The sequence below is a fragment of the Dendrobates tinctorius genome, unplaced genomic scaffold (assembly GCF_039654945.1).
Source record: "Dendrobates tinctorius isolate UK_male_01 unplaced genomic scaffold, ASM3965494v1 ptg000005l, whole genome shotgun sequence".
Classification (NCBI taxonomy): domain Eukaryota; kingdom Metazoa; phylum Chordata; class Amphibia; order Anura; family Dendrobatidae; genus Dendrobates; species Dendrobates tinctorius.
Genome location: NW_027361673.1, coordinates 11,513,768 through 11,585,856, shown reverse-complemented (window position 1 = coordinate 11,585,856; position 72,089 = coordinate 11,513,768). Strand labels below are relative to the sequence as shown.

The 72,089-nt window shown below is 43.4% G+C and overlaps 1 protein-coding gene across 1 annotated transcript; it reads right to left on the bottom strand.

Moving 5' to 3' along the window:
* Positions 1–23,117: 23,117 nt before the first annotated feature.
* NR1D2 (nuclear receptor subfamily 1 group D member 2) lies at positions 23,118–65,459 on the bottom strand. The gene is made up of 8 exons (XM_073568322.1): positions 65,130–65,459; positions 48,976–49,281; positions 45,924–46,012; positions 43,824–43,968; positions 39,805–40,454; positions 39,447–39,632; positions 36,402–36,612; positions 23,118–32,765 (listed from the first exon to the last, which is right to left on the bottom strand). The coding sequence occupies exons 1-8, from the start codon at positions 65,143–65,145 to the stop codon at positions 32,569–32,571; spliced, it is 1,800 nt and encodes a 599-aa protein (XP_073424423.1). The 5' UTR covers positions 65,146–65,459; the 3' UTR covers positions 23,118–32,568.
* Between the last annotated feature and the right edge of the window lie 6,630 nt (positions 65,460–72,089).

Genomic DNA, 72,089 nt, shown 5'->3' with positions numbered 1-72,089 from the left:
TATAGCCTCCCCTTGCACTGCACAGTAACTGGTGTGTTGTACAGGCAAAATCGCTAGCAGCAGAAGTAGTTTTTGGTATCTTCTTCCCTGCCTAACGCTCTCCCTACAGAATCAGCAGCAGCAGCTCTCCCTATTCTGAGATCAGCATAAGTAACATGGCGGTCGGCGTGCACACCCTTTTATACCCCCTGTGACACCACACAAAGCAAGCCAATCACTTGCATGCCCTTCACAAACATGGTGGTAACCGCTGCCTATGTCATCACGTTGCCCACAGTATCCGTTCTTCCTGATTGGATGAAAAAGGGCGCAAAAGCATCTTTTAAAACGCGACTTTGGCGCGATGGTCGCCGACCTCATGGCTGACAGCACGCTAAGGTCGGGTTTCATTTCATGAAACCCGACTTTGGGAAAGTCGGTGACTTTTGAATTTTTTCGACCCGTTTCAATCAACTCTACCTTTAAGGCAATTAAATATATAATTTAACCTTGGGCTGCTCTTTTATCTCGATCCAGGAACCCACACGTCCATGTTCTCAGCTGAACTTTCCATGCTACCCGGACTGGTTTCTGGCCCAATATAATCCCATTAACAATTCAAGCTCATATCTAAAAAGGAACTGGTGGCAGTCCTACTGGGCTGTTTCATAGGTGCCAGTGAAAGGAATCGGAATCTCAAAGCCTGTCAGGGTTGTAAGCGAGTGTGGTTCCACATCATTGACTTCGTGGGCTACATCCTCTCACTCCCCGTGCCTCCCTGGGCCTGTGTGGACAGGGTGTGTCTGTGTAAAACTGTGCAAAGTTGACCTTACCTGTCCCCAGGGGGTGCAGAACATCACGTTAGTGCAAGTGAAGAGTGCATACCACGTGATCCTTAGAATGTAATAGTGATGTCAGGCGGCATGGCAAGGTGCGGATTCTTCACATGTGGTGGCAGCAGTGGGATTCTGCGTGATCTCTCCAGTGCCATCCTTCACAACTTCCAATTGTGAAAAAGCTTGATTTTCCATTAAACAACTCTTTTTTTATGAGGCAGTCCCTTTAATAGTTAATTTACATCATTTTTTTCTTTGACTATTTCAAAAAAATATGAGATTTACAGAAATTTACAGTTTTCAAATGTAATTTTCCTGCAATTAACACAGATAGTCATACCACACAAAATAGTTATTAGATATCATTTACCAAATGTAATTTTTCATTGGTATAATTTTTTTTTAAATGTTATATTATTTTTTCAGAAGGTTGAAAAGCTTATGTTTAGCAGTAATTGTGAACATTTTCAAAACAATATGTATTTTTCAAGGACTACTTCAATTATGAAGTGGCTTTGCGGGTCCTAAATATTAGAAGCCACACAATTTTAAAGACTACACTGCTAAAAGTATATATATCACTATTTAGGTTGTGTTTGAGCATTCTCAATTCAGTATGACATGCTAACTTTGGTGGCAATCATTAGTGGCCTGCAATCGCTTCAGATCACATGTCCGGGTGCAATGGGGTTCAGAGGAAGCCCCCTCCATGTATAAATCAGCCAGATGCTGCCGTCATTCTTGATGGCAGCATCTAAGTGTGGTCAATGCCCTTTGATCAACAATTCTGTAATACATAAAGTGGCATACAAAAGTATTTACCCTCTTGCCCCTTGGCATTTTTCATATTTTGCTACCGCGCAATCTGGAATTTAACTTTTTTTTTCAGGGTTTGCATAAGTTTATGTAAAGAACATGTCTACAATTGTGAACATTTGGTTTCCTTTTTATTGTGAAGCAAACAAAAAACAGGACAAAATAACTGAAAATTTTAGTGTACATAAGTAGTCACCCCCCTAAAGTCAGTACTTTGTAGAGCCTCCTTTTACTGCAATTAAGGCTGCAAGTCACTTTAGATAAGTCTCTATGAGCTTTCCACATTTTGCCACTGGGAATTTTGCTTATTCCTCAAGGCGAAACTTTTCCAGCTATTTCAAGTCAGATGGTTTCCTCTGGTGAACTGCAATCTTCAAGTCTGACCACAGATTCTAAAGTGAATTAAAGTCTTGGCTTTGACTAGGGAACTTCAAAGCATTTACACGTTTCCCCTTAAACCACTTGGGCATTGCTTTAGCAGTATGCTTAGGGTTATTGTCTTGATGGAAGGTGAACCGCCATTCCAATCTCAAATCACTGACAGACTGTGTATCTTGCGCAATCTATCTTCCCCTCTACTTGGATTATTGTCCTTGTTGCCAAAAAACATCCCCACAGCATGATGCTACTACCACCACCATGTTTCACTGTGGAGATGGTGTTCTTGGGGGGATGAGCTGCGTAGAGTAAGTGCCAAACATAGCATTTACCTTCCTCCATATATTTGGGGAGTCTAACACATGTCTTTTGGCAAACTCAAAACTAGCAACTGTTTTTAGGCAAACGCAAGCCTTACATTTTTTGTGTGTAAGTGAAGGATTTCTTCTGCCCACACTTCCATAAAGGCAACCTCTATGGAGTGTATGGCTTATTGTGGTCATATGGACAGATACTCCAGTCTCTGCTTGGGAACTCTGCAGCCTTCAGGGTTACATTTGGTCTCTGTGCTGCCTCTCTGATTAATGCCCACCATGCCCGGGCTGAGCGTTTTGGTAGGCATCCCTCACTTGGCAGGTTTGCTGTGGTACCGTGTTCTTTCCATTTGATAATAGATTTGATGGTGCTCCAGGAGATCATCAGTGAGTGGGATTTTTTTTTATAGCCCAACTTTGACTTGTACTTCCCAACACCTTTTCCCTGACTTGTTTGGAGAACTCCTTGGTCTTCGTGGTATTGTTTGGTTAGTGGTGCCTCTTGCTTATTGGTGTTGCAGTCTCTGAGGCCTTTCAGAAAAGGTGTGTATATAATGACAGACCATGTGACACTGTGATTGCACACAGGTGGACTTCCTTTCACTAAGCATATGACTTATGAAGGTAACTGCTTCCACCATAAATTTTTAGGGGCTTCATAGCAAAAGGAGTAACTATATCCACATGCAAATTTTTAGCTATTTGATCCCATAAATTTAATTTATGCCCACGTTTTTCGCACTTCAATTCAACAACTTAGACTATTTAGTGCTATTGCATAACACACAAATTGGATTACAAAAATATTTAAACACAGATTGTAATGTAAAAAAATAGCTAATAAGCCAAGTGGGTGAATAATTTTGCAAGCCACTGTACTGCACTTGTTGCCAAGGGGTTAATACAAATTGACTCAAAATTCTCCCTTTGCATATCTGTCTTTAACATACAGATTTTAGCAGTGTTTTGAGTTGTTTTTATAAAGCCCTGAATACTATCAGGATTGTGGCCACTGTTTGTACAAACGTCCCTGACCTTTCCTCACCACTGCCCAGGAGAGTCTTGACCTGGTACAGGACTGCCATACTTTGATTAAGTACACTGAGTCTATGCACTAAGCCTAGAGGAAATTTTAGGAGCTTTTATCGGTTACTGTAGCGTGCTCATATGCCCCCATTCACTAGATAGAGGTCAAAAGTGTATTAATTCTGCCTCCATGTGGCCAGTATGCAAGTGCATACCATTTGTTTTACTGTATGGAATGTGGGAAAGTGCAAAGGATTTTGCTTTCACATGCAGAGGACTATAGTGAAAGACCATATACCATGGGTCAGTATGATGGATGGATCGCTCAACATTCATCCTGACTGTTGCCACTGTAGGTGCATACTTTCTGAGCTTATTCGCTGATAGTGGCTACAAATGCAATACATATCTAAACCAGACCTTGGCAACACGAGTGTCATGTGATTTCCACGCGATTTTTCCACGGAATATCCGTATGCCATGTGTATGCAATGCGATTTTAACATGAGCTTTTACAAACAGGAGTTCTCTCTATGTAAAAACTCATGTTAAAATAGCATTGTAAAACACAACTGTACATGTCGTTTTAAAACCAAATAATCATCAAAACACATAGATAGATAGATAGATAGATAGATAGATAGATAGATAGATAGATAGATAGATAAAAAGCTGGCAGATGCCAGGTATAGAATAGAATAGGTTAGAACAGAATAGGTATACAGTATATATATAGATAGATAGATAGATAGATAATATATAAAGCTCAATGTGTGTATGTCCGGGATTGGCATCTGCACCGTCGCAGCTACAGCCACAAAATTTTCCACAGTCACTCGTCAGGACCCCAAGAGCGTTATAGGCTATGTTGTGGGGTGAAATTTTAACCCCGCGTGTTCCAGTTTTGCCCCTAGGTACATAATGGGAAAAAAGTGTATGTATGTATGTATGTGTGTATGTCCGGGATTGGCATCTGCACCGTCGCAGCTACTGCCACAAAATTTTGCACAGTCACACGTCTGGACCCCGAGAGCGTCATAGGCTATGTTGTGAGGTGAAATTTTAACCCCTTGCGTTCCAATTCACCAAACAATTTGGCCTATTATTCTTATCATTTCTATGGTGTTATCATCCTTCTTTAAAGCTGGAAACAGCACAATTTATTACCGTGTCAACACAGACCACCCTCTGACACAGACTGCAGGGGGAGCCCAGTATCACACAGGATAGGATTAGATACACAGCTCAGCAGTCAGTATCACACAGGAGAGGATTAGATACACAGCTCAGCAGTCAGTATCACACAGGAGAGGATTAGACACATGGCTCAGCAGACAGTATCACACAGGATAGGATTAGATACACAGCTCAGCAGTCTGTATCACACAGGATAAGATTAGATACACAGCTCAGCACACAGTATCACACAGATTAGTATTAGATACACGGCTCAGCAGACAGTATCACACAGAATAGGATTAGATACACGGCTCTGCAGTCAGTATCACACAGGATAGGATTAGATACACGGTTCAGCAGTCAGTATCACACAGGATAGGATTAGACACATGGCTGAGCAGTCAGTAACACACATGACAGGATTAGGTACATGGCTCAGCAGTCAATATTACACAGGATAGGATTAGATACACGGCTCAGCAGACGGTATCACACAGGATAGGATTAGATACACTGCTCAGCAGTCAGTATCACACAGGATAGGATTAGATACACAGCTCAGCAGAAAGTATCACACAGGAGAGGACAAGATACACAGCTCAGCAGGCATTATCACACAGGATAGGGTTAGATCCACAGCTCAGAAACAGGATGTGCCAAAGGAGAGGACATTTTCATTCCAAGAATTCCACTCATTCCATCTGATTTGTTTTTTGATTTTAAACGCCTCCAGTTTCCAGTTCAACTGCTATTTGCAATGTCCATTAACAATGCTCAGGGACAGTCTTTGAAAGTAGTAGGGATCGATTTGCAATCTCCATGCTTTTCTCATGGTCAACTTCACGTGGTCTGTTCAAGAGTTGGAACTGCCAAAAATGTGTTCGTCTTTGCACCGAAAGGAAAAACCAAAAATCTTGAATGAGTTGAAAATAAAATACTATCAATACTTGGGTAATCGTTTAGATAATTTGTGTTGCAAATCTGTAGTGTTGAATATATGATGTGAAATTTTTTATGTGCAATATAATCATTATAATTTGTTATAACTAACCACAGTTGGTTACTATGCCCAGGCAACGCCAGGCTCGTCAGCTAGTATATATATATACAGTATAGGAGACATGGTTTACATACAGTAAACCACTGCAGAACAGTTAGATTTATATATGTCAGTGACTAATAGTGTTAGTAGTATAGTACTATATGTGTGTAAAATTTGGGAGCTGTAGATATTTAATAAAAGAATGTATTCACGGGAAAAAATTGCGTGGGCTCCAGCGCAATTTTCTGCGCCAGAGAGTCAGGTATTAATAGCCGAGAAAGGGACCATGGTTATTGCCCCCCCCCCCCGGCTAAAAACATCTGCCCCCAGCCACCCCAGAAAAGGCTGTAAGATGCGCCAACTCCGGCACTTAGCCTCTCTCTTCCCTTTGCCCTGTAGTGGTGGCATAAGATGACATTAAGCCTGGCTTTTTAATGGAGAGGTGTCAATAAGACACCTATCCATTACTAATCCTGAAGTTTGTAAAGGGTTAAATACACACACACAGGCAGAAAAAAGTATTTTAATGAAATAAAAGAACACACAGTTTTACCATCTTTATTCTTTTGATAAATCCAAACAAAGCACTCGATCTTCTGTAAAAAAATAAATAAATAAATAAACAAAACAATATACCATACCTGTCCGGCATGCAGTCAGTCCCACGGTGTAAATATATATCTGGGGGATTAAATAGTTTACAACCAGGAGCGGTGCTAATGCTACCACCCCGGCTATAAACCACGGAGGAATGAATGAGAAGCTGCCTGCGCAGCTTCCCAGCCTCTCCCACGGTGAACTCTGCAGTGTGGGAAAATGAGCTGACACTTTCCCATGCTCAAGAGTTCATCTCGGATCAGGCTGGGAGGCTGCGCTGACATCACTGATGCTGCCACAGGCAGCGTCTCATTCATTCCTCCGTGGTTTACAGCTGGGGCGGTAGCATTAGCACCACTCCCAGATATAAACTATTTAACCCCCAGATATGGATTTAAGCCATGTGACTGACTGTACGCCAGACAGGTATAGTATATTGTTGTTTTTTTTTACAGGAGATCCGAGGGCTTCATTTGGATTAGCAGAAGAATAAAGATGGCAAAACTGTGTGTTCTTTTATTTCTTTAAAATACTTTATTCTGTGTGTGTGCTTATTTAACCCTTTACAAACTTCTTCAGGATTAGTAATGGATAGGTATTTTATTGACACCTTTCCATTACTAAGCCAGGCTTAATGTCACCTTACAGTACAAAGGTGACATTAACCCCTTATTATCCCATATGCTACAGGGCAATGGGAAGAGAGAGGCTAAGTGCTGCGTTTTTGCACTTTATAGGTAAAGTGTACTCGTTTCATCCACTTTACCCTATATACCTGTATAGTGGTTATGGCTATCATGTTATCAGGAGTTACATACTGTTTGCTTTGGTTGTGCTGCTATGCACTAGTCACTTTGTTTTGAATTTCATACCTTGGACATCTACTGATCTCTTTTAAGTATCTATATTTTGCACTATGCACTTTCTTTGTATACTTATGAACTATTATTGTCTTTTTTCACTCCATGTAAAGGTTTTGATGATGAATATATATATATATATATATATATATATATATATATATATATATATATATATAAATATATATTTTGCTATTTTGTTGCACTTTGCAAGCATATGAGTGCTGACATGTCCTGGCAAGATTTCCTGCTCCCGTGCTCCTTTTCTCTTTTGTTCCTATAGCTTTATTACATATAACATCTTTTTTATCATTTATGTGTTTAATCTTTAATAAAGATTTCTTTTGAATCTTTATATTTTTTGAAATTTCATCATCTTAAACCTCTAAATATATTCTTTGAGGTTGTGTGTATCACATATATATATATTTATATATACACACACACTTATTCTATGTGTATACATGTATTCTATCTTTTCTATTATAACATGTCAGTGTAATTTTACTATATAGCCGCATATGAATTGCCGGCTTTTCAAAGCACACCGGTGCGTAAAAATCGGACCGCACTTGCATGGTGCGAGTGCTGTGCGATTTTTTTTCTCGCACCCATTGACTTGTATTGGTGAGTCTCGTCCAAGATACGCAGCAATTTTTTTCTCAGTCCGATTTCAGCTGAGAAAAATAAAAATCGCAGGCGAGATGTCACCCATTGAATAACATTGGTCCGAGTGCAATCTGTTTTTTCAACGGATTGCACTCGTCCGTATTTCTCGCAAGTATGAGCCCTAAAGCTCATTCCTTCAGCACAGAGCCTAAGTAATCCACGCTACAGAGCAAATCTGGCAAACAGGGTTAGGCGAGTAGTTTATTTTTTTCTTTTGAGTCAGTAATTGGAGGAAATTGTGGGAACATCATGCTGCATGTGGGGAAAGGTGGGGGCATTATACTGTGCGGTGGAGACATTAGTTTTCCCCTTCTGCATGGAGCCACAGGCCACACCGAAGAAGTGCATTGCAGTAACTGGGCTAAGTGAGTCATTTTATTTTTTTAATTGTCAGTTAGTACATGGGGGGACTGTGAGGTCCATCATACTATGTGTTGGGTTGTGAGGCATCATATTGTGTGTGGGTACTTTGGGGTCCATCATATTGGATGTGGAGGGCTGGGGGCATCATAATGTGTGTGGGTAGCTGTGGAGTCCATCAAATTGTGTGTGAGGCCTGTGGTGACAGCATACTGTATGGGAGTGACTTGTAGCATCATATTGTGTGTGGAGGCATCATGCCATATAGGCGGTGGTAGAGGCATTATACTGTGGGTGTGGGAGGCATTATTCTGTATGGAGCTTTATTCTTTCTGCAGCCGTTTACATCCAGCCGTAGAGGTGGTGCAGCGAGCAATTACAATCACCACTCACTATACAGCGAGCGCGGCTGGTATCCTTCCCCCGCACTTTGATTGACAGTCTGCTCTGCATTGTCTATGTGTAGAGCAGGTTGTCACTCAATGTGACGCGGAGCAGAGGCGTAGCTAGGGTTTTGGTTCGGGGGGGCAAAACTTCTGAGTGGGCCCCTAACTAGGTAACTTTGATTACAACTCGGTGACGCACCCTAATAGTGGATGTAGGAGATGACTGCGCTGTTACTGAAATAATCCCTATATAAAGACCAATATTGATATTACCACCATATGGTCAGTGGTAAATACCAGTTCCTACAAAATATATAAGTGATTACTGCACAGTTATAGTTGGTGTCTTACCGCTGACGTTCTTTCTGCTGGAATCGTTCACTTTTCACGTCTTTTCCATCTGGCCCAGACCGACATGACAACTCCTCCAGCCACGACTCTGCTGCAGAGAATACAACGACATGTTTCACTTCTCATATTCCAGCTCCATCACCATGTATCCCCAACCTGCTGATACCCCAATACTGAGCCGCTGCTGCCATATATGTCCCTATTACTGCACCTGATACCCCAATGCTGAGCCTCTGCTGCCGTATGTGCCCCTATTACTGCACCTGATACCCCAATGCTGAGCCGCTGCTGCCGTATGTGTCCCTATTACTGCACCTGATACCCCAATGCTGAGCCGCTGCTGCCGTATGTGTCCCTATTACTGCACCTGATACCCCAATGCTGAGCCGCTGCTGCCGTATGTGTCCCTATTACGGCATTCCCACAGGAACTGACCATTCAGATGTCATCTGCGTAATGTATATAATGGTTTCTTGTAAACTGACTGTAACATTGCTGCCCTGATGAAGTGGCCAGGAGGCCATGAAACGCATTGGCTTGAATGTGAATAAAGGTTTGCTTGCATCTTCGGTTGGTTCCTTGTGGTCTAGCGCGGACAAACCCCGGCTTTTCTCTTCTCTATTGTTTCATCTGCATCCCGGGATCTGCAGTGGCCAAAACTTCCTTAGGTGGTTGTGACCCTTCACAACCACATCAGGTGAGTGGATTACCTTTGTTAAACATGCTGGTGTCCCTCATTTACCACCTTAGTGCGCTCCCCCTCTTATTTTTATTTTTTGCTTTTGCCTATTACTGCACGTGATACCCCAATGCTGAGCCGCTGCTGCCGTATGTGTTCTTACTACTGCACCTGATACACCAATACTGAGCCGCTGCTGTATGTGTCCCTATTATTGCACTTGAGGCCACAATACTGAGCCGCTGCTGCTGCATGTGTCCCTATTACTGCACCTGATACCCCAATACTGAGCCGCTGCTGCCGCATGTGTCCCTATTACTGCACCTGATACCCCAATACTGAGCCGCAGCTGCCACATGTGTCCCTATTACTGCACCTGATACCCCAATACTGAGCCGCTGCTGCCGTATGTGTCCTTATTACTGCACCTGATACCCCAATACTGAGCCGCTGCTGCCTTATGTATCCCTATTACTGCACTTGATACCCCAATACTGAGCCTCTGCTGCTTTATGTGTCCCTATTACTGCAACTGGCTGATACCCCAATACTGAGCCGCTGCAGCTGTATGTGTCCCTATTACTGCACCTGATACCCCAATACTGAGCCGCTGCTGCCATGTGTCCCTATTACTGCACCTGGTACCCCAATACTGAGCCGCTGCTGCCGTATGTCCTTATTACTGCACCTGATACCCCAATACTGAGCCGCCGCTGCTGCCTTATGTGTCCCTATTACTGCACCTGATACCCCAATACTGAGCCGCTGCTGCTGTATGTGTCCCTATTACTGCACTTGATACTCCAATGCTGAGCCTCTGCTGCCTTATGTGTCCCTATTACTGCACCTGGCTGATACCCCAATACTGAGCCGCTGCTGCCGCATGTGTCCTTATTACTGCACCTGATACCCCAATGCTGAGCCGCTGCTGCTGCATGTGTCCCTATTACTGCACCTGATACCCCAATACTGAGCTGCCGCTGCCGCATGTGTCTCTATTACTGCACCTGATACCCCCTATACACACGGCTCCGCTCTGCACACCCTATACACACACGGCTCCGCTCCGTACACCTTGTACACACGCAGCTCCGCTCCGTGCACCTTGTACACACGCACCTCTGCTCTGTACACCCCATACACACACGGCTCCGCTCCGTACAACTTGTACACACGCGGCTCTGCTCCGTACATGCTATACACACGCGGCTCCGCTCCGTACACCCCATACAGACAGCTCTGCTCCGTACACCCCATACACACGACTCCACTCCGTACACCCCGTACACACACAACTCCGCTCCGTACACCACGGCTCCACTCCGTACACCTTGTACACACATGGCTCTGCTCCGTGCACCTTGTACAAATGCAGCTCTGTTCCGTGCACCTTGTACACACACACCTCTGCTCCGTACACCCTGTACACACACAGCTCCGCTCCATACAACTTGTACACAAACGGCTCCGTTGCATACACCTTGTACACATGGCTCCGCTCCTCCGTACACCTCATACATGCATATCTCTGCTCCGTACACCTTCTACACACATGGCTCCGCTCCTCCATACACCTCATACATGCATCTCTGCTCCGTACACCTTCTACACACACGGCTCCGCTCTGTACACCTCATACACACACAGCTCTGCTACATCCACCCTGTAAACCCCTCCTGACCCCACACAGAAACTTCCTCATCCAGCCAGCACCATGACAACCAGCACAGCAGAGTCCTGCAGCCACTGATGCCCCTGATCATGTGAGCCCTGACTCCGCCCCTCCTGTGACCTCAGCACAGGTCCTGTGCGCACAGAATAGCCCAGGACGACATTGCTGGCTGTGAGGTGGGGGACCCACTGCTGGCATCGGAGCCCCCCACCGCCTTCTCAGGGGCCCATAGCGGTCGGGCAGCAGAGTAGGGAGATCGATTCTCCCTGCTCTGCCGCAGAATAGTGGTGTGGGGTAGTGTAGTGTAGCTCCGGTGGGTGTGGGTCCCCCTCAGAGCGCAGGGCCACCGCCCCCCCCTGCCCCCCCGGTAGCTATGCTACTGAAGCGGAGTGATTATGGCATGCTCACCGTGTAGAGAGCAGTGACTGTTATGGCCTCCTGCACGGATCATTCAAAGTGAGCAGTAGCGGGAAGGACAAAACTTCACTTTCTCCTGCAGTTGTGCGTCTAGTTTCACAGCTAACCATGGTTGACATGCTATTTACCTGCAGATTACTACAGGAATGCTATTTACTACTGCATTTTTGGAGGAAACCTTTAAAAATTCCCAGCCAGAGAGAAGGACATCTGCTTCGTTATTCACCAATATTGACTTTGATCAGTCTGTAACAATGGGTCAAATCGAACATGTAGGTAAGACCGCATTAATCACTTTCACAAACTTAGGAGGTGTGTTGTTTAAAAGCAAAATGGTGTAATTTAGGATGAAAGACTGTGGGGAGAGTTTTCTTAAAACCAAGGACTGTCCGTTTCTTCAAAAGTTTAACAAATAGGGGGTATGGTTAGAGGAATCAGAGCAGGAGAGGCAGAGAAAAGTGTTAGTTCCAGTAGAATTATCTGGAGCAGAGCGGCCTTCCATTTGATTATGATACGAAGCCCACGTCAACGTCACCCAAGGCCGCGATTTTGAAATAGAAGATCTTAAGTGCTTTAAAACTTGTAGAATGATCTAGTTGTCAGAGACAAAAAGAGTCATGAAACCAAATACTAAAAAAAAAAAAACCTTACAAAAACGCAACTCAATAATATGGTCAGCTCGTAGATATTTACACTCCGGTGACCATTTAGTGTACTGCTGCTTGAAGCGCTCACATAGCGACATCTTGTGGCCAAACGCAGAGTTTCTTGTATTATTGCATACAACACATAAAATAAATATTTCCAATAATTATGCACATCACATTAATGTTTGCTGTGTCCAGGAGAACCTGAGACATTTATACAGGTAATTAATTATATAGCTCAAACTACGTACCTGGCTAGGGCTCCTCTTCTTAGCACATGGTACATTTTCAGAGGTGCCTTTTACCATTATCTACTACTAACCAAAACTTTTAGGAGAAATATTAGGTGAATGATCCATAAATAAATGTACACACAGACTACATTATGGTATAAAGAGTAAGTCTTCTCACCTTTACACGAGTCTGAGTCCTAATTCACACACAAAAATGACATTCCTCTTATAGCCATTGCTAAATACAGAGCATTACCTGTATAATATATACAGTGGGTGAAAGAAGTATTGAACATGTCATCAATTTTCTAATATATTTATAAAGGTGCTATTGACATGAAATTCTCACCAGATGTCAGTAACATCACATTCAATCCACACAGGCAAAGAAATCAAACCACAGATGTCCATAAATTAAGTTGTGTGTAATAATGATGAAAGACAAAGGGAAAAAGTATTGAACACACTTACTGAAATTTATTTAATCCTAGACGCCTCCTGCATGGAGAAACTAGTCACATACATTGCTCAGGTGTGATTTTGGCCCATTCTTCCACACAAACACTCTTCAAATCTTGAAAGTATGGTGGCTCCTTCTATGAACTATGAGTTTTAGTTCCTTCCAAAAATTTTCTATTGGATTCAGGTCAGGTGATTGGCTGGGCCATTCTAGCAGCTGTGTGTTTGGGATCATTGTCTTGCTGAAATGTCCACCCTCGCTTCATCTTCATCATCCTGGTAGATGGCTGCAGATTTTTATCAAGAATGTCGCAGTACATTTGTCCATTCATCCTTCCTTCAATTATATGGAGTTTACCACTGCCATATACTGAAAAACAGCCTCACACCATGATGTTCCCACCTCCAAACTTCACTGTTGGTATGGTGTTTTAGGGGTGATGTGTAGTGTTTTTAGCCTCTAAGGCTGGTTACACACTTGCGTTTTTCCCCCTATACTTTAACATGGGTGCGCATACATATGCACACGTACGCGTTTGTATGCGCATGCGTTTTTTGCAGTGCGCTCGGGCGCACAAAATGCATCCTGTTGCATTTTTTGTGCATCCGACTTGCCTCAAAAAAACACACGCGCACGCAATGCGTTTTTTTTACAGTAAAACACCCATTAAAGTCTATGGGTGCACATACGTGCGCATTGTAATGCGCACGTATGCGCAAAACAACGCATGCAGTTTTTTTTATAAAAATGCACCAAAACCCGCAAAAAACGCACACAAACGCATGATGCTTTTTTTCATGCGTTTGTGTGCGCAAAAGACACGCAGCCAAAAAACCGCAAGTGTGAAAGTAGCCTTAACATGGTGTATTATGGCATCCAAAGAGTTCAATTTTGGTCTCATCTGACGACTATACTCTCGCAGTATTTCACAGGCTTGTCTTAATGTTGTTGAGCATCTGTAAATGTTAGTGATGAGCAAGCATGCTTGCCACTGCATTGGGGCGTTCGGGCATGCTTGTATCCTCGACCCAGAATGTTTTGTGGCTGTTAGCCAAAATACATGCAGGGAATGCCTGCCATACAGAGTAATGCCGTAGCAGTGTTGGCTACCTGCATTACTGTGACTGGCCGGCTGCATCACGTAATCGGGTCTTATGCAAGACCTGGTTAGGCGATGGTTGGCAAACTCATCTGGAAGCAGTTCAGGGAGAGTTGATGGAGGGAGAGCTTGGATTAGAGCAAGCTTATAGGCAGTGTTTAATTGCAGTACTTGTATACGGCTTCTGCACCATTAAAAAGTCCTTTTCAGGGCAACATACTGTCCTTTCTCTAGTAAAACTGCTGTTACATGCATTAAGTGTATGCTGGGTGAGGAGGGATAGGTTTAGAGGCATATAGACAGGGTTTATTGCATTAGTGTGTTTACACAGGTGTTTTTAACCTGGTTTTAATAATAAATAATTTAAAAAAATTATGTTTCCCTATTTTTGATAACCAACCAAGGTAAAGAAGACACCCCAGAATTGGCCCATCACATTAGATGTGACAGCAGCATTTAAAAGATTTTGAATAGGTGTGGTTTATGAAATGGCTACAGTGTGAAAAAAAATCCACTTTACCAAGACCAATAATATCACATGCAAGGGAGAAATACCACCAAACCATGACCAGACCATATAGTTACAGCATATAGCAACCAAATAAAACCACATACAATGGTCAAATACCACCACACCATTACCAGAACCCATATTACCACCACAAAGTGACCAAATAATACCACATACTATACAAAGGAGAAATACCATTACACCATGACCGTACCACTTGGTGACCGAATAATAAAACATACAAGGGTTACTACCACCCCGTGACCAGACCACAAATTACCACCCCATCGTGACCGAATAGTACAATACTGATCATGAATACAAAACACAATACTAAGGCTGGTTTCACATTAGCGCTTTTGTGCGCAGCGCATCGGGCGCACCAGTGCGCATGCGCACTGCGCACCTATATTTTACATGATGTGCGCATGGTCTTGCGCATATTTGCGCTTTCGTGCGCATGCGTTTTTTTGTCTTTTGCGCCAGGCGCGTCAGACGCAACATGTTGCATTTTTGGTTCCGCCCTGTCTCGTTAAAACAACGCATGCGCACGGAATGCGCACGGAATGCGCAAAAACACCACATTGGAGCCTATGGGAGCGCAATACTTGCGCATGGTCTTGCGTTTTTATGCGCATGCGTTTTTTACATAAACATGACTGAAATTTGGTCTAGACAGTAAAAAAAAAAAATTGAACCAAGGTGATAAAATGGTGTGGGCACTGGGATTCCACAATACTTTAAGGATTGCTCACTAGTGGACACACAGCACAAGCTGCACCAATGTAAGTATGAAAAACCTAATGTCTGGCTGAAATTTCAATACATTTCTATGTACTTATGTCTCTTTTTTTTTTTATTGCAGCATGTCTTCATCTGGTGAAGAATATGTCCCCGGGACAGGGCAAGAGGCAGAAGAAGTGAGTACTATGCTTCCGTATGGATTTGAAAAAATAAACACATGTGATTAATTTTTTTGGTTTAATTTTCAGAGCTCATCCTCCATCACGCCACCACCACCGGAGGAACGGCAGGAGCAGCAAGGCCAAGTGCGGGCGGGTAGACGTGATGTAAGTACAGACGGACTGTTTTTTGTTTTTTTTTTACTTATTTTCTAGTCTGGTTTTTTTTTTTTTTTGGTATTTTTTAGTTTTTTTTTTTTAAATTTTCATGGTTGTTTTTTTCGATGTTTGTTGTTTTTTTTCCATTTATTTCCATTTAAAACAAATAATTTTTTCATGGATTGTTTATCAATATCTAGGGCTCAAAGTGTGTATGTGTGTGTGTGTATGTTTGTTTGTTTGGGTATATGGGCACGGGACTATGGGATGGAGGATATATATGATGGGTATATGGGCACGGGATAGAGGATATGTATGATGGTATATGGGCACGGGACTATGGGATGGCGAACATGTATCATGTGTATATGGGCACAGGCATATGAGATGGCGAATATGTATGATGGGTATATGGGCACAGGACTATGGGATGGAGGATATGTATGATGGAATATGGGCACGGGACTATGGGATGGAGGATATATATGATGGGTATATGGGCATGGGATGGAGGATATGTATGATGGTATATGGGCACGGGACTATGGGATGGCGAATATGTATGATGGGTATATGGGCACAGGCATATGGGATGGCGAATATGTATGATGGGTATATGGGCACAGGCATATGGGATGGCGAATATGTATGATGGGTATATGGGCACAGGACTATGGGATGGAGGATATGTATGATGGAATATGGGCACGGGACTATGGGATGGAGGATAATTTTAAATTTATATAACTAACCACAGTTAGTTACTATGCCCGGGCAGCGCCGGGCTCTTCAGCTAGCTATCGATATTTTTTTTTTTTAAATCTTTCAAAGATTAATGTTTGTCTTTCTTTTCTAGGCTCCACAGCGGGAGGAGGACCTCGCCCTGGACAACGACGAGCTCATCCGTCTAGTCCAGGAGCGAGTCCCGTTGTGGGACACCCGTCACCAACTGCACTCGGACAACGTGGTGATCCGGCGGCTCTGGAACGAGGTGGCCGCATCGCTGATGGATGGCTGGGACAACGCCTCTCCCCGGGTCCGCAAGGATTTTCGTAAGTATTTAAATGCAGTGTGATGCAGCAGTGATCTTGGCCGGGATCACCCAACTGTGTGTGATGCTATTAACTCCATGGAGTTTCTATCATCACACACAGTTGGATGATCACAGCCTCCAGTGCATAGTCTTACTTTTTTTCTTTTTTTTTTTTTTTTTCCATCACAGTGAACAAAGTCAGAACCCGTTGGCGCTCGATGAAGGACCGCTTCAACAGGGATATCCGTCAGGAGAATAAGGTTCGCAGTGGTGCTGCGGCAAGGACCGGCACGAAGTACCGATACCATCGTGCCTTGGCATTTTTAAGACCGGTCCTTGCCTCCCGAACGCAAGTATTTTCTAGTTGTATTGTGTTTTATTCTGTGCTTTTCTATTCCACAGGAGTTGGCGATTGTTAATTTATGGTAGTAATTTCTTTCTTTTCTTTTCACAGCACCTGGAGCAGCACCCTGCAACCTGGTCCCGAAGCGGTCCTTCATCAAGCTGCCCCGGACCCCTCCCAGCCATCCATCAGCGAGGAAGCACCTTGCAGGTCTGCACCACAGTCATCTGGAGACCAGGAAGCTGGTCGCTCAGGTGTTCCCCTGTCCCAGGTCTCTGCCACTGGTTTTGCGGGCACTTCCCGCCAGCAGCGGCAGAGGACCTTGGACAGGCCTCTCATGCCCGAGTTCGTTGAATTGAGCTCGGTCTTTCAGAGTAGCCTCAAGGCACTCTCCGATAGACTTGAGAGTGGTTTCCTCCTTTTGGACCAACGCTACAAGTCTATCGAGGGTCGCCTTGAGCGCCTGGAAGTCGACCTCGCCAGACCAGCGCATCATTTTTATACCCAAATAGCTCGGGACACGGCGGAACACCTTACCCCTGACCTCCAGTTGACTGTCATGCAGGCCTGCAACAATGCTTTTATGCAGGCTATGCAGCAGAGTAGGATTATGCAGCAGTCAGTGGTGGCATTTCCACCGGTGCCACCACTGACTCGTTTTACAGCATTACCTACTTCTGCTGCATATCACTGCACAGCCACCACACTTCCAAGCCTCGCCGGACACCAATATACCGCCCCAAGTCCGAGTGCAGCTGGACACTTACCCGCCAACACCATGCCAAGCGCTGCTCCTGCCTGGCCCACCACTGCTGCCGCCACCACCACTGGATGGCCCGTCGTCACCACCCCTGCCTTGAGCGCCGCAACCACCACCACCAGCGGGAGGACCACCCCGGTATGGACCGCCACAGCCACCACGCCTGCATGGACCGCCACCACCACCACCTCGGAGCAGCATCAGCTGGGGGACCCGCATTCAATATTTACGGCCCCTGCCAGGACATCCACCACCTCCAGCATGCCACAGCTGGAACAAGATCCTGGCAGGCGGTCAACAAGTGCCAGGCAGTCCCCCAGCTCCAGCCAGTCCCCAGCCTCCAGGCGTTCCAGAGGCTCAAGGCAGTCCAGAGGCTCAAGGCGGTCCCCGGGGTCTAGCCAGTCCTCAGGCTCAAGCGAGGACAGCAGGAAGACGACGGGCCACCGTCCTAAAAAAACAAAGAGGAGGACTCTTACCCTCCCTCCTCCCTCACCTCCCACTTCACAACTTTCCTTGCCTCAGCTCCCTTCCCCCACTTCTTTGGTTCCTCCTTCCCCTAGAACCCCTTACTCCACCCAAAGCCGTTCCTCATCCCTCCACACCCCCCAGTTTCCAGCAACTAAAAAATAATTTAAATAAATGTTATATTTTTTTTTCAAAATAATGTTTGGTTATTGTGTCTTTCGCCGCCTGCACACACTGCGCCCTACACTATGGTTTGTTTTTCTTTACTTTCTACCGGATGGTCAGCCATCCAACTCTGAAAGGGATACTATATTTCTTTTTTTTTTTATATATATATATATATATATATATATATATATATATATAAAACAAAAATGAAATATAGTATCCCTTTCAGCGTTGGATGGCTGACCATCCGGTAGAAAGTAAAGAAAGGGAAACGACCAAAAAAAAAATATATATAAATATATATATATATATATATATATATATATATATATATATTTTTTTTTTATGGTGGTTTCCCTTTCTTCAATTTAACCTGGGCAGATGAGTAGTGGAGTTTATTAAGACACAGTACACTGGGTACAGGTATAAAAAACCATGTATTTTATTTTTAACAAACAACAAAACTATTAAACCATTTGATCCTGCCATGCTACACGACCAACATCGGATAAAAAGTAGTCCGCAAATTGGTCCCTCATTTGGGCAACTTCGATTGAGGACCGAAGAGGGTGCTGAGTAAAATCTGGCAAAGGGTTGGCAGCAGGCTCATCCATGTCAAAGTTCGGCCGCTCCTTTGCCATAACAAAATTGTGGAGAACCACGCATGCCTTCACGACCTCATCAACTGTTTCCATTTTGAGATTGATGGCGGTGCTGAGAATTCGCCATCTGGACACTAGAATGCCAAAGGCGCACTCTACAGTCCTGCGAGCCCTCGTAAGCCTGTAGTTGAAAATTTTCTTGCGGTGGTCCAAGTCACGGCTGGAGTACGGCTTCAGCAGGTTTGGGCACATCTGAAATGCCTCATCCCCAACCACTACAAATGGCAGTGGTGGAGTTTGGGTTTGGGGAAGAGGCCGTGCCAGTGGAAAATTGAAATGGTTGCCGTACAACCTCCAGCCCATATCAGAGTTCTTAAAAGTCTGTGAATCGTTGCCCCGTCCGAATGCCCCTATGTCCACCGCCACAAACCGGCAGTCTGCATCCGCAATGGCCATTAGGACTGTGGAAAAGTACTTCTTGTAGTTGTAGTACTCGGAGCCACTTCTTGCGGGTTTTGTGATGCGGATGTGCTTCCCGTCCACCGCTCCTAGGCAGTTCGGGAAATTGCAGACTGCCCAGAATTTCTCCGATATTTGAAGCCACTTTTCGGCAGTGGGCAATGGCAGAAACTCCGGACACAGAACATCCCACAGAGCCCTGCAGGTGTCGGCAACAATCCCAGATAAAGTTGAGATTCCCAGCCGGTACTGGAAATGCAGGGATGAAAGACTCTCTCCAGTTGCCAGGAACCTGCCAAACATAAAAAGAAAAAATAATTATATTTCTGTCTTGGGTATTACTAAAAACACTGAAAATAAAAAAGTACATGGCCTAACTATTTTGCATGTTTTTTTAATACAACATAGCAAAAAAACATTTTATAAAGGCTTGGGATTAGTACATGCCAGAAGAAAAACCATTATGCAAAAAAGCAATTTCACAAAAATAATGTTAAAAATCAATAGCCAAAAAAAACCTAATTTTTTGGACCAAAAAAAAAAAAAAAATAAAAAGCCAAAAAAATTATGCAAACATAACATACATACCGTAAGGTGACAAGGAGCCTTTCTTCGGGAGGAATGGCACGCCGGAGCTGAGTGTCCCTTCTCCGGATGTTTCCTTCAACCATACCCAGCAAGTCAAGGAAGCTTTCCTGGGACATCCGTGTATAGTCAGCAAATTTCTCCGGGTTTTCCTGTAGCTCGCTGTACAGCGTGTGATATGCTCCACGGCTTGGCCGGAGTTCGATGATTGGATGCCTCCAAAACCTACGCCGCTGCCGTCTCTGCTGTCTCTCCCTCTCCCTTTCTTGCTGGCAACAAAAGACATACGCCTGAGACAGCGCAATGTCAAGATCCAGCTTGAAGCGGAAATTATCCAGACGCAAGTCCATCTTGACACCGGAAACAGCAGCAAAATCTGATGAATTCAGCAGTACAGGGTCTATAAAACACGCCCACTGGTGACCCATTGGTGGTCAAAGATTTTGCTATTGTGAAATGTCACACCTAAAAACGCATGCGCATAAAAAACGCAACCGCATGCAAAAACGCATGTAAAACGCAAGTAACACTGCGTTATTTTGACGCATCAGCGTGCGCATGAAGAAAAAAAAACGCACATTTGTTTTGCGTTTTTCTTTGCGTTTTTTATGCGCACGATGCGCTGCGCAAAAAAACGCTAATGTGAAACTAGCCTAACAACACTGTTATTACCACCAGTGACATTATACACAAAAGCATTGTATATAGTATACCATATATAGTGTAAGTGTATAGGTAATACAGTGATCACCAGTGACATTATACACAGGAGCTCTGTACGTAATATATAGTGTAGAGGTAATAAAGTAATCTCTGGTGATATTATACATAGGAGCTCTGTATAGTGCACAGGTAATGTAGTGATCACCAGTGACATTATACACAGGAACTCTGTACACAGTATATAGTGTGCGTGTCACGTGACGTCTCTAGGTGAAGTCCTTCATCTTTGCTTTTCTTTATCTGGCACAGACCACCATCACTTCTTTCAACCAGGATTTGTGTCTGCAGAAAACTCAGTCATCAATAGCTGAATGCTTCTAGAGCACATTCCCCGACTTCTACTCTACACCATAAGAAAAAAGCGACGTGGTGCCACCCTGCACAGTAACAGGACCCCCATTTTGCCCCCCCATGGAAGTTTCCTAAAAAGTTATATTACAGTGGTAAGTGTCCCTAATTGGACCCTAAAGTACTAATATTCCCCAATTGCCACCATAAACTATTAATGCATGTTCCTCATTCTGGCCCCCAAACAGTAATTAAGTCTGTCATCCTGGCCTCCTTTATTTAATAATGTGCCTGCCCCAGCCTGGCCACCCTATGTCCCTTGTCCATTTTGGCAATCCCCATGTCCCTTGTCCATCAATCCCCACATTTCTTTTTCATTTAACAAGTACAGTAAAATACACACGCAAGGCACTGCTCCACTTGGCCCTCCGCCTCCTGATTCAAGAGTAATATTTTTAATTTTTTTATTGTTATTTTAAGTACCATAATTTCTCTATAGATATTTGTTTGCAGGACCCCAATTTGGCTTCCTTTTTCTGCCCCCAAGCCCTTACTACGATCACTTTACAGTACCAAAGTTCAGGTACCTGAACAGAACTTTGTACTGCAGTTCAGTACAAAGAACCTGTACGAACCTGACGAACCCAAACTTCCACAGCGCCTAATTGTCAGGGCTGCATTTGCCTTGAGGAGAGTTCAGCATCTTGCCTCAGGTGGCAGAATGCAGAAAGTTAGGAGGGGCAGTAGGTGGCTCTTGCCACCATACCCCAGCAGACATACCTACACCTTTTTATAGCTTCAGTCTGCATAATTTTCACTGGCCCTAGTGAGTATCTATTGCTCACTGTTCACTACAACAATACAGCATTCATCTGATAAAGATCCATGCGAATCAAAACATTGTATCTACCAGAATCCAATAGGCACTCCTTCCATCCGAGCCCTGTCATGTACCCAACCAGTAGCTTTCCACCACATATGGGGTATCGATGTACTCAGGAGAAATTGCGCAACAAATTGTATAGTCCATTTTCTCATGTTACCATGGTACAAATGCAAAATTTGGGGCTAAATGAACATTTTTGTGGGAAGTTTTTTTTTTTTTTCTTCATTTTCACGGCTCAACGTTATAAAATTTTGTAAATCACCTGTGGATTCAAGGTACTCACTTCACCTCTAGATAAGTTCCTGGAGGGGAGTGGCTTTCAAAATGGGGTCACTTGTGGAGGGTTTCCACTGTTTAGGCCCATCAGGGGTTCTGCAAACACAACATGGTGTCCGCTCTCGATTCCAGCCAATTTTGCACTCCAGAAGTCAAATGCAACTTATTTTCTGAGCCCTGCTGTGCGCCCAAACAGTAGTTTTCCTTCACACATGCGGTATCGGCATACTCCAGAGAAATTGCACAGTTCATTTTCTTGTGTTGCCCCTGTAAAAATGCCATTTAAAAAAAAAAAAAAAAAAAGTTTTGATCACTGCGAGGGGTGCAATTTTCAAAATTGTGCCACTTTGGGGTATTTTCTGTTATATAGGCCCCTCAGTTACTTCAAATGTGATCTGGCCTAAAAAAAACAAACGGTTTTATAAATTTTGCTGCAAAAATTAGAAATTGCTGATCAACTTTTAACCCTTCTAATTTGCGAACAAAAATGAATTTATCTCAAAAATGATGCAGATGTAAAAGTAGACATATGGGAAATGTTATATATTATTTTGCGCAACATGACTAACTGGTTTAGGGATATAAAAATTGAACGTTCCAAAATTTTCACCAAAATTCCATTATTTTCACAAATAAAAGCAAAGAATTTCAACCTAAAATTTATCACCAACATAATGTACGTGTCACGAAAAAAAAACAAATCTCAGAATCACTGGGAAAAAGTTATTACCACATATAGTGACACTGGTCAGAATTGGAAAATTTGGCCCGGTTGGGAAGGTGAAAACAGGCTCGGGGGGGGGATGAAGGAGGCAGTACCTCAAGCAGCCAAAAAATGCGCCTGCCGATGGTGTTGGACTATCTGCAGGCTTCTTTCTCCATTTTCCCACCCTCTTGTTCTCCTTTTCTTCCTGCACATTGAGTGCACCCGCTGAGTATAAATCTAACAGACAAGGGTTGTGTAAAGTTGTTTATTTGAAAAGGCTAAAAACAAATGCTTTGTACAGACATGTGTAGCAGAAAACTACATCTAATGGATTACATGTCTAGGGCAAAACATATTGCACCTGTTAGTTTTGCCCCCGACCATTCTTTCCACAATGATTTTTAAAGTGGTTCATTCAGACATTATTTCACCTACAAGCACTTTTCTTTCAGTCGGTCAATGCAGACATATCAATACAATGTAGAAAACTAAATTCTTTCACCATTTCTTAGGACAACAGTACCTAGTCTATACTTTGAAATTCTAAAATGTTACATTCAGTAAAGGTTGAGAAAAGGTTGGAAGTGAAGCTCCTAGTTGCTAGAGGGTCCACAGTAAAGCACACAGCCTTATGCAGCCTAGGATCACTTCTACACCAAGTATTTCTATATAAAAAGAAAATTACATCTTGCGTTGCGTCTTTGCAGGCAACAATGGTCATTTTACTATAAGTACAGTACAAAATCGCTCAGAAATGCAGCTCGGAATATCATTGTGTTCAGGGTTGGAAATCTACAGCAGACAATATAAAACACAATAGTTAATTCTTCTCTTGGAGGGTAATCAGTAATCTCAGCACTGCATACGGTACATTAAACTTTAGCAATAGCTAGAGCAAAGCTGCATGTTGTAACAGATCCGGTAGCGGTGGTGGCCATTTACAAATATGATTGAAACCAAAAAACACACAATAAAAAGGTTCTGAACCTGACTTTTTTTTTTTTTTTTTTTTTTAGAATAATGTGATAAATAACACAGGTTAAGATGGAGAATAGCCCGATCTGACCACTACCAAGCTGCACTTTCCCTTCTCTGGCGCCAGTTTACCAGTGGGCTGAATAGCTGCGTCATTTCAATTATTGTAAATTCTCCCATGCACATTAGACTAAAGGCGGCGGGATTGTCCAATATGTATAGGGGGCTTCCGACTCTCCCCTGATAGATGTTGCTGGCGGAGTGAAGGATCGGCCTTGCCGGATTTCAAATGGCTGATATATGGGCGATAAGCTACAAGGACTCAGCATTCTCACTCACCAGAGCCAAAAATTTGTGCATAACGGGGGGATAGGCGTTGGCTTAACATTCACCATCTATATTTACAGCCTGATTTGAAAGGTTATCAAGCTCTGTCCCTGGTAATCCGTCTGCCTTAATCTCAGGGCCAAAGATTCACTAAATATGGGGGACACCAACAGGCATAGAAGAGTGAAAGTGCAGCTTTAGATATTTGTTAGTATAAATTTAGATGGAGAAGATTTACAGGAGAATAACCTGAAAATCTACGTAAAGCCTTTAAAAACCATAAAATATTTTTTGCAGGGAACGTGTCACACCAAACGAGACACGTTATAGAGCAGGAGAAGCTGAACAGATTAATAAATGTTTGCGCAAAAAGATTCAGCTAAACTTAGTCACCTAAATCATTTTGAATTCTAAAATTCAATGCGGATGAAACAAAGTTAGAAATACATAAATGCCAAGAACGAGAAGTGCATTACAGAATTAAAATCTTTATACAGAATGTTTTCCCTATATATTTGTTTTACCCATTTATTCAGTGCCATTAACTTCCACAGCACTTTACAAACCTCATCATCACTGTCCCCACTGGGGCTCACAATCTAAGTTCAGAGCCAGTATCGATATGTTCAGCTTCTCCGCTCTATAGTACTCCACTATCTGATGAAATCTTCCAGTCCAAGGTCATCAGAAAATGATAAAGACCAAAGTGATTGCCCAGAGGATCAGTACCTTTATGACAGCACTAAACATCCAGAATACAGAAGAGCATCAAGATACAAAATTCTCTATTCAAGTAGGTTCATAAATACAACCACTGATAATTCGGTATAGAAATAAATATGCATTGTGCACCTTAAAATCTCTCCAGCAGATTTTCTATAGGTTCTCCTGTATTCAAAGTCAAAAAAGCCAAAATGAGTGGCTGCCTTTGATTTTCTTTGGCCTATACCTTACAATAGACTTAGCATGGATGTTGTCTGCAAAAATTTTATTAAATATATTTTGGATTTTTCCTATTTTAGTTTGGTCATTTTACTACACAATGAGTCACTGGCAACAGTCACAAGTAAAACTACATAACCTACATGTCATGAACAGGATCATGCCCAGTATTCATTCCTTCTGCTGCAAAACTTAGTGATTTTCTAGATTTTCTCTTGTCTTGATGACCTGACTTGCCATGTTTCTAGCTGTCTTGAGCAATTACATTTAACTTGGATGTTCTTGTAGCTATTGACGCTGGCCATTCAATACATCTCCTAAAGGTGACAATTTTGTTGATGCCTGTACATTAGGGGCAGCCAAACTGCTTGGGGGAAGGGGGGGGGAACAATCCCCAAGCATTTGGGTTTCGATAGGACAGATTTTTTGGTTCCTCTGGTAGATAAGGCTTACCTCCTCCCTATGCCATAAACATGCACCTTAGGCCAATCCAAGCTTGTATGTGTATGGCCAACGTTATCCCTAACCTTGTCCTTACATATGGCAAACATTGAGAAGTGTAATGTTCTGTGAATGTTTGTGTCTGTACATGTGTGCCTACTGTATACGCGTTCTGCTAGTGATAAAGGAAGCAATATGAAAATATTCCAATAAACAATCCTTACTCCAGTCCTGGGCAGTCTACTGTGTCCATATAAATGGTATAATTTACTGGAGCCCTTAAAGAGGACCTTTCCCTAGTTTGTGCACATTGAAATGGCCCCATCATGGCTGCAGAGCCAAGTAAAACAGTTTTTATTTCTTAATCTCCACAGCAGAAAAGGTAAATTATACTGTAAAGCTTAGGTTATAGTTTATGATAAACCCAATGGGAAGATACCAGAGATTCTTTTCAGGGGGTGCGTACTTTCTCACCTGAATGACAATGACCAATCATAAGGAGGATGCAACAAGCAGCGTGAAAAAAGAACACGCCCATAGGTCTGAAGAACATGCTTTCTGCAGTGAGATTATTATTTATTCATATAGCACTATTGATTCCATGGTGTTGTACACGAGATGTAATCACAGACTAATCTCTGCAGCTATTGTGCACAGTAGAGTAGAACTGAGTACAATTACAAACACCTCCTGCTTTCATCCTTCAGCAGTCAGATGGTGGATGAGGAAGTACAGCAGAGCTGACAGCACCAAGTGAAGATCTGAACCTGCAATTGGTGTTTGAAATGACATATAGCTCATCTCTAATCCTTCTTCGCCCCACACAGACTGCTAATACGGTAATCTAACTTTTACAACCTAATATCGCCACAACAGAGAGGAGAAATTAAACAATAAAACTATATCTCACAGAGCTCTGCACTATTCCATGATGTGGCCAGTTTAACATGTTCAAACTGGTGAAAGGTCCGCTTTAAAGATTGTTTTTATACACAAAATTGACACATTTCAAATTGTAATTTAACACAACACTGCACCAAGTCTAAAGCAGCACGATTACATGATGCTATGAAAGGATTTTTGGGCCTACAGCAAAAAAGAAATGCTAAGCTTTTTGTAGAAGAGTAACAGAATAAGGGTATGTGCACACGTTGCAGATTCTGCTGCAGATTCTGCTGCAGATTTTGCTAAATCCGCAGGTAAAATGACCTGCGTTTTACCTGCGAATTTTCTGCAGTTTTTGTGCGGATTTCACCTGTGGAATCCTATAATGGAAGAAGTGTAAAAACGTGGCGTAATCCGCACAAAGAATTGACATGCTGCGGATTCAAAACCGCAACAAATCTGCGTGGAAAAATTCGCAGCATGTGCACAGCGTTTATTTTACATTGAATATAATGGTACTGTACATTGTAGGAGAATCTGCTGCGGATCCACAGGGCCAAATCCGCTGTGGATCTGCACCAGAACCTGCAATGTGTGCACAGACCCTTAGAACAAGAATGGACGACGGCAACTGCGCTTTGTTAAAGAGGAACTTAATTTATTATTTCACAACTATGGTTAAAATGGTTATAGGAGGTAGAGAAACGCAAAACTTTACCTTTCTATGCCATATCTGTTTTTTTAACTCTGGCTTAAAGCCCCCATTACACACAGCGAGATCGCTAGCAGTATCGCTGAAACGTCACTGGTTTTGTGACGCAGGAGCGATATCGCTATGTCTGATACTTACCTGCGACCGGCTCCCCCGCTGGTTATCGCTGATCGCGTGAGAACGTCCTGGACCATTTCTCGTCGTCAGCTTCGTGTGGCGCCGACGAGCGACGCGTGGACGTCAGGATGGCCGAGTCTGACCGGTAAGTAGCGATCCCCGACCGCTGCTATGTCGCTGGTGAGATCTGCCTGTGCAGCTCACTAGCGACCACTTAGCGATGCACCAGCGATCCATATCGTTGTCGGGATCGCTGGTGCATCGCTTAGGATACAGTTACAGTTAGCGGTGCACCAGCGATCCCGACAACGATATGGATCGCTGGTGCATCGCTAAGTGGTCGCTAGTGAGCTGCCACACAGGCAGATCTCACCAGCGACAAAGCAGGGGTCGGGGGTCGCTACTTACATGTCAGACGCGGCGATCCTGACGTCCTCCCGCCCGCGTCGGCGCCACAGGAAGCGCCCGACGAGAAACGGTCCAGGACATTCTCGCGTGACCAGCAGTGAGCAGCGGGGGAGCCGGTCGGAGGTAAGTATCAGACATAGCGATATCGCTAGCAATATCGCTGCTACGTCACAAAATCGGTGACGTTACAGCGATATTGCTAGCGATATCGCTATGTGTAATGGGGGCTTTAGTGTACCAGTACCCCAAGTCAAACATCTTAGTAAATTGACTGTTTACTTAGGAACTAGACTGCCAAACAAGAAAATGGCTTCGCTCAAAGCAAAATTGTTGCTGCTGACAGCAGAGAAGGTTAAACCAGTTTGGCAATCATACCATGCCAACTTTATCTCACAATCTGGTATAAAAGTCAGGTTACATTTTGGGGAGAACCTTTTTAGTTTTCCTCCAGGAGACAGAACAGAAAATATTCTTGCTCCTCATTGACATGTACACAATCCCAAATTAAATAAAGGAGTGCTTGAAAGGCTAAAAGGTCCGCATGAGACCCCCAAAAATAAGACTGTTAGAAGGTAAAAAGAAGTAGGACTAGGAGGCGCCACATTTACACGTTCTACTGGAGGAACACCTGCACATTTTATAGCGGCAGTAAGCTGGGTGTCATGGTTTAGGGTTTAGCAGCAGTTATCGAATTTCAGTCTTTATAAACTCTAATAGATTCCTGCAATGAAGAGCTTTCTTATAAAATATAACTTATGACTATGATCTCCAGGCATCCAAGTGATCAAATATTTCCTGAGACATATCGCTGAGCTGGACACACAACAGTATCAGACAGGCATGTCTTAGAAGGGTCTTAAGTCGTCTGGTGTAAAACTCGGCTCTTGTGACAGGGGAGGTCTCGTATGAGGCTCTTGGGCATGGAGTGCCAATAGGTCAGTCCATTACATATTCCAAGTAGAGCTGACAATTTTGTCAACTGCACCAGGGATGTTACTGGTTTTTGATTATCTTACATCAAGTGATCAGCACATATGCCGAAAATAACCATTCACCCGACTGACGTCAAAAAAAGGATGTGGACGCCATCAGGGTAGTATGCATTGGCATATCTTTATGTAGAGAAAAGTGCAGCAGACTGTGCTAAATGAATGGCTATTCAGTGGCATATTCTGAAGGATTATACTGGAAATCTTTACAAGGCAATCTTCCCAATGTATGGTATAACTCAAATATACTAATGTGATATGAGTTTAGTACATCTCATGAAATAGAGCAGAAGTAAAATGTAGATACAACTAAAAGTAACTCAATAAGTCTAGATGAAAGGTCGTATTATGTGTTAATGTAGGCAGGTCAGATCTCAGAAGTCTATACACTGTTGTAGCCTATATGCTCTAGCAGCTTCATGCCTTATCACCTATAGAGGCTTGTAGAGAAAGTATTACACTTGGTCCTAGCATATCTGACATTTAGGCCAGGTTCACATAGCGTTAATGCAGTACCCTCAATGCATAGCGTTGACAGGCTGCGCTAAAGCTACTCTCAATTCTGATCGCGTTTAGCGATCCCGCTAGCGCAGATGCTTCATCTGCACTAGCAGTGACGGACCCTCGGACGCTGCAGACTGCGTCCGAGGGTCCATCACAGAATGACGGCACATCGCTATCGCATGCTGATTATGACATGCGTTGGCGATGCGCTCGTCAATAGCAGTCTATGGGTGTGTTAACACATCCGTTACATAACGTTAATGCGCTGTGTAACGGATGTGTTAAATGCAGCGCATTAACACTATGTGAACCCAGCCTTATACAGATGTTGGACAGTATACCAGTATGCTTGCTAGAGCAGTAGGAGCTTCATACTTTAAGTGCCTTTGACTCACAACGGTGATGGCAGCCGTTCACTGAAATTCAAGAGATCTGTGCCATAAGACTCTGGCTTGGCTTGTATCTTTAGTTATCATTTTGCAAGGCTCCGTAAAGTGTCGGACATTAACCTATAGGGCAGCAACCTCCATTTGGAGGGACTAGAGCGACAGCTTACTTCTGGAGCACAGCCATTTACATATTATCAATTACATAGAGCCGGTCACATTATTATTGATTTTAAAAGCATTAAAAATGTAAATTCAGAAAAAGTTGCTATGGCACATGAATTGAGAGACAGAATCACAGAAAATGCAATAAATAGGAAAAGCTCAATCACAAAAGGTTAAAGAATTACCGATCACACATTTTTTAGCTTTTACCACAATAAAATAAAACTTTAAAATAGATATATAAATTAAAAAAAAAAAAAAAAAAAAAAAAAAAGTTATCTGCTTTTTGATGCAACAGTCAGTAAAGAAAATGATGTTATGCAGTTTCTAACTTAAAGGGGTTTTCTGATTTTTTTTTTTTTTAAATTACCAGTTGGAAGTCATATTGGTAAAAGAAGAAAAAGACGCTCTACTTACTGTCACTCCGACTGTCTCTGCAAGACCGGAATCAATGATGTCCAAGCCAACAATCAAGTGACCCTGCAGCCAATCAGTGGTCAGGTGACTGGTGGTCAATCAGTTGTGGTCCAGTGGAGACAGAAGGAGTAGGCTATGGGTTACAGTGGTAAGGAAAGTTTATTTTCTTCTTTTATCAGAATGGCTTCCCATGGGCCATGTATAAAAATCAGAAATCCAATTTAAAGAAACCTATTGCTCAATTTTACCTAGAGAGAACGGGCAAGTCTCAGACGCCAAATCCTTGGATCTTTGCTATCAGGATAAATAGGGATGATCTGATTGTGAATATTTAACGTTGGGACAGCCATACTTTGCTCATGTCATGTATCCCTCTGGCTGATATACATCCACGGGAGTATTTGTCTTATAGATTATGCGGCGTGAGAGGCATTGTATGATATGAGCAGACTAATCCCATGTGTGTGGCACTGAGAAACCTTATGCCAGGTTACTGTTCAATCCCATATAGTACAATGATTATGTTAGGGCAATGAAGAAATGGCCAGCAAAGCTGAATTCTTGGTTTCCGCCACAAGGTTTCCTTAAGTTGAACTAGTGCTTTTATTCCTAAATATCTATCCAATGGTGAGACAGACATTTTTTCACATCGTGTTATAAATCAGCTCGGTGTCAGATTCTATACAATTCAGTGATGTTACACAAAAACATTCTTTTAGATAACATTCGCTTGCTGCCATTGGGAAGAGACCACCTAAATGGTAAAACATAGCAGCTGGAGAAAGATTAGCCCTCTTAGTTGGCAGAAATACTAACCCAATGGTGGGATACGAAAATTGAAAACTTGTTATTAAGAAGACACCCTGTAACTCATAAGACATTGCTATGAATGGATACTTTACGACGTGCTGCGAAAGCTTGGATGTTACCATGACAGATGAGTCACATGAGCCTCCTTTACTTCAAAAGATGGTCTTCCCCATATAAATGTAGCTTTGCTCATATTTTCAAAATCCAAAGTGCACATCTCATCTAATCTAAACCTAATACAGTGTTCGGAGCTTCTAAATTACATTTCTACACACTTTTAATACTGCACATTATGAGATTGAGCGCACAAATCTACAAACTTTCTCCCAACTTTTTTTTTTTTTTCAAAGGAGACAATTTGTAAAAGTAAGGGCAGGAGCTTTCTCCCTGCCATCTCCATTACTCTGGAGTTAATATCAGTCCTCCCCTATCCCACAGACATAAATACTATGAGTGCCATGTTGTGCTGCTCATTAGTCACTTGTAAATCCAGCACTTTATGGTATCATGAGGCTATTTAGTTTTACATCCCCCCCCCCCCAATAAACATGGCTGCTGACTGAGGTGGGCCGGCATCTTAACACCACCTGTATGCCAAGCCCTTATGATACTGGTGCATGTTTCTTACATTTGCCTGGACCTATTCTTACTTGCCCAATAGTCCTTTTGAACATCAGGTCATTGAAGATGCAGCTTAGCTGCCAAAAAAACCCAGTTGTACAGGGAGGCCTCCATGTAACAAACGTCTGCAGCATACATCATTATATCTTTCAGAAAGTAACAATCAGTTTTTCAATGAAAATTTGTACTTTCATAAATCTTATACATAATATCTATTTCTAACAGCTCCCTTCACGGCTTAAAATATTGCAAGGAAGCTGGCATATATTCATCTGTAACTCTCTACCTAGGACTATATACAGTTTCTAAACACCAAGTGTCAGTAAAAGATGACATAATATACATATAAGTACAGAAAAATGAACACACTCACACGTGCTAAAAATCTGTGCGACAGACAACAATCCAGACCTTGGCGGAGGCACATAACAGACCAGCAAAGCATTTGGAAATGGTAATGAGATGCATACTTTGTCATATACAGGATTTTCCAGACACTTACAAAAGTGTGCCGGGCTATAATCAGTCTTATATAGCCACGAAAATGCCCAACAGAGATTTGGTGAAATCAAACTTGGTTCTTTAAAGGGTAATCGAACAGGACTAAAGCCAAATTAGTCCCCAGTCTTTCGTCAAGGCTCACAGACATTTTCTATCTCTGGACAAGTTTTTTCCATTTGCCAAATTCTAAGAGCCTCCTAGTTAGTGCAGAATAAGGCTTGAGGAGTCTGTGTGGGATGTTGTACTACTGCAGCGTAACGGGCGAACGTTGTCTACGTTGTGTAGAGGTAGCCAGTTTGTAGGCTGCACCAATATTCATGAGAAATACCCTCTATGTACTAATGCCTCAGTCTCTAAGCTCTAGAGGACTGCACATATGCTTTAGTTTGCCTTTTCTAGGCTAGTTCTGGACTTGGTATGAATCTATTTTGCTTGACTCAACCTTACGGAAACCCGATCTGTCACGCGTTATACAGATGTCATACATTAGTCATTTATAGGCCTATGGGTGAATTTTGAAAGCCAAAAGCTCATCAGAGTGCAGGTTGTTGAGAGAGCGCAGGTCGGCTAGCTTCAGGAGGAGCCTGGTAAAGGTGGAGGCCTCATTGGGATGGTTCTTCATGATTAAAGTCCTCAGTGCTCGGATTAGCGTTTCTTGTAATGCTTCAACAGAATTGACATTCTCTAAACCAGAGCGATCTAAAAGCAATGTGTAAAAAATAAATGTATATATACAGATACATATTTTTTTAATATTTCAGAACAGTACATAGTACATATAAGGTCATCACCATAGGACTTACACTACATGCTGTGCATAGATCCACTATGGCAGCACATGGAACATAGTTCATGTTGGGTTCTTGTAAGCAGCCAAATGTGCCACCGAGGCCCTGCACTCTCCCAATGCTTCTAGGGGAGAATACATCAGGTCTACAAAATGTAACATCATTGCCTTCATCAAAATAGCTACATATAGGGGCATCATGGGCAACACCAGCTATCTAACTTTGATTTGGGGGTGAACACTGACAGATTTCTGATTAAAGCGAATCTGTCACCCATTTTAGCTCTATAAGCTGCCGGCTCTGCCATCAGGGCCTTATTACAGAATGCTGTAGATAAGCCCCCGATGTAACCTGAAAGATAAGAAAAACAAAGTTAGATTATACTCACCCTGGCGTCCGGTCCAGTCTGATGGGTGTTGCAGTCTGGTCAGGCGCCTCCCATCTTCATACGATGCCGTCCTCCTCCTTACTTCTGCCGCGGCTCCTGCGCAGGCGTACATTATCTGCCCTGTTGAGGGCAAAGTAAAGTACTGCAGTGCGCAGGCGCAAGGAAAGGTAAGAGCGTTGCGGCGCCTGCGCACTGCAGTACTTTACTCTGCCCTCAACAGGGCAGATAAAGTACTCCTGCGCAGGAGCCGCGGCAGAAGTAAGAAGGAGGACGGCATCGTATGAAGATAGGAGGCGCCGGACCGGGCCGCGACACCCATCGGACCGAACGCCAGGGTGAGTATAATCTAACTTGTTTTTCTTATCTTTCAGGATACATCGGGGGCTTAGCTACAGCATTACAGAATGCTGTAGATAAGCCCCTGATGGCGGTGCCGGCAGCTGATAGGGCTAAAATGGGGTGACAGATTCCCTTTAAAGTAGACATCATAGATCTGTTGTAGACTTTTTTTTCAATCTAATTACATGATTGCCGTCAGTTGTGACTGCAGATGCATTGTAGTACGATTAGAGATGAGTGGATCATGTTGTACAACCCTGTTCCACAGTCCAGGTCATGGCTCTCTGGCCATGGACAGGAGCTGCACAAATTTCCTTATCCGCGATGCCAGGATCAGCTTATGATGTGCTGGGTTGGAGAAATATCACATCAGATGACATTACGCCAAACCAGCAAATTAAACTCAGAGCCACAGAACCTGGAAGCTCAGAAAACTCATGCAGCTCCTGTCCAAGGCCAGAGAGCACGGACCTGTAACGTGGAATGGGGTTGCTCCAACAAATCTCCAATTCCAATAAATGCTTTCCCATCTCATTATTTCCCTACAGGCTTTTCTTATTTCTATTGCTCAAATACGTACTGGTTTAATAAGCAAAAGAGAAAAGGCAATGCTACTTCACCTTGAAAAACACATTTCAGACAAAAAAATTTTACGTATCACTATTTATAGTAAAAGAAAAAAAAAACAATAAACTTGCAAGTTTCACACTGGTCACTAAGCCTAGTAGTAGACTCTGTACAGATGACTTTTCAGCAGTCTCATCATCACAGAAAGGATTATAAAGACAGTGGTCACCTCTATACTTGATAAACGACACAAAATCCACCAATCACAACAGGTGATGTTTCAACCCATGACAATTGCTCAGATGAGAGCATGCTCAAAAAATGTCCTATACAAGTCAGTCTATTGCTGCTTATATTTATCTGGATGCTGAAAAAAGGCAATAGGAGCCCAGTTTCAAGTTATGCGGTCAGTTTAGATTTGCAAGATTTTTTTTTGTTTTAAATACAAAGCTATGGAAATTTTTATTTTAGATACATTTTATGTAAAAAATGGATTGAATTGATAAGACTATTTTCTGATGACACATTGCATTTTTAGAAGATCTCCCATCAAAAGTGTTATCCTCATCATATCAAAGCACTGTGTACTTACAATTGCACAGTTTGACTTTCTACCAGCTAAGGCTAGTTTCACACTTGCTTTTTTTTGCAGCGCGTTTTTCCCGCAAAAAAACGCATTGAAAAAACGCATACAAACGCATACAGATGCTGCGTTTTTTTCAAGCATTTTTATGAGCATGCATGAAAAAAACGCAGCGTTTTTATGCGTTTGTATGCGTTTTTACCGCGTTTGCGTTTTTTTTCCAACATTAGGTGGCCCCTCACACTAACCCAAACCATGACTTTACTAACCCTGACCCTTAACCAAACCATACCCTGATCCTAACCCTAACCCTGACCCTAACCCTTAACCAAACCATACCCTGATCCTAACCCTAACCATGACCCTAACCCTTAACCAAACCATACCCTGATCCTAACCCTAACCCTGACCCTAAACCCCCTTAACTAACCCTAACTCTAACCCAAACCCCTAAATTCCATTTTCTAAACTAAAGGTAAAAAAAAAAAACGCATGTGCAAAAAAACGCATACATAAGCATGCCAATGCGCACATATGCTCACCATAGACTTATAATGGGTGTCTTGCTGTAAAAAAACGCATTGCGCGAGCATGCGTTTTTTTGAGGCAAGTTGGACGCCCAAAAAATGCAACAGGTTGCATTTTGTGCGCCCGAGCGCATACCACAAAAAAACGCATGCGCGGAAAAACGCGTACAAACGCATGTGTATGCGCACATAAGCGCATCCCATGCAAAGTATAGGGAAAAAAAACGCATGCGCTATTTAGCGCTAAAATACCGCGAAAAAAAACGCAAGTGTGAAACCAGCCTAATTCTTCTCTTTTCTCTGCAGAAACAGGAAGTATGTTGTCCCTGCATTTATCATTCTCCTCTTCAACTCCTGACAGCTGCTCCCACTCCCCTCTTCCAGGAACTTTTGCAGTGACTTATGCAGGAAAAACTGACCTGCTGTTTCTACATAGTGCTTAGAAGTATGCCATAACTAACATAAAAAAATAAGAATTATCTGGGTAGAAAGGCAAAATGAGCAATTGTAAGTTCACAGTGCTATATGATCTTAATATATTAAGAGGATAAGCATTTTGATGGGAGTTGTTCTTTTAGAAAGACCCTGAAAATCTTTAGATTTATTGATTTTCTAATGGATTCAATGATCTGCTTTGTATAACATTCTATATAACCAACATGATGTAAACGCCACAATCTCTATTAATATCTACATTTCAAGCTGTGGAAATCATTTCTGAGCCGGTCAGTAAAGCACCTGTCCTATTGAAAGCACATGACAGGTGGACTGTGAAGGGAAGCAAGAGGAGTTTTTAAATTTTTTAGATAATTTTTTTTATCTCTGGACTCAATGTTGGGTGTCCAAATAAAACAGTAAGAACTACATAATCAGCTCATTTATGGGAAGATGAGCCACTGATGAGGCTCAATACCAATTCAAAGAACTAGTTTTCATCTTGTATGGTGGTAATACCAGCTCCATGGGAATACCAGCTCCATGACACCTCTGACCTTGCTTTTATTCTGTCTGACAGGTTGTAAACGTCTTTTTGATGCCACATTTTTATGTAATGTACAATACTGTACTGCATTTCTAATAAAGAGTGTAAGCATAATTTGTTAGATGCGGGCAAGAAATGTAATCGCATCCTTCTGTTCTCACCAGCAGAGACGAGGACAACGGCTGTAAACAAACTCATCTCCTCCTCACTGAGCTGCAGAGCTCCGAGCTTCTCGCTAAACTCAAAAACAGAGTTTAGCAGCTCCCCGGCCCCCATGGAGCGCAGCTCGTCCACGCTGAACGTCTTCCCACTAAGAAAGGTTACAGAACGCTCTTTTGAATCAAACAATGATGCAAACCGTACCATCAGCACCTGGCAAAACAAAAGAAAAGATGGAGACGAACGTTCACATTTATTAGAAGTGTATTTGCAAAAAAGTCCATTAAAAATACTCCTGATGAATATCGAAACTACACCTGAGCATACACTCAAATGAAATATCAAAAACATAATGACTGATCTGTCAGTAGGATCAACCCTCCTAAGCCATCTACAGTACATGGAGGCCATAGGAAGCTGAATAAAATTATACCTTGATAGCTGCGATCTGATGTCTTATTCCAGAGAAATTAATGTTTTTTTAAATATACAAACGAGCTGTTAAGATCTATGGGCTGGACACAGATCTCCCTGAGAATCTGCCTCCAGGGGTCATTATAAATGAAAGGGGGCATTACCAGTGTGAGGCACGTAATGACTGACACTTCACTGTCATAACCACACACAGCTGTGCGTTTGATTAGAACTAACACCACAAAAGAAGAGAACTTTGTCACATTACACAGATATACAGCACCACTTGACCTCTCAGTGCCGTCAGCTCTGCTGCAGAGCTGGGCCTGAAAATAACCAACACAGTACAGCAGAGCTGAACCTTGTCCCATTGCAAACACAATTACAGTCATGTCAGCTCTGCTGGTTGTCTGTTAAAGTGAAGCCATAGCAATAAGAGAAAACAACTGCAGGGCAAATGTGTTAGTTCAACAGATGTGAACTGTGTCTCATTAGTTGTGATGTAGGAGATAACTCGATATTACTGCAGAGCTGTGTGTCAGCATGAGAGCACAGTGTCAGTCACTACTTGGCTCACACTATTAATGACCCATTTCATTTAAATTAAGCTCTAGAGGAAGGCCTTCATGTAGATCTTAACAGCTCATTTGCATATAAGAATATCACGACATCATTGTATTCAGCTTCCTATGACCCGTATTCCATATAAACTAAAAAAAAGTTGATCCTACTGACAAATTCCCTTCAAGCAGAACAGGTCAAAAGAGGATAGTTTGCTTTTATTTTATTCCCACTGCTCTCGAGTATTACCCAGGTTGTTTTTTTTTTTTTTACAAATATGCCATACAGATCCAGAGAGATGGGCCTTTTCTTTAGTAATAATTTGCATGGAGTTTACAAGGGGCCATGTCACACATCTCAATTAGCACTAAAAAAAATCCCATATCTCCAGAACTGTATGGCAGATTAAAAAAATGATATATTCAAGTGAATAAAATAAGAGCAAATACTAGGCACTTTATTACTTGGTTATTGGTCCTCTTTAATCTTTATTACAGGGAACCTGTCACCAGATTTGGCTGACCAGAGTTACGGCCACCGCCTTTCAGGGCTGATATATAGCATTCTATAATGCTGTATATCTGCCCCCATCCTGACCTGGAAGTACTGAAAAAGCCCTTTTTTTATACTCACCTGTGGGTCGGTCCGGTCCGAGGGGGTGTCGCCCTTCTTGGTTCGGTAATGACACTTCCTGTGCGTGCATGTTAAATGCCACTGTCAGAGATTGACAGCGGCATTTAATATGCTAACAGCCACGGGTCAATCACAATTCCACCCAAGGCTGTTCCAGGCACATGTCAGCTGAGCAGATGTCATGTGTCGGAAAAGGTGCGGGCTCATCGCCGGAGCCCGCACCACCAAACAGGGGGAGGTGTCCAATGGCGGACTCTATCCATCATTGGACGTTAAAAGGTTAAATACGTTAAGATAGTAGCAGCAGTGAAACTAATAAACTCACTGTGTGTAAACTGGGATTAAACATCAGCAGAAGAGAAGCATAATTCCACCAATATTCCACATACGTCATGCAGCTAAGGCCTCTTTCACACTTCCGTTTTAGACAGTCAAGACCCGCCAATTTTGAAAAAAAAAACGGATCCGCCATTTTTCTTTGCGGATTCGTTTTTTTCCCCATTGACTTTCATTATTGGCGGATCCTGACTGATTGCCGTCCGTTGCATCCGTTTTTTTGAGGATCCGCCACAATGTTAGTGTCCGTCAACATCCTCAAAGATCTCTCTCTCTCTGCCAGCGGTTCCTTTAAATTTCCTCATTTTCAGGATCCGTCTAAAAACGGATCCTGTGCCATCCGTTCACATCAGTTGAGAACGGATCCGTTTGTCTGCCTTTTTGGCGGATTTTAACTGATGCAAATAACTGAAGTGTGAAAGAGGCCTAACAGATCTCATGAATACAGTAGCAATAATGGTTCCTCAGTGCAATGACCAAAGTCCCCATAGTAATATGATAGTTACAAGAGCATAGAGTAATCAAGGGAGAACAATGCTAAAAGGTGCACTTACATCAATAAAGTGATTGCTAGCCATGAGTTCCAACGTCCATTTTGCCAGGTGAAACTCGCCTTCATTTGCTTTGTCAAAGGATATGCCAATCGAAACACACATTTTGACACAATAGTGCACTGCCAGCAAGCAATTTATTGATGCACTTGTGCTTTTTTCATGTTCCGACTGTCTCAATTTTTTGGAAACAGTCCCAGTAAATTTGCAGAATAGTGTCTTGATTCACAGAACTATGGACATACTGGTGTTGGCAACTATGGAGGCGTCTTATTGTCTTATTGAAAGCGAAGAGACCAGAGCTGCAGATTAGTAAGAAGGGCCTGGGCTACACTGCAGTTTTTTTAGCAAAAGTGATTGTTAAATACAATATAGCTACAGCGGCAGCCTAAAGCTCCAGTGAAGTCAAAGCCCTAAGAGGTTGAAAAGGGGGAAAATTACAAAGGAGAGTGGAGTTTTTAAATTGAGTCTGTTAAAATACTGATGTTATAGTACACAATATTTTTTCCAAAATAACGATTTAAGTAAAGACCTCCATAATCAAATGCTCACCTCGAATGTTCCAGCCTTCAGCAAGTTAACCTGATCATACTGGGAAAGGTCTTTAAATCCTGGAATACGCTTAGCAAATTCTACAACCTCTTTAACAGCGGGGGTGAAACTCCTAGAAAACTCTTCCCATATCTGAGGTCCCGATTTATTTGGGTCAATGAACGGAGAAATGCTCATTGGACAGACCTGCAGAATATAGAATAGACTGTAAGACCGTGATCCGGAGAATCCACTTCAAGGCAACATTCAACCTAGTTCTTGTAAATCAATCCAATTGCAATAGGGGCCAGCTCTACAAAGACAGAAAAGTCACAAACGCTGGAAATGCAATAAAAACAACAAGGAATGAACTCCGTACCAGATGCATTCTCCGTCCCCTGTTGCATGGGTAGCCATTCATACGGTAAGCCTGAGACACATGAGACATGGCTCCTTTACTGCATCCTTTGTGGGAGAAACCATTGGAAATGTTTGTATTGTGGTCATTGGAGTAATGGACAGAATGGATGTTAGAATAGCCGGTGGTGTTCTTGCCTCGATGCTGTCCATTTACATAATTCTGGCTTTCACTAACAGGACAGCGAGCAGTGCTAGGACCATTACTGAAGTGAATATTGTTAGTAAGCTGTTTCACATTATTCATCCTGCCTTCCATCCGATGGTTTGCATCATTTCTAATTTCAGAAGATTCTTGATTATACATAAAGGTTTCTCTGTGAGCTCTAGTTACTGTACCAATAACATCTGACAGTGCTGGAGGAGGTAGCGGGTGAGAAGGTGCAGATGGAGTGGGGCTTTTGACCTGGTTATTCTGACCACTGGCGTCCAACTTTTCTTTCCCAATGGGGGGCATAGGTGGCAAAAGTGCGGGTGAAGCTTGATAATCTGGCAGTGCTTCTTGGTGTCCTGAGCTACCAAACTGGCTGTTCATCATGGTCTTCATGGCAGTCTGCATTTCCATCAGCATTCTCTGCTTTTCACGTTTTGGAATGCGACCGAAACGAACAGCTGTCAGGGAAGAAGAAAATAAGGTGAAACTGTCCTCATTTAAGTCATTAAACAGATAGATATCTGCGCATTTTGACAACCCCACTTTGACTTTAACGCCCTGAAATCTGCCATAATTGTATCTGCATAGTCTGGGAGACATTTTTATAGAGTCAGTTCAATAGTCAGCATAGGAGGTACGAAAGTAGGAAATGCCAAGAAAGTGCTATGGATATGTGGAACAAGCTTCAGCAACTTGCTTTAATACATACTTTGTTTCATTACATACTATCAAGGCTGGAAATCTCAGGATTAAGCCCATGCATGTCCCAATAACACAGTTTAACATATCACACAATCTGTAACGCTCAGGCTCAAGACTTGAGAATCACCAATTTTTCAGAATCATTAGAAATTTTATTTGCAAAAAAATCAGATTATCAGCCATCAAGCACAGTCATATCCCCAGGAGAAAAATGCCCCTTGAAGAAGCCTTATTGGCGAAACAGTTAATGACAGGTAAGCTGATAAACTGATCTTTACAAGTAAAAACTCTGTTATTCTCACATGAAGTCTTGAATTTACGAATTACCCTTTGAGTGATAACTGTCCCTAAATATATTTCTACTGGCGTTTCACTTTATTATATTAAAGGGGGTTGTCCACTACTAGGACAACCCTTCTTGGTCTAAAGGTTTGGCCCCGATCAAACAAAAAAGCCTATACTCATCTCCTGTGCTGGAACCATTCCATCCATCCAGCAGTGTCAACACTCAGGGTCCTTTGCCTCTCGTATGGTTGCATGACAAGTGGTACCCAGAGCCCAATCAGCGCTAGCGTCGCTGGCCCTGCCTTTGTACAAATTTAACATGAAGAGGAAGTCACGGATCAGTTGCAGCCCGGACTTGTTCTTCATGTTCAATTCGACAGAAGGCGGGGACAGTGACACCAGCTCTGACTGGGCACCACGTGTCAGAGCGGTATGAGAGCCCCGTGAGTGTCGACACCGCTGGAACAGTGCCGGCACGGGAGGGGAGTATGAGCGCTTATTTTATTGGGGCCAAAGATTTAGATCAAGGAGGAGTTGTCCTAGTAGTAGCCAAGCCCTTTAAAGGTTCTATGATAAAAACATCAGATTGGATATCCAGGACAGGATAAATATTCTGTACCTTGTCAGTGTGTGTATTAGCTGGGGGTCAAGTCTATAACACTTTGCACTAGTTGTTTAAAAACAATAGTAACACTGTGCTTGATTGGCCAGCAAACTCGTCTGACCCTAACCCCATTAAGAATCTATGGGGTATTGTCAAGAGGAAGATGAGAGACACCAGACCCAACAATGCAGACGAGCTGAAGACTTCTATCAAAGCAACCTGGGCTTCCATAACATCTCAGCAGTGCCATTGGCTGATCGCCTCCATGCCACACCGCATTGATGCAGTAACTGATGCAAAAGGAGCTCCGACCAAGTACTGAGTGCATTTACTGAACATACATTTCAGTAGGCCAACATTTCAGATTTTAAAATATTTTTTTCAAGCTGGTGTTATAAAGTATTCTAATTTACTAAGATAATGACTTTTGGGTTTTCATTGGCTGAAAGCCACAATCATCAACATTAACAGAAATAAACACGCGAAATAGATCATTCTGTTTGTAATGACTCTATATAATATATGAGTTTCACTTTTTGTATTAAAGAACTGAAATAAATTTGATGATATTCTAATTTTGTGAGAAGCTCCTGTAAATTCTTCTTTAGTTTGTGCTGCTGATGCTTGACAGTTATGGGACTTGGTGACCAGCCTCAGTATGTGTGACAATGTTAACCCTAGAATGCGTAACCCTTACTTTTTGCAAATAATAATAATTACATTGCTGTGCATTCTTCATATATTACTTTGCAGTTTTGAAATAAACTTGTTTATTTGAGTTCCTTCATATGATCTGCACAAGGACCTAAAAAGGTCCGGGTTATGTGAAAGTGTATATTTCAGACGTCATGAATTCTACGGATAATTTCCTCTACATCACATACCCAGGAGTTGCCTCCAAAATTCAGACACTCGGTGGACTTTTGGACCTGTCTCCATGTTTTATTTCTCTTGCATTATGGCAAAATGTCATAATCCAGGCTTTTAAGTCACCCGACATATTCCACATTGTGGAATTCATTATAACCACCACTTACTGCAACCATCTGTAGTCTCTGAAGGTGTCGTTACACCTTAGATAGATAGCCATCTCACCCGACCACCCTGTACACTAGTACACATGTGTTTTCAATGTGGACAGGGGAGGCAGAAGACTTATCCACAGGTTGGGCAGAGAAATTCGACAAGCCGATCTTTCTCTCTAACAAGATGACCTTTTTGGGAGAGTCAGGAGACCCCAATGTAGATCAGATGGTTGGCCGCTTCCTGTTACAACTGTGGGACTGGATAACTTTTTAGGAGTATGAGGGCCTTACCACTCATAACATTATCCTTTTCCAAAAGGAAGAACACTGGCTCTCCAGTGCCACTGATTAATGGTGGCCACCATATATCAGTCAATGGCGGCAATACGAGTCTTGCCACATGACGAAAGATTCAGTCAAACCAAAGTTGGAGGACACTTCCTTTTGCAGAAGACTTTTTTTGGCTGAACATGTGGCAAAGGCTCGTTGTATAGTGTGGCTACCACCAATACCTGGCACCAGAGATGGCTTTCTTCCTTTTGGTACAGGCTAAATAGAATTTGTAAAATTGAATGGGCTATTACCCTGTGTCATTGACATCAGAGTTACTAGAAAATCTATATACCTCCTGTGCAAATAGTAGAACCATTTCCCTTACACTATTTTGATAAGAAATAAAACTGCTAAAGAGTTTGCTCACACGTAGCGTTTTTTTTTCCATCTTGTTTCTTTGTGTGGAAAAATAAAATGCAGCACTTGACAATAACAGCAAAATGAATGAGATTTCTAAAATCTCATTCACATGTGTTTTTTCCTTTAATTTTCTTTTTTACCTATGATTCGGTTTTTTTCTCTTAAATCAGCATGGCAATTGTTTACTGTAGCTTTTTGCCATTGAGATCAAATTGGGTTAGCACCGAATATGCATAATAAAAGACAGTAATTTCTGCTGCACTTTTATGACCATAGACTTTTTTTCTCATGAAAACCAAACCAAAAAAAAAAAAAGCTATGTGTGAACGGATCCTTACGCTAAGAACCCTTACTTTTCACTTCTGATTACTAAATCCAACGTCTTCTGAAAAAGAAAGAGCAATCTCATGAAACGCTATGAAAGGGGGGGTTCATAACTGCATAATTAAGAGGAGATATTAAAAGAAGTGACTAGTTGCTCCATTTTTTTTTTTGTTGAATGTCCGATTGGTACATACCATCTCTTGACATGCCAACAGACAGACACTTCTTGAAACGGCATTGCTGGCAGCGATTTCGGTTCATCCTCATGATAGAACAGCTCTCATTCTTGAGGCACTTTTTGTACTGGATGTTTTGTTGAATGCTTCTTCGAAAGAAACCCTAAGAGCACATAATCCTTATATTAGAGTCAGTCTCCAGCACCAAACTGACTGATCAGCTGTGGCTGGAGAAAAGACCCACAGCAGCCCTCCTCCCACAGAATCTTATTATGTAGACAGGTCCAATCTTCAGCCAACACAAAGGATTCTGTTTTCAGCTGAAGATTTACTTATACGAAGTTTATTCCCAATCCAGTAATATGCAGCACGTACATTTCTTACTGAATTGTATTCTATTCTCTTCTTCTAAACTCAATCTTTTTAAAGCCGTGTTGAATTTAAAAACGGAAAGTTATATTTGTAAAAGTTAGCGAGTTGTCTCAGGTCAATTATAGAAAAATACAACTGGTGAAATAAGTATTGAACACGTCACTAATTTTCTAAATCAATATCTCTAAATGTGCTATTGACATGAAATTCTCACCAGTTGTTGGTAACAACCCATCCAGTCTACACAGCCAAATAAATAAGACCATAGATTAAAGTTATACTCCAGTTATATTTCATTAGTAATAATGAGAAATGACAAAGGGAAAAAGTAGTGAACACATTAAGAAAGAGATGCAAAAAGCCGTAGAAAGTCATGACACAAGGTGAAATCTATCAGTAATTAGAAACTAGTCCTATTACTTATTCTTTTTCACCATCATGTGGTTCAACTGATGGCCTATAAAGAGGTGTCTTATTACCAAGGTGCCACAGAAGAAACATCTCATGATGGGTAAAACCAGTGAGCTGTCTGAAGACCTTCGCAACCTTACTGTTGCAAAGCATATGGCATTGGTTACACAAGAATTTCCAAACTACTGAAGGTCCCAGTGAGCACTCGTGGGGCCCTAATCCGAAAGCGAGAAAAACACAATTTCACCATGACCAGGTGCTTCCCGCAAGATTTCAGACAGAGGAGTGGAAAGAATTATCAGAAGAGTTGTCTAAGAGCAAAGGACAACTTGCGGAGAGATAAAGAAAGACCTGTAATCAGCAGGTACAATTGTTTCAGAGAAAACTAACTAATGCAGTCAAACTCCATGGCCTGTATGAACACTCACCAAGTAACGCTCCATTGCTGAGCAAAAACCATGTTCAAACACATTTATACTTTAGTCAACAACATTTAGACAAGCCTGTGAAATACTAGAATAAAGCGTTGGTAAATGAGGCCAAAACAGAACACTTTGGATGCCATAATACACACCTAGTTTGGAGGCCAAAAAGCACTGCATATTACCCCAAAAAAACTACCAGCAGTGAAGTTACGAAGTAGGAACATCATGGTGTGGGGCTGTTTTTCAGCATACGACACTGACAAATTTCATACAATTAAGGAAGAATGAATGGACAAATGTACCAAGACATTCTTAATAAAAATCTGCTGCCATCTATCAGGATGATAAAGATGAAACGAGGATGGACATTTGAGCAACACAATCACCACAAACACACAGCCAAGGAAAATCTCAATTGATTTCAAAGAAAGAAAATAAAGCTGCTAGAATGGCCAAGCCAATCACCTGACCTGAATCCAATAGAAAATGTGTGGAAGGAACTAAAGCTCATAGAAGGAGCCCACAAAACCTTCAGGATTTGAAGAGTGTTTGTGTGGAAGAATGGGTCAAAATCACATCTGAGCAATGTATGTGACTAGCTTCTAGGCATTTTGAAGCTGTCATCACCAACAAAGACTTCTGTATTAATTAAATTTGAGTTACTGATGTTACAGACATCTGGTGCGAATTTCATGTCAATAGCACCTTTATAAATATATTCACTTAGAAAACTGGAGACGTGTTCCATACTTATTTCATCCGCTGTATATAATAATGTATAAAACACTTATACTTCATATTATTTCTGCGTATCTCACATACACATGTACTCACCAAATTCGGTAATAAAGGCAGAAATGACTATCTACAGCACATGCACCAACAGTACAGAAGAAATAATGACACTTGCCTTACAGCCTTCACATGCGTGCACGCCATAGTGAAACCCTGATGCTACATCTCCACACACTTTGCACAGAAGTATCATTCCATTGAATTCTAAAAAGATCAACACATCATGATTAACACCATTGTCAAAGCATTTTTTACTTACACGTCTGTTCTGCTTCGTAGTAAACGGACACGCGTCAGTATTTCAGAGTTGTTGGGATTATGGGTTTGGAGACACAGAAAATCCCAAAGACAGCGACTTTAAATGGTGATGTCATGTTACGACACGTGACCACTGCAGCCAATCAGTGGTCTCACTGCTCGTTTCTTCTGAGCCAAGAGATTAGCTACAGTGATAACGTGTGCTATCTGGTCAATAAAGACTGGAGCAATGAAGTGAAGTGAGACAGTGCCGGACCTGAAGAGGGCAAGTATTGCTGCATTTGTGATTTTCTATGTCAGCAAGCCCATAAAAAAGGGATGAAAAAAACTTTCCTGGGAACCAGCTTTAGAAAGGAATCTCTCTGTAAGGTCAACCCCCCCAAATCACATATGAGCAAGTACTCGTATATATGAGCAGCCAACCATTTGAAAAGTAATTTCATTGACACCTTTATATCTTCTATTTGCTGCTGCATTCCCAAGAAATTACTGTTTCCATCCATATGCAAATTAGGTGTTAAGTGCTCTGGCCAACAGATATCTTTTCCCACATCTTTAGCTCACTGTCCCATATCATTACCTGATCCATTAATGAGTCAAGCTACAGAGGCTGGTGCTGGGCTGGGAAACATAGTAACAGTTATTAGTTATTAAGGTTGAAGGAAGACTAAGTCCATCTACTGTAGTTCAACCCATATCCTATCCTAACCTTCCCTAACATCTTGATTCAGAGGAAGGCAAAAAAAAACCCCATATGGCAAACAGTAAGCTTCATATTGGGGAAAAAAAATCCTTCCCGACTCCACATACGGCAATCAGACTAGCTCCCTGGATCCACGCAATATTAAGGAAACTAGTGTATATACCCTGTAATTTTATACTTTTCAAGAAAGGCATCCAGTCCCTTCTTAAATTTTATTAGGGAATCACTCATTGCAACATCATATGGCAGAGAGTTCCATAGTCTCACTGCTCTTACAGTAAAGAATCTGCATCTGTGAGTATGCTTAAACCTTCTTTCCTCCAGACGTAGAGGATGCCCCCTTGTCCCCGTCACAGGTCTAAGAGTAAAAAGATTAGAAAGGTCTTTGTATTGTCCCCGAAATTATTTATATATTGTAATAAGATCACCCCTAAGCCTTCGATTCTCCAAACTAAATAACCCCAAGTGTAATAACTTGTCTTGGTATTGCAGACCCCCTAGTTCCCTAATAACCTTGGTCGCTCTAATCTGCACCCCCTCCAGTTCAGCTATATCCTTCCTATACACCGGAAACCAGAACTGTACACAGTATTCTAAGTGTGGTCGCACTAGTGACTTATATAGAGGTAAAATTATGTTCTCATGAGCATCTATGCCTCTTTTAATGCATCCCATTATTTTATTTGCCTTTGCAGCAGCTGCTTGACTCTGGCCACTAAATGTGAGTTTGTCGTCCACCCATACACCCAGGTCTTTTTCAGTGACAGTTTTGCCCAGTGTTTTACAATTAAGCACATAATTATACATCTTGTTTGTTCTACCCAAGTGCATGACCTTACATTTATCCCCATTAAAGCTCATTTGCCATTTATCAGCCCAAGCTTCTAGTTTACATAAATCCTCCTGTAATATAAAATTGTCCTCCTCTGTACTGATTACCCTGCAGAGTTTAGTGTCATCTGCAAATATTGAAATTCTACTCTCTATGCCCCCTACAAGGTCATTAATATGTTAAAAAGTGGGCCCAATACTGACCCCTGTGGTACCCCACTGCTAACCGTGACCCAGTCCGAGTGTGCTCCATTAATAACCACCCTTTGTTTCCTATCCCTGAGCCAGCTCTTAACCTCCAGAAGGCGCAGGAAGTGCTCTGTCCATGCCAGGAGCACCAAACACCTAAATTACATCTGGATTAAAATGCCAATTTCTCAGGAATACAGAAAGAGATAGAAGATATGAAGAGGTCAATGGATATAGAGTAATGTTTACACTGGGTGTTTTTGCTGCTTTTTTAATGCTAATTTTCAGCACAAGCAAAGCCTATGAGATTTCAGAAAGCTCATACACATACATTGTTTTTTGTGTCATCAGGATTTTGTGCTATGCTGCTTTTTTTTTTTTTTTTTTTTTACATAGAGCATGTCACTTCTTTCAGCATTTTTGCAACGTTTTTCACCCATTGGCTTGAATGGGTGTTGAAAAAACGCTGCAAAAACGAAGGTATCATTATTTGCAGCGTTTTTTCTTCAGATAAGTCATGGACATTAGCATGGACAAAGACACAAAAAACGCACCTAAACCTGCACTTTTGCCGCAGCTTCTTTCCTGCCAAGAAATCAGGTTTTGCTGCAGGGAAAGAAAAAAAAAACCCAGCAAAAACGCTCAGTGTGAACTTACCCTTAAAAGACCTGCATGACCATATATGCAGTTTATATGGATTGCTCTTACTAACTTATTCAATTTAAGGGTCACCTTTTAATATTTTCTGAAATGTCAGAGAACATTATTTGTAGGGGTTTGATCGACAGACTTGCGTCAAGTGCACCATACTTTTAATGCCATAGTTACACATCCGTGTGTCATGGTCTGAGAACAGACAGCGATGCACGGGCTGTCGGAGGATCTCTTCACATTTCATATATTCCTAAGAAGTTAAGGTCGGGTCAGGAGACCTGTGGCCAGTCCATGTATGTACTCGAGCCATGACACTCGGATGAGTGAATGTGCCATTACGGTTTTATACAGGTTGATTTTCTAGCTGGAGGAGGCGACATTCAACAATACAGAAGGTCAATTGGTGCTTGTTCACCTCCATTTATATATGGAGACGTCCACCTATAGTTCTATTCACATTGGTATTTATTTTCATTTTTAAGCACTATATCAAAGTCAAAATTCAGTACTATAAGCAAAAATCCAGACTTACTAGTGCCCGCTCCGCTTTGGGCTTTGGTTAGGATGGCTGCACTAGTGTAGGTTGTTTTTATGCACAGTGTGTCCACTTGCTGGTTCTTCAGAGAGTCATCTATGGTGGTGAAGGTCCCACTTGAAAAGTCACTTCTGCTGTTACCATTCCCAGTGCTTCCACCGCTACTGCCCTCAGAAGCAGAGCTGCTGGGGGAGGATGGAAGAGAGGAGGACGAAGACTGGAAACTACTATTGGAGCTTTCACTGTGGCAGGAGGAAGGGCTGGAGGCTGAGCTTGAGGAGCTGATGTATGCAATAACACCACCTAGACAAGAAAAGGCAACGGCCATGAGTCCTGACGATATACAAATAAGACAACATAGTATGTTACGGAATTCTAATACTGCAGACATACACAGGTGCTTCTCACAAAATTAGAAGATCATCAAAAAGTTAATTTGTTTCAGTTCTTCAATACAAAAAGTGAAACATTATATGGAGTGATTACATAGAGTGATCTATTTCACGTATTTATTTCTGTTAATGTTGAGGATTAAGGATTACAATGAAAACCCAAAAGTCATTATCTCAGTAAATTAGAATACTTTAACTCCTTTGCAACATGCGCCGTACTAGTACGGCGCATGTCGCATCTCTCCCTTTGACATGGGCTCCGGCGGTGAGCCCACCTCAAAGCCGGAACATGTCAGCTGTTTTGACTAGTTAAACGCCGCTGTCAAACTCACAGCGGCATTTAACGCGCGCTTCTAGCCGTTGGGACGGAAATCCGGGCACCGCTGACCCGTCTCATGATCGGGGGGTTCAGTGGTGCGTTGGCATAACAACCAGGTCTCCTGAGACCTCTACGGTTGTTGATGCCAGATTGCTATGAGCACCACCCTGTGGTCGGCGCTCATAGCAATGCAGTAATTCTATTAGATACAGGCGATGCTCAGATCGCCTGTATGTAGCAGAGTCGATCAAGTTGTGGCAGCTTCTAGCCTCCCATGGAGGCTATTGAAGCATGCCAAAAGTAAAAAAAAAAAAAAAAAAAAAAAAAAAAAAAAAGTTTTTAAAAATATTAAAAAAAATACAAAAGTTCAAATCACCTCCCTCTTGCCCCATTCAAAATAAAATTAAAAAAAATATCAAAACAGATATTTGCTATCGTCGCGTTCAGAATCGCCCAATCAATAAAAAAAGGATTAACCTGATCACTAAACGGTGTAGCGAGAAAAAACAAAGTTTGGAATTTTTTTCCACCATTTAGATAAAAATGAACCTAGACATGTTTGGTGTCTATAAACTCGTAATGACCAGGAGAATCATAATGGCAGGCCAGTTTTAGCATTTAGTAAACAAGGTGAAAAAAAAAAAAAAAAAAATTGGGGGGGATTGCACTTTTTTTGCAATTTTGCCGCACTTGGAATTTTTTTTACTGTTTTTGAGTACAAGATATAGTAAAACCAATGGTGTCGTTCAAAAGTACAACTTGCCCTGCAAAAAACAAGCCCTCACATGGACATATTGACTGAAAAAAAAGTTATGGCTCTGGGAAGAAGGCGAGTGAAAAACAAACGCAAAAATAAAAATGGGCTCCAGCACGAAGGGGTTAAAACACCAGCTTGAAAAAAATTATTTTAAAATCCGAAATATATGTTCAGTAAATGCACTCAATACTTGGTCGGAGCTCCTTTTGCATCAGTTACTGCATGGAGGCGATCAGCCTGTGGCACTGCTGAGGTGTTATGGAAGCCCAGGTTGATTTGATAGCAGCCTTCAGCTCGTCTGCATTGTTGGGTCTGGTGTCTCATCTTCCTCTTGACAATACCCTATTAAATTCTTTATGACAGTGTGGACAGGTGCAAAGTCCTGCTGGAGAATTAAATTTTCATCTCCAAAAAGCTTGTCGGCAGAGGGAAGCATGAAGTGCTCTAATATTTCCTGGTAGACGGCTGCGCTGACTTTGGTCTTGATAAAACACAGTGGACCTACACCAGCAGATGACATGGCTCCCCAAACCATCACTGATTGTGGAAACTTCACACTAGACCTCAAGCAGCTTGGATTGTGGCCTCTTCACTCTTCCTCCAGACTCTGGGACCTTGATTTCCAAATGAAATGCTAAATTTACTTCATCTGAAAACAACACCTTGGACCACTGAGCAACAGTCCAGTTTTTTTTCTCCTTGGCCCAGGTAAGACGCTTCTGCCGTTGTCTATTGGTCATGAGTGACTTGACACAAGGAATGCGACACTTGTAGCCCATGTCCTGGATACATCTGAGTGTGGTGGCTCTTGAAGCAATGACTCCGTAGAAAATAGAATAAAAATAAAAAATATAGTTATTCTCACCTTCCGACGTCCCGTTTAGCCATCCCGCCTCTCTCCACGCTCCGGTCCCAGTGATCCTTTGCACGAATGACCGCGAGATGTCACGGTCTCGCGGGATAACAAAATCTCGCGGTCATTCATGCAAAGGATCACTGGGACCGGAGCGTGGAGAGAGGCGGGATGGCTGAACGGGACATCGGAAGGTGAGAATAACAATATTTTTTTTTTTTTTTTTTTTTTTTTTACACCTGATCGCTGGTCTCCCGCTGTCACACACAGCGATGCGTGCTGGCCAGCGGGAGACCAGCGACAAAAGAAATGTCCAGAGGTTTCTTGCAGCGATCAGCGATACCGGCAGGGGGGCCGCTCGCTGATTGCTGTCACACACAGCGATCTCGCTGGTGAGATCGCTGTTACGTCACAAAAGTTGTGACTCAGCAGCGATCTCGCTACCGAGATTGCTTAGTGAGACGGGGCCTTAAGGGACCTTTTTAAACGCTTAGGAAGCCTTTGCAGGTGGTTTTTATTATTCTAATTTACTGAGATAAGGACTTTGGGGTTTGCATTGACTATAAGCCATATTCATCAATATTAACAGAAATAAACACTTGAAATAGATCACTGTCTTTAATGACTCTATATAACATATGAGTTTCACTTTTTGTATTGAAGAACTGAAATAAAATTAACTTTTTAATGATATTCTAATTTAGTGAGAAGCACTTGTAATCGGTGCAACTGCACAGGGGCCCATTTCTACCTCCAAAGCAAGTGCAATTTTGCATTTATAGGAGATCTTGGGCTGCAAAGGACCCATATGTTGTCCTTGCACAAGGGCCCTTTTCTGTGTTCTCCAGTGTTGTGATATAATACACTGCCCTGTGCACTCACTCAGTCCAATTGTACAATTTCCTACTCAGTGAACCAACTCTGCTCAGAGTGGAGGCGAAACATCGCAGATAGGGGAATAATCACCCATTTCCTTCTTTTATTAAGTTCGGAAGGGTGGCCTCATCTTTTATTTTTGGGGATTTATTGAATTGGGTCCTTAGCCAGTTCCCGGGGTAGATTTCCATTAATATCTACTGTGCTGCTTTCTATCTATGTAATACACTTTAGTTGTCTGAATGCACATTGTGTGAGATCTCTCCATGATGTTGTATTTCCCTTGAACATATCACTAGATATTTTCACCCTTACTTTTCTACAGATTTCATTAAAGATTAACAATTCTCACACTACAAATTTACTTCATTATGGCAACATACTCGCTAAATCCTCACTGTCCTGCAATTCATATTACAAACAAAGAAGTCACCAAAAACATATAGTATAAACATCTCCCAACAGAGCAGCTAAAAATCAGTTTCTTTCAATGCAGAGCAAATTCCTGCAGTGCGCAGGCGCTGGGTCTCTCTGACCTTTCCCGGCACCTCTGCTCAACAGGGCAGATAAGTACACCTGCGCAGGAGCACTTGCGCTCCTGGGGCTCACATTAAGCGGTTACATTCAATCAGTATGGCTTCACTGTCCCTGTCTTTGGACGTATAAGTAATCAAAAGGAAGTGAGAGCAGCAGCAGACCTGACTTCTTTATTACTTATTCGTATGAAGGCGAGGACAGTGAAATCGGCGTTAATCAGACGGAGGGCTCGCATGACGCAACAACCTCACGTGAGCTCCAGGAGAGTGAGTACTGAAACAGCTGGAACAGCACCGGAACAGTAAGAGTATAAGTTATTTTGTTTTAATGGTGGCAAACACTCAGTTTGAGAAGTGGTCGTCCTAGTAGTGGACAACCCCTTTAAGTACATATACAATAATTCAATTACCCTGTTCAGAAGTGTACATAAGGCTGGATTATAAGTAACGTAAACTGGTAACATCCCATAAGGCTCCATCACAGGGGCCCACACATACCAGCTCTCTCTCGTACCTCTAAGTTGAAGGACAAATTAGTTAAAAGGTACAGACCACTTTTAAATTATAATTGTCCATAAGCTTGCTTTGGCTACAAAGCCCATAAGTGGCTCCAGTGTATACGTGCATTAAACAATCAGACAATGTGGTCAAAAAAGCCGGAAGGGGGAGGGGGAACAGGAGGTGCTGTGTAAAGTTAATTTTGTTATTTCTAAACAAGGCAAGTCTATGGACATTTGCAATATCAGTGGAAAACCGCTGTAAGGATTGAGTATATTATGCCAAACCTTGTTTTCCCCAACAGGAGATATCTGGGGACAACTGTGCAGCCATCAGACACTAAGGCTATGTGCCCACATTGCAGAAATGCTGCGGAATTGTTCGCAGCATTTCCGCAACTCCCTGCCGTGGGTAAAACGCATGCAGAATTCACACGCGTTTTCCCGCAAAACAAGTGTTTTGCAAGCGTTTTTAGCTTGCAGAATGATAGCGCTTTTCCAAGCGATTTGAAGCATCGCTTGGAAAAGTGACTGACAGGTTGGTCACACTTGTCAAGCATAGTGACCGCTACGTCATCAGAGGTCATTCGCGCAATGCATCCCTGGGAAAGGAAGTTGCCGGCAGCGCCGATGAGGGCCGGGGGGGGGGGCGACACAGGGTAAGTATATCCCTATTTTTTAATTCTATTTTTTACAGGAATATTGTACCCAGGGCATGGAGGAGAGTCTCCTCTCCTCCAGACCCGGGTACCATCCGCAAATGAAGCGCTCACTTTACGCATGGTGGGCATAGCCACATGCGTAAAGTGAGCGTTTCAATGCAATCTTATGGTGGTGGAATCGCCGCGATTCCGCAGAATTAACGGACATGCTGCAGATTTTACCGCTATGCGATTCCACAGCGGAAAAGTCCGCAGCATTGGCACAGCAACTACGGAATCCCATAGGATTGCATGGGAATGCATTTTATTAGGGGTTTTTTTAAGCGTTTCCACAGCGGCAAAAAGAGGCAGAAACGCTTAAACTCAACGTGGTCACACAGCCTTACACTATTCTTATTTAGTCCTGAAGGAACAGGCAGAATCTGCTGATGGAATTAGGAAAACTATCAGAGGTGATGCCTATTAGTCTGGTGTTTCTGCAGTGATGAGTCCAGCTCCGGGCGAGCAGCTGGAAGCTGTGGTCAGATATTTTCCTTTTTGAAGCTGCTGTGGTAAAGCAGCATTACATGCAGGGCTGTGGAGTCGGTAAGCCAAACCTGCGACTCCCGACTCCTCAATTTCCCTTACACCGACTCCCACATATATTGCTTATATTTAAGTGAAAAATTTATTGTAGTACAATGTGAACATCATTTAATCATTTTTATGATACAATAATCAAGATATTTAGATAGAACATAAGATATATTTATTGGAATACAACTTTAGAACACAAAAAACTAATAAAATGTAAATATGTAATACACTATGTAATATTGATTACATATATACGGTACAGACCAAAAGTTTGGACACCTTCTTATTCAAAGAGTTTTCTATATTTTCAAGACTATGAAAATTGTAGATTCACTCTGAAGGCATCAAAACTATGAATTAACACATGAGGAATTATATAACAAAAGTGTGAAACAACTGAAAATATGTCTTATATTCTAGGTTCTTCAAAGTAGCCACCTTTTGCTTTGATTACTGCTTTGCACACTCTTGATGAGCTTCAAGAGGTAGTCACCGGAAATGGTCTTCCAACAGTCTTGAAGGAGTTCCCAGAGATGCTTAGCACTTGTTGGCCCTTTTGCCTTCACTCTGCGATCCAGCTCACCCCAAACCATCTCGATTGGGTTCAGGTCCGGTGACTGTGGAGGCCAGGTCATCTGGCGTAGCACCCCATCACTCTTGTTCTTGGTCAAACAGCCCTTACACAGCCTGGAGGTGTGTTTGGGGTCATTGTCCTGTTGAAAAATGATGGTCCAACTAAACACAAACCGGATGGAATAGCATGCCGCTGCAAGATGCTGTGGTACAATTGCTGGTTCAGTATGCCTTCAATTTTGAATAAATCCCCAACAGTGTCACCAGCAAAGCACCGCCACACCATCACACCTCCTCCTCCATGCTTCACGGTGGGAACCAGGCATGTAGAGTCTATCCGTTCGCCTTTTCTGCATCGCACAAAGACACGGTGGTTGGAACCAAAGATCTCAAATTTGGACTCATCAGACCAAAGCACAGATTTCCACTGGTCTAATGTCCATTCCTTGTGTTCTTTAGCCCAGACAAGTCCCTTCTGCTTGTTGCCTGTCCTTAGCAGTGGTTTCCTAGCAGCTATTTTACCATGAAGGCCTGCTGCACAAAGTCTCCTCTTAACAGTTGTTGTAGAGGTGTGTCTGCTGCTATAACTCTGTGTGGCATTGACCTGGTCTCTAATCTGAGCTGCTGTTAACCTGCGATTTCTGAGGCTGGTGACTCGGATGAACTTATCCTCCACAGCAGAGGTGACTCTTGGTCTTCCTTTTCTGGGCCGGTCCTCATGTGAGCCAGTTTCTTTGTAGTGCTTGATGGTTTTTGCCACTGTACTTGGGGACACTTTCAAAGCTTTCCAAATTTTCAGACTGACCTTCATTTCTTAAAGTAATGATGGCCACTCGTTTTTCTTTACTTAGAATTTGTATTATGGCAACAAAAAAGCAGCTAACAGTCTATTCAGTAGGATTATCAGCTGTGTATCCACCAGACTTCTGCACAACACAACTGATGGTCCTAACCCCATTTATAAGGCACAAAATCCCACTTATTAAACCTGACAAGACACACCTGTGAAATGAAACTAAAGCCTGCACCTTAAGAAGATGTGGTGATGAATGCAGTCTATTTATTCCAACTATCAATTGATGTTGATGTGTTACTGAAGACGAGCAATGCCTGTCCTGGGCATCCTTTTTGGCAGCTATGAGGTGTACCTGACTGGTGCTAAGAAAAAAAAAAAAAAAAAAAAAAAGAGGAGTGTTAGTCTGTATGCTACCCGGCTTTCATTCTTTTTGATACAGATAAGATATGGATAGACAGATATGGATAGATAGAGCAGATTTCTAATCTGCTTTTGCTATTGAAAACATTATCTATGAGCTCAAAAACCTTTCAGGTGATGCGTTTTTTTTTAAAAAGCTGATCTGCTTTTGCAGCTGAAAAATGTATCCTCAAAAAACGCAGGAAAAATGCTGTGTGTGAATGTAGCCTTAGATCAGGAATAGAACAGCCATTTATAGGACATTTCATAACTCTCCCAAATTCCTAGGAAAAAATATTCATCACATTCTGCATTGAACTACTGTACCCAATTTATTATATATTTTAGGAGTCGCTCCATTTTATACCGACTCCACAGCCCTGATTACACGATGGCGATTCAGATAGCGGTCTTATACACAATTATCTCGAGTCCACCAGATGGGCTTCCTCTACAACATCCATATGCTCTATAGCAGTGTTTCTCAACTCCAGTCCTCAAGACCCACCAACAGGTCATGTTTTCAGGATTTCCTTAGTATTGCCCAGGTGATGGCATTAATGCTTGAGCAGGTGTTGAAATTATCCCCTGTGCAATACTAAGGATATCCTGAAAACTTGACCTGCTGGTGGGTCTTGAGGACTGGAGTTGAGAAACACTGCTCTATAGGTTGTCTTTATAGGACATCCACTATGTTACCTACTTATTGCATATTGTTTTAAGGTTTTGCTTATGACCAAAAATACGACCCTGATGTTACAGCATATAATTAGGCAATAGATCGGTCACTCAAAACAATTACGGTATCCTACCAGCACATCCATACACTCACCAGATAGCCTTTATTTGGCCTTAGACTTTTTTATTTTTATAAACCTTTTACGCAAAGCAATAATATCATGGACTGGCTAACGAGTTGCCATTATAATAAACACTGGTATGTAATGCTCTGCTCTGTAGAAAGCTGGGTCTAACCTCAGGTCTCTTAAGAACACCATATCTGTAGAGAATAGCTCTGAGGTTCATGGCTCTATTCTTCCTTCCATTATTTCCATACACCATTGAGTGCGGTGTCCTTATGTTATTGTACCTAGAATAAAACATTTTCTTTCTCCTTCGCCCTCCGTTCAGCTCCTAGTTACATAATCCCCCCTGGGCAGTCACACTCCCTCCTGGTACTAAAAACACATGTTTAGTTAAGAAAGTCCTTGTGTCTCTATTAAGAAGGATCAAAGTGGCTGAACACATGTTTTCCCTCAGTATAAAATACTGAGTGTCTTCTATAGAAATGTGTGACCTTCTCTTGTACAGGCACATATACAATTAATCTAGCGCCCAGGCCACGGCAGGAGGGGGTACCCCCGAGCACCCACACAGTATACATCCCCAACAGACCCAGGTCATAGCTCACACCCTCTAGGAATACATGTAATAAAACACAAGACGGAAAACAAGGCGGATTTCACACCACGTTTTTGTAAACTTTAACTGTCACACGGTTTTTATACTGTGCACAAAAAAAAACTATTGATCTTTTAGTAAACCTGATGCAAACGCATGCACCTTAAAGCAAGTATACCCTTTTTTGTCTTGCAAGTCACATTTACAAAGCAAATTAGCCCTTTATTAAAAATCAGTGCAAAGGAGTCCAGTGGAATTGTACTGATGGCATGCACAATTTCTCATGATATATTTAGGATGTAAATGACGAATTACAGTATTCGGCAGTCATTTTTCAGAAATAAAATTTTCATATGGAAGATAGCAGGGTCCACCACCATTAAACCATTCCTGACACGTAAGGTTGTGTGTGGCTGGCTCAGAAGCTGAGAACGTTCCATAAATGCCAGGTAAAGACTGTACTATACAGCCGGCACCTGCCTGGAACAGTATCTCTCTGCATCACAAAGTCAAGAGCAACTACAGCACCACATTGCCCTCCCCACTAAGATACACTTACAGGGAGTCAATGGGTTATTATGGCAGGCAGAGTCCGGTTTCCCATTTTTGTGTTCCCTTGCAACAGAAGTACACTGGAGGTGAGGTGATGCTGATTTGGCAAATTATATGCGCTTACATTACACTGGAGGTGCACAACATTTTGCAAAGATTATTATTATCATTATTAAGTGGCTGAAGGACAGGATGTTAGTAGCACCTCTCACCGCCCGACACGGCAGATAATGAGGCTACATCAGGGGCTGAGAGATAATACTGTTGTTGCACCCAATTCATTAGCCTATGTGCACACGTAGTTTTAGGTGCTGCAGATTTGTTCACGCAGATATGGGAAAATCCGCAGGTCAAAAGACCTGTGGATTAGCCTGCGGTTTAGCCCTGTGGTTTCACCCCTCTACAATGGAGAAGGTGTGAAACTGCTGTGGATTCCGCACAAAGAATTGACATGCTGCAGATTTGAACCCGCAGCAAATCCGCAGCATGTGTACAGTGTTTCTCATTTTACCATTGAAAACAATCGTACTGTACAACGCAGCAAAATCTGCTGCGGTTCCGCAGAGCCTGAAACGCTGCAGATCCGCAGCAGAATTCGCAACGTGTGCACATAGCCTTAATCTATTTGCACCTCATTTTTTGAGTCTATTTTGTAAGTGCTCCCTTGTTTGTTTTCCGCTTTGTGGACAGAGTCTAGCAATTCCAGATGTTTTAGCCTATTTCATTTACTGCAACTAAAAGTTGGAAAATTTGGTGCAAGGTGACTCCGGTCAGCCCCTGGTGTATTTTTGAGTCAGTACTGTGGTGCAAATTTTGCTATTTTGGGCACCAAAAGTTGCAAAAAAAAGTTCAAGACAGGACGACAACTCATTTTTGGCCTTGAGCCAAATCATGAATTGTGTGCAGCATTTTAATGAATTGTGCAAAAAACAGCATTATAGTGGAGAGGGAACAAAAGTGTAGAAAAAAAAGTAATTGCAGGATCAGACCACACACAGGGTTTGTTTGTAGTCCATAACCATGGAAACATGGGTACCAAGGCTGTAAAAAACACAAAACAAGCCATTTTACTGTTGTAATCAAGCTGGTCATAAAAGGGGTTGTCCAATACTGGACAGCTTAATGAACTCAAGACCCTAAATAAACTAAAAACAATGGACGCCTGCCTCCTGCAGCAGTACTGTTCCAGTGATGTTGGCGCCGCTGTTCCTAGAGAGTGACGTGACTGTGTGCCTTGCAGGCTGCAGCCAATCAGAGCCCACTCGTTAGCTGTAGCCTTTCCTATTTTCTCAGAGCAGATATCTGCCGGTCGGAATACTCATTGGCTGCAACCTGCATGTGACAAGTCAAGTTAGCACCAGAAACAGTGGCGTCAACATCACTGGAACGGCGCTGCTGCTGGAGTATGCTTTTTAAAAAAAAAAAAAAAAAAAAAGATTTATAGGGTCCTGAGGGGAATAAAAATGCCCTTTTTCCTATATATTAAAAAAAAAAAAAAAAAAGCGCATCTCTCTGCACCAAATGGACAAAACTGAAAACCGAAAGCAGCAGATTCAGAGCACTGGGATTTTGGCAGGGTAATAAACTCTTCAGACACGTGACAGCTCTTAGCACTTCTATACATCACAGTGACACGCTGGTGACAGTAGTGACCCAATATTGTTCTGTCCCATTAAGGACTGGTAGCAAGACAAATAAGACATGTCAATAAAATACAGGTGACAATAAAATGGATACAGCACCAAGGCTCGCCTCCAACAGGTCACATAGGGATTTGTGCCCTTGAAATAGGCCACAACTGAATCCTTTATATACAAATATGGTTGTTGGCCACAGACATTACTAATGAGAAATGATGGTCATATAGGCCAACATCAGTTGAGCCAATCAATTTTGGCTAAACCAGACGACCGCGTAATTTGTATGGTGACCAGCAGATAGTGTTGGGTGATTGGGAAATTGGGAAAGATAGTGGTGATATGCATCTGATGTGTGCGACCACCCAAGACAAGTCATGGGATGAAGACCAGTGGCTATCGAAGGATTTGACAGTCAAGGTAAATGGAATATTACAATTAGGTGTTAAAGGGAATCTGTCACCCCTTTTTTCAAATATGAGCTGCCGGCACCGACATCAGGGGCTTATCTACAGCATTCTGTAACGCTGTAGATAAGCTCCCGATGTAAACTGAAAGATAAGAAAAAAAAAAAGTTAGATTATACTCACCCCGGCGTCCAGTCCAGCGCCTCCCATCTTCATACGATGCCGTCCTCTTCTTTTCTTCCTGTCGTGGCTCCTGCGCAGGCGCACTGCTCTGCCCTGTTGAGGGCAGAGCAGAGTCCTGCACGGAGCCGCAAGGGTCAGGAATGAAGAGGACGTCATCGTTGCAAGATGGGAGGCGCCAGACAGGACCGCGACTCCCTCTGGACCTGGAATGCCCCTGGGTGAGTATAATCTAACATGTTTTTGTTAGCTTTCAGGTGACATCAGGGGCTTATCTACAGCATTCTGTAATGCTGTAGATAAGCCCCCGATGTCGGTGCTGGCAGCTCATATTCAAAAAAAGGGGTGAAAGATTCCCTTTAACTCATTACCTAATGCTAATGGCTCTGCTGCTTTCGCCCAACCAGGTGGTCATTAATAACAGCAAGCAGTTTTTCACTCAATTTCTAACTCACTTCAAAGCCGCTGTGACTAAAACCTGGGACCCTGATTTAAGGCTATAACATGTCCACAATACACAGACTGTGCTCAGATAAGAAGACTTGGCCCTACCGCTCGGTTTCCAGGCCTGAGCTAATTTCACCTGCTGGATATTTTGTTGCGCAAAGTTCTGCAAACGGTGTTGTATAAAATAAATGGCACAATCAGGAAGAGAGACTATTTTCCATCACAAACATGTTTGCAAAAAAAACTGTAGGATGGGAATTTACCAGGAGGCATAAGGCAGTCACAGCCAGCTAGACTGTGTGGTCTCAACCAAAGGGCTCGTGCACGACACTCCATACCGGACAGGTGCTATCCGTGGTTTAGACCGACCACATTCGTACCCATGGTATTATATGGGGCTTTTGCAAATGGCTGATTTGATTCGTCCGATTTTGTTCTGTCAGATCAAAAATCGGCAATGCGAGTTTATGGGTCTGTGAAAAACATCAGCTCAGCCCCGGATGACACCCAAGCGCGGTTCAATTATCACAGACTAAATTGAGGAGGTTGAGAAACTTTCTCTTCACCTACAAAAAAAAAAAAAAAAAAAAACCACAAACAGATCCCACTCTGATGAAATTCTGATTAGTATAATCGGACTGTTTGGCCGGGGTCACACTAGCGTTGAATACAGATGAGTGCTAAGCAATAAAACATCACATAGCACTCAGACCACTGTTAATCTATGGGGCAGCTCCCATCACAGTTTTTTTCCTTACCCGTATTATACGTGCGAGAGAAATCGCAGCATACTGTGATTGGCACTGAGTCTCGGCTCACTCACACCCATATAAGTCTACGGGTGCAAGTGAAGCAATGCATATCGCTCGGATATCATCTGAGTGATGTGCAATATACGCTGACCCCGGCAATGGAGGAGATGGAGAAATTAGTTTCTCTGTCGCCTCCACAGCTGTGCACCGATCCTCTCTGTGCGAGAGATCGGAGCACAGACACATGACACTCGGCTCCCGCTCGCAGCAGATGCCATACGCTAGTGTGACCCTGGCCTTTTTGCTCAGATGCAGAGAACATTGTTGTGTGCCTAAACAGTAACCAAATCACTAGAACAATAAGCAACAGCTGAACCTTTTTTCCAAGAGAAACATGAAACTCTTAGGCTATGTGCACACGTAGATTTTCGTCCTGCGGATTTTTCCACGCAGATTTTAAGAAATCCGCAGGTCAAATGACCTGCATTTTTCCTGCGGATTTCTTCCTTTTTTATTGCGGTTTTACAGCGTTTTTTGGGCAGTTTTCCACCTGCGGATTTGAAGAATGGAGCAGGTGGAAAACCGCACAAAAGTGACATGCTGCTTTTTTTGGACCGCACAAAAACCGCGCGGGAAAAGACGCAGCGTGTGCACAGCGGGTTTTTTTTCTTCTTTGATTTACATTGTACTGTAAATCACTTTGCGGATCTGCAGCGTTTCTGCGCATAGAAATTCGCTGCCGATCCGCAAGAAATCTTCATCGTGTGCACATAGCCTCAGGCTATGTGCACACTCTGCGGATTCACCCGCGGATTTGTATCTGCGGATCCGCTGGTAAAATGACCTGAGGTTTTACCTGCGGATTGCCACCTGGACAATGGAACAGGTGGCAAACCGCAGCGGAATCCACAGAAAGAATTGATATGTCATAGACTTACATTGTACTGTACACTGTCTGCAGATCCACAGTAAAAACCGCAGCGTGTGCACATAGCCTCAGGGTGTGTGCACATGCTGCGGATTCACCTGCGTGTTTTTCCGCATGGATTATGTAAATTCCGCAGGTCAAAAGACCTGTGGTTTATCTGCGGATTTCCCCTGCGGTTTGACACCTCTACAATGGAGCAGGTGCCAAACCGCTGCGGATTTGGCACAAAGGCTATGTGCACACGGTGCAGATTCTGCTGTGGAATTTTCCACGCAGATTTTGCTAAATCTGCAGGTAAAATGACCTGTGTTTTTTTACCTGTAGTTTTAGTGCAATTTTAGTGCAGTTTTTGGTGCAGTTTTCCCCTGCAGATTTCTATAATGGAGCAGATGGAAAACTGTTGCAGAACTGCACAAAAGTGACATGCTGCAGTTTTAAATCTGCACCAAATCTGCGTGGAAAAATCTGCAGCATGTGCACAGCGTTTTTTGTTTTACATAGCTTTAAGTGCAACTGTACATCATTTGCAGTCCTGCAGGGCCAAATCTGCTGCAGAACTGCACCAGAATCTGCACGGTGTGCACATACCCAAAGAAGCGACATGCTGTGGTTTTGAAACCGCAGAAAATTCCACACCGTGTGCATTGCGGTTTTTGTTTTTCATAGGTTATAATTGTGCTGTACACTGCTGCGGATCCGCGGCGAGTGCACACACCCCTAGGGCGAGTGCACACACCCCTAGGGCGAGTGCACACACCCCTAGGGCGAGTGCACACACCCCTAGGGCGAGTGCACACACCCCTAGGGCGAGTGCACACACCCCGGATTTTTCCGCACGGATTTGCAGGTAAAGTGACCTGCGGCTTTGCCAGCGGTTTTCCCCTGCGGGTTGACACCTGGACAATGGAACAGGTGTCAAACTGCTGCAGAATCCGCAGAAAGAAATGATATGCTGAGGGTGATGCCAGCATGGAGAAGTGTAAAGGTGCCGGACGGCAAAAGGACATCATGAGAAATTAATAAGAGGCTCCTGTACGAGGCCTCGCTCCTGCTCACCTTACTTTCACATAGTGCGGTGCATTGGCAAATCTAATTTGCATATTAATAAAATACACATTACAGTGCAACAAATGGCAGCTAGAGGACGTCTAAATACGATAATGAAAGTTACACTTTGCAATTTTAGCAACTTAATAATAAACATCCTCTTTAAGTAAAATAACCTCTTTAAAAGAGCCATCCACCTAAGTGACAGCACCCTACTAGGGTACACCATCCCTCACGATTGTTGGGGACCTCAGACAGATCCGAGAACACAGTGGCCCCTGCAGGACTATAGGGGGGCGCAGCTCTACATCAGTGGTGGTCCCGGCCAGGGGGCTAACAGCAGTGATGCGAGCACACAGTATTAGGCTGTGTGCACACGGTGCGGATTCTGCTGCGTTTCCACTGCAGTTTTGGCCCTGCGGAAACGCAGCAGTTCCGCTGACAAAGTACAGTACAATGAAACCCTATGGTGTTTCAAAAACGCTGTGCTCACGGTGCGGTTTTGCTGCGGTTTACAAACTGCAGCATGTCAATTGTTTGGGCGTTTTCCACAGCAGTTTCACACCTTTACCATAGTAGAGGTGTGAAACCGCAGGATAATCTGCAGGTCACTTGACCTGCGGATCCGCGCGGAAAAACCCGCAGATGAATCTGCAGCGTGTGCACATAGCCTTAGTAGTAATAATAAGCCAACCCAATCTGTGAGCCAGCGTCCGCCATGTTAGATGGTTGGTCAGTGGTTTGTAGTTAATGGCACAGTAACATTCTGTCTGCGCTAACTCTGGCCCAGTCACCAGGACTGACCCCCAAACTGGAACTGCGCTGTACAGAAGCCGCCGAGGGCCCCCTGGACACAGCCTTGGTCCACGTGACATAACACACACGGGAGCCCGGTCGTCCCCTCACACAGAACACCGCGTTAATCTCGGGGCCGCCCCAGTCACCAGGCCTGACTCATGCCCGCTCTCCCGCCCGTGGCGCCTCACACGTGTGCTCACATGTCCTGGACAGCTGAGCCTCCGCATCAGCCAATCAGCGAACGACTGGAGAAGTCGTGAAAGGCTATGAATGGGCGTGGCACCAGTCACTCAGTCCCGGCGCTGATTGGTTGGAGACCGATGTCTGGAATCCACGTGTAGCTGAAAGTACAGGGCAGCGCATCCCCCCGGGGAGCCTCACGTGGAGAGCCGCTCGGCGCCCTGTCTCATTATGTAATCACCACGTCACGCAGGCTGGTGGCCAATCACACGCCGCGCTGGGCAGAACGTAAACACAAGCGGCACATGGCTAGGACGGCCGGGCCATGTGAATGCGCCGGGTGACAGCACGCACTAGGCGGGAGGCACAGCAGCGGCCGCCGCCTCCTCCCCGTAACCCACCTTCTCGACAAACTTTACAGCTTATCACCCTGTACGTGGCACTAGGGCCCCCCAACAACAGGCACGCTGGGACTTGTAGTGTGACAGCCGCTGAAGAGCGCTTCTACAGGTCCCTACCAGCTCCTTATAGCCATGAAAGGGTTAAAGGCCCCAGCCGCCGTCTCCCCCGTCAGTGCAGCACTCACCTGCGGACCCCTCCATGGTGACCGGCGCTGAGGTGACGCTGGGCTGCTGTGCTGTGGCGCTGCCCTCCGCCGGCTCCTTCTCCCCTGCCCTCAGCTGCTCATGCTGCCCGCGGCTCCATGGTGGCGGCCCTGCTCTCGGCTGTGGGGCTCCGGTGTGTCCCCTCGGTCCGGGCTCCTGTGAGTGAGGCGCTGGTTTTGCTGTGTGCTGTGACACAGCCTCCTCCAGGGGCGGATCTGTGGCCTGACAGGCTCCAGCTGCTCCGCCTCCGGGGCCGAGCTCCCTGACAGCAGGCCCTGCCACATGTGTGCTGCCATCCGAGCCTGTGAGGGTCACCGTGTGCTCGCCAGACATCAGAGCTCCAGGCAGGCAGGAATCACACAGGTGCTTTACTTACAGCGCCAGTAATTCCACAGATAGTCTCACCTCTGTCCCCATTGGGGCTCACAATCTAAATTCCCTATCAGTATGTCTTTGGAGTGTGGGAGGAAACCCACGCAAAAACGGGGAGAACATACAAACTCCGTGCAGATGTTGTCCTTGGTGGGATTTGCACCCTGGACCCTAATCCTGCAATGCACCAGTGCTAAATGTCTCAATATTAGCGCAATACACAAGGGCTCCATAGCAGCAACAATCGGTTGTGTGGAAAGAAGACGAGGATCTGATCCCAGATGCATAGGGGTTTTCTTGCCTCGGTGGCATAATTGGAAGCTCGTGGGCCCCAATTCAAAATCTCTACCAGGACCCCAAAGTGTCATGGGTCTGGATTAGTATTAGTTTTCTAATCTGGGCAAAAGGGACAGATTGGGACTCTTTGGCTCCAGGGCTCAGGTACAGCTGCACCCATACTTCCACTCCTGCCTGGCCTGTTTACGAATCCCTGACAGTGAAATACTTCTCTCTGAAACTCTATTGCCCCCCATTGTTCCAGTGGTTTGGATCTGGCACAATGACGTGTCCAGGGCCAGTGCAGTCATGTCATTTTTAATTGTCAATTTTTACAGGAAAAGAGAACCAATATTTTTCTATCATATTTTAACTTTCAGTTAAACATTGTCAAGTACTGTATATAAAATGTAAAAGCTCATGAACGAACAAACACATAGTGATACAAAAGGAAAAAGGGGAAGATATGATATAGAACAAGGGTCTTCAAACTACGGCCCCTGGGCCACATGCGGCCCGCCGAGGACATTTATCCGGGCTGCCGGGTGTCTTTCTGTGGAATGTGCGCCACACTCTCCGACTCCCCTCCTTCTGTCTCTCAACCAGAGGCGGAACTACCGGGGTAACAGACGTAGCATCTGCTTCGGGGCCCATGGTCTCAAGGGGACCCGAGCAGCTGTTCCTCCTACCTCTGCTACACTGGTAGTTAACTTCCGCAGCCGCCCTTGGGTCCGGCCGACATTGAACTTCACTACAGTTCAATGCCAGAAGGCCCTGTAATCGCGGGCGTAACGACGGGGCAGCAAGAAAAGGCATTGCGCTGCCACTCCGGAAGACTTGCGGCCCTCCATATGCAGCACAGACCGCGCCTGTGCCAGAAGAAGACGGAGTCGAGCGGGAGCCTCCAGAGCAGTGGGGGACATAGGTGAGTACTGGTATTTTTTTTTTATATATTTTTAACGTCGGTACCGGTCTATCATGCCTGTTGGGAACATTTACCTGCCTATTGGGGACATTTATCTGCCTATTGGGGACATTTACCTGCCTATTGGGGACATTTATCTGCCTATTGGGGACATTTACCTGCCTATTGGGGACATATGCTGCCTATTGGGGACATTTACCTGCCTATTGGGGACATTTATCTGCCTATTGGGGACATTTACCTGCCTATTGGGGACATATGCTGCCTATTGGGGACCTATGATGCCTATTGGGGACATTTACCTGCCTATTGGGGACATATGCTGCCTATTGGGGACATTTACCTGCCTATTGGGGACCTATGATGCCTATTAGGGACATTTACCTGCCTATTGGGGACATATGCTGCCTATTGGGGACATTTACCTGCCTATTGGGGACATTTACCTACCTATTGGGGACCTATGCTACCTATTGTGGACATCTACCTGCCTATTGGGGACCTATGCTGCCTATTGGGGACTCTTGCACCACTCCAGTCTGAGCCTGAGGTAAAAGCAGAGATCCACCAATATGGGCACTGGTGAGGCTTAAATGAGATATGGACTGGCCAGGCTGCATTGATGGGCACTGATCAGACGGCACTGATGTCTCTGTGTGGGCAATTTTATTGCTGGTGTATTGTTTTTGTAGCACTGTATATATGTTGGTATTTTACTAATAGCAATTTTGAATCCCTAGGAAACAATGATATCAAGAAAGACAAAAATTGACTCAGAGTGTAGAATAGTTAAAGAACAGTGGGCTTATGGTTACTTTTTCATGCTGTACAAGGAAAGAGCTGTGAGTTTGATTTGCAGGAATATAGTGTCTGTGTTCAAAGAATACAGTTTGTGTCGACACTATCAAACTCAACTTAAAGATAAACATGATTGGTCTGAGAAGTGACAGAAGATAAAATATTAAAACTGAAAAATACATTGACAACTCAGCAAAATACTTTTGAGAAGCAGAAGCAGCTAAATATTTCATTGTTGCAAGTTTTCAAGTAGCCAAGCTAATAGCATGCACTGGCAGACCATTCGTTGAGGGAGAATGTGTTAAAGAGTGCCTTCTTTCTTTTGCCAAAGAGATGTGTCCAGAGAAGGCCGATTTATTTAGTACAGTGAGACTTTCAGGACCTACAATTATTATTATGCATTTATATAGCGCCATTTATTACATGTGAAAAGGGGAAATATAGACAAGTATAATAAACGTGTAAGACAAGGGACACACAAGTCACAAGTACAAGAGGAGAGGGGATCCTGCCCGCGAGGGCTCACAGTCTACAGGGATGGGTGAGGATACAGGAGAGGGAAAAGCAGTTTGTGCGGTGGTTCAGTAGACCGAGGGTCATTGCAGGCTGTAGGCTTGTCGGAACAGGTGGGTCTTCAGGTTCTTCTTGAAGGTTTCCGTTGATGATGAGAGTCTGATGTGTTGCAGCAGAGAGTTCCAGAGTATGGGGGGAGCACGGGAGAAGTCTTGTATGCGGTTATGGGAGGAAGAGATAAGGGGAGAGTAGAGAAGGAGATCTTGAGATGATCGAAGGTTGCGTGCGGGTAGGTACCTGGAGACCATGTCACAGATGTATGGAGGAGACAGGTTGTGGATGGCTTTGTATGTCATGGTTAGGGTTTTGAATTGGAGCCTCTGGGCAATAGGAAGCCAGTGAAGGGCCTGGCATAGGGGGGAGGCTGGGGAATAGCGGGGAGACAGGTGGATTAGTCGGGCAGCAGAGTGTAGGATGGACTAGAGTGGCGCCAGAGTGCTAGAGGGGAGGCCAGAGAGTAGGAGGTTGCAGTAGTCGAGGCGGGAGATAATAAGAGCATGCACTAGTGTTTTCATGGTTGAGGAATGAGCGGATCCGGGAAATATTTTTGAGTTTGAGGCGGCAGGAGGAGGCGAGGGCTTGGATATGTGGTTTGAAAGAGAGCGCAGAGTCGAGGATCACCCCGAGGCAACGAGCGTGTGGGACTGGGGATAGAGAGCAGCCATTGACATTGATGGATAGGTCTGGTGGAGGGGTGGCATGAGATGGGGGAAAGATGATGAATTCTGTTTTGGCCATGTTCAGTTTGAGAAAGCGAGCAGAGAAGAAGGCTGAGATAGCAGGCAGACATTGTGGTATTTCAGTCAGTAAGGAGGCGAGGTTGGGTCCAGATAGGTAGATGTGCGTGTCATTGGCGTAGAGGTGATACTGCAAACCGTGGGATTCTATGAGATGTCCCAAGCCGAAGGTGTAGGTGTAGGGATCCTAGGACAGAGCCTTGAGGAACACCGACAAACAGGGGGCAAGGAGAGGAGGTGGTGTTTGAGAGGGAGACACTAAATGTTCGGTCTGTTAGGTATGATGAGATCCAGGATAGGGCCAAGTCTGTGATGCCAAGAGATGAGAGAGTCTGTAGAAGGAGGGAATGGTCTACGGTGTCGAAGGCAGAGGACAGGTCCAGGAAAAGGAGGACAGAGTAGTGTCACTTGCATGAAGGATTGAAGAAATGGGAGACAATTTGCATCAGCATTTGCAAAACTCTGCAAAAAAAGTTCCTATTTTTCCTTGGCACTCGACGAAAGCAATGATATTTGTGATTCTGCAGAACTTCTAATTTTTATTTGTGGGATAAATGACTATTTCAAAGTCATAGAAGAGCTTGCTGCACTGCAAAGCATCAAAGGAACAACTACAGGAGAGGATATCTATGAATGGGCGTAATGGTGGCTCAGTGGTTAGCACTGCAGCCTTGCAGCGCTGGGTTCAAATCCCACCAAGGACAACATCAGCAAGGAGTTTGTATGTTCTCCCCGTGTTTGCATGGGTTTCCTCCGGGTACTCTGGTTTCCTCCCACGTTCCAAAGACATACTGATAGGGAATTTATATTGTGAGCCAATCTAAATCTTGTGTGGGGATTGTGCCAATAATGTCTGTAAAGCGCTGTGGAATATAAATGAGTAAAATAAAAAGGTTTACCAAATGGTTTGGCCCTTGACTGGGCTAAACTATAAACTAGCCAGTGTGACAACTGGTGGTGCTCCTAGCATGGTGGGTTCTAAGAAAGGAGTAATTGCTTGGATTAACCAAGAGATGGACAAACATAACCATTCTCATCCAATAGCCATACACTGCATCATCCACCAACAGGCGCTGTGTAGTAAATCACTGAAGTGGGACTCTGTTTTGAATATTGTGGTATCTTGTGTTAACTTCATTAGAGCTAATGCTTTAACCCCTTTCCTACATTAGACGTACTATTCCGTCCATGTGACCTGGGACCTAAGTCCCATGGACAGAATAGTACGTCATGCCCTTTAATGCGACTTAAGTCGCGGTGATCGCATTAAAATGCCGTGTCATCTTACCTCAGGATTGATGGCCTCGGCATCTCGGGCTGTCTCCGCCCTGGCCCGCCCCTCTGTGCGCTGTGATTGGCTGTTCAATTCAGAACAGCCAATCAGCGCTTCTCATTGTTTCAGCCAATTAGATTGGCTGAAACAACGAGGTCCTAGGCTAGGATCGAGTACATCCTAGAGTACATTGAGTACATCCTAGCGAAAAGCCCCTGGATTGGCGCGATCGCTGAGCTAATCGATCGCGCCAATCGCAGCGGCGGAATATCGCTGCTGTGCCCTTCCAGCACCGATCCTAGGCCAGAGCTTAGGAAATATTAGATTAGTTGGGGCACATCTAGATAAGTTCCTTGGGGGTCTAGTTTTCAAAACAATGTCACTTGTGGTTTTTTTTACTGTTTAGGCACATCAGGGGCTCTGCAAACGGAACATGACGCCCGCAGACCATTCCATCAAAGTCTGCATTCCAAAGCGTCACTTCTTCCATTCTGAGCCCCGACGTGTGCCCAAACAGTAGTTTTCTCCCACATATGGGGTACCAGCGTACTCAGGACAAATTGGACAACAACTTTTGGGGTCCAACTTCTCCTGTTACCCTTGGGAAAATTAAAAATTGGGGACTAAACGATCATTTTTGTGGGCACAAAATAGGATTTTTTATTTTCACGCCTGGGCAGTATAAACTTTAGTGAAACACTCGGGGGTTCAATGTTCTCACCACATATCTAGATAAGTTCCTTAGGGGGTCTAGTTTCCAAAATGGGGTCACTTGTGGGGGGTTTCCACTGTTTTGGCACATCGGGGGATCGTCAAACGCAACACGGCGTCCGATCTCAATTCCAGCCAATTTTAGGTTGAAAAAGTCAAACGGCGCTGCTTCCCTTCCGAGCCCTGCCGTGCGCCCAAACAGTGGTCCCCCCACATATAGGATATCAGCGTACTCAGGTCAAATTGGACAACAACTTTTGGGGTCCAATTTCCCCTGTTACCTTTGGGAGAATAAAAAATTTGGGACTAAACAATTATGTTTCTCCTGCTGTCTGTCCATGAAGTGCACATAGTACATCACCCAGTTTTGCACATAGACTTGCCTCTTCACCTAGCATTCACATGGTATGCCTTTCAGCTAACCCCAGCTTACCCCAGTGTTATTTATGACCTTGTTTACTCTGGCTTGAGCATATGCATCTGGTCCACTCTTAATTGTCTGACCAAGATGAGCAGAGACCACTCCTCTCTGCTTCACACCTGAATGCACTTAGTTGTACATATATTGCATAGCTCAAGTCTGCAGTGTGATTCCTATAAGTGTGTCCTAGAAGTGTGAAGATAAATTTTAGAATTAAAACCAGAATTGATCCAGAAGGGAACTGAAGGTAACTGTACACAGTCACTGTAAACAATGTTTCTGTTTGTTTTCACTTTCACCCCTATAATCCTTCACTTTCTGCTAATTCCCCTAATCCCTACTCCTAGTAAGGAACTGTTCATCTCTTCAATCCTCCCCATCCACCTCACCTCCTCCTCAAAACTGTTCCTTAACATACAATCCTCTGTCTCCAAACACAGACAGCCCCCTCATGCCCTCTCCTGCTCCCACCTGCTAACACTTTCTCTGCTCCTTCTCACTGCTGGTGATATCTCTCCAAATCCTGGTTCTCCTCACCACATTCCCACAGTCATTTCTAACTCCCATCCACGCTCTATCACAACCTTCCGTAACCACTCCAACCTTATACCCATTCACCCAGCCCCCGCTTCCCCAGTCCCACTAACAGGAGCTCTGTGGAACGCTCGCTCTGTCTGCAAAAAGCTTTCCTACATCCATGATCTTTTTGTTACTACCAAACTTTCCTTCCTCGCCATCACCGAAACCTGACTCACCCCTTATGACACAGCCTCTCCTGCTTCTCTTTCATATGGTGGCTTCCACCTTTCTCACACCCCCCGCCCCAGCAGCAAACATGGTGGAGGAGTTGGTTTT

Coding starts and splice junctions, on each gene's coding strand:
- NR1D2 (XM_073568322.1), bottom strand. Junction 46,013..48,975: donor CCAAAGCGGAGCGGGCACTA/GTAAGTCTGGAT, acceptor TGATCTTTTTAG/AATTCAATGGAATGATACTT. Junction 36,613..39,446: donor TGAAGGCTGGAACATTCGAG/GTGAGCATTTGA, acceptor TTGTTTTGCCAG/GTGCTGATGGTACGGTTTGC.